This window comes from Lacerta agilis, chromosome 8, assembly GCF_009819535.1.
Source record: "Lacerta agilis isolate rLacAgi1 chromosome 8, rLacAgi1.pri, whole genome shotgun sequence".
Taxonomy (NCBI): domain Eukaryota; kingdom Metazoa; phylum Chordata; class Lepidosauria; order Squamata; family Lacertidae; genus Lacerta; species Lacerta agilis.
In genome coordinates, this window is record NC_046319.1 from 7817689 (window position 1) to 7888746 (window position 71058).

Below are 71058 nucleotides of genomic sequence, written 5' to 3' on the forward strand. Positions count from 1 at the left end.
CAGTGGGTTCAGACACGTAATCCTGAACTGTAGCTGTTTCCTGTACATATGTAATAAAGACTGTAAATATCAAGCTGAGCCAGGGTGTTAATGCGAAGGGGAGACACCACCTTTACATTTTATACCTGACCTCAGATCATCCTCAGGTGGGATTTCAAGTGTTGGATTCTTTCACAAACCCTGATCCCAGGTTCTTTTGTATTTCTGTGCTGTGGATCTTTCTCTGTCAGGGACACACGCTGTGTTTGTGTAACTTGTTTAATAAATAAATATATTAACTCTATTAGCTATGCAATTATATATACATAAATATATCGTGTATATTAAATATTATCAACTATACTGCAAACACTTTATAATTAATGAGATGGAAATTTAATTCCATGTGTGGCCTGTGGGTTCCGTGTCAAATTATTCTTGCTGCCCGCTTGGTGTGAGTTGTTGGACTGCCCTGTTCTAATAGATTGCTTCTTGAAGGCACACCTGCAACTAAACACTAAACACACCAGCTCCCTCTATTGACAAATTGTGGCCTGCCACACTTTGGCAATTAAATATTGTTCTGCAGTGGGGAGCTGGACTGCTGGAACATGGTGAAAGCATGAAGGCAGAGTTGATCTGAAGTAAGAGAAAAAGCAATGGACAGTATTCAGTGGTAGCCACACCCTGAGTAGGCCCACAACAATGGGTCTGAGTATGACTAACATTGTGTACCACTCAAGGCCCTCATTTTAATAGCTCGCAGGTACAGCCCCTCCCTCTGCGCAATTCAGTCCCCTGGTGTACAGAAGTGCAGAGATTTCCCTTCAGCTGTGAAGTCTTGTCTCCTTCACTTCTTGATCTGCTACAAAGACACTGCTGGCCTTGTAAAATAAGCAGGATCGCACGGAATCAGAGTCTTTCCCCTTTGAGATTTTTTTTCTACAATTAAACAGGTGGCACTGTGGTGGACACGGGTGGCGCTGTGGTCTAAACCACTGAGCCTCTTGGGCTTACCGATCAGGAGGTTGGCGGTTTGAATCCCTGCGACGGGGTGAGCTCCCCTTGCTCAGTCCCTGCTCCTGCCAACCTAGCAGTTCAAAAGCGCCGCAAAAAAGTGCAAGGAGATAAAATAGGTACCTCTCCGGCGGGAAGGTAACGGCGTTTCCGTGTGCTGCTCTGGTTTTGCCAGAAGCGGCTTAGTCATGCTGGCCACATGACCTGGAAAAACTGTCTGCAGACAAACGCTGGCTCCCTCGGCCAGTAAGGCAAGATGAGCACCGCAACCCCCCCGAGTTGTTTGCGACTGGACTGCTATCCTATTGAACAAATAGATAACAAAGGAAGATTCTGCAACAACTATGTCCAGCCGTTATCTCACTGTCTACAGCTACCCGCAATATTCTACATCGTGTTTAGGTATTAAGACAAAAGAAAAACCCAGAATTAAATGCAATGCATACAATATATGTATAAATAGCAAAGGACGCAATGTGTGGTTGTGATGTTAAAACCCCCAGGGTCAGGTCTCAAACTGCAATTTTGGAGAAATGTAGGCACGCAGCACACAAAGGCCAAATCTCCCTCACTCCTTTATTGAATCACCCATGCAGACTTTTTTCAGTTTACTGAAATGAGTGTGAGAGAATTCTGACCATGCCCACTTGAAAAAGGCCTGCAGAGTGTCAAAATGAAAGGACGGCAGTTGGGAAGGGTGCCACCCGTAAGGAGACTGCTGGTTCCCAGCGTAGGTCTACTGAGAATGAAAACCTAAGGAAAACAACTCCTGGTAAAGCTCCCTCGGCTAATCAACTGTCAAAAAGAAATTCCACATCATCCACCCTCCTCAATCCAGCCCCCGCAAAAGAATATTCAGATAGTTAGCTGTTCCAAGTCAAGATAAAGCAGAATTAAACTCTATAGAACGCAAGTATGACCAGTAGAACTATTTTGTAGGATTCTTTTTTCTCCAAACTTTACTGTGGTGTCTCCAGACAATTTAGAAAACCAATTTGTGAGGATAAACGCCATTGGAAAGCGAAAATGTTGAACGCAAATAGCCTCGCAGCTGAGGCACCTTCTTGATGATGGGCAAGAGCTGGGAGTCCACGTGCTTCTGGTCCGCCTTGCGTCGCTCCGTTATCTCATATTTCTGAAAAAGCAGGACAGCACGTCAATCATTTGTTCACCCTTTAGTGCCCTTTGCTTTAACAGGGAGCCTCCCCAGGGTCTACAACACCTCCCGCTTCCTCTTGGCTGCTGCTGTGGACTAGGATCCAAAGAACTATTTTGATATACCCAGTGACATTTAATTTTTTTTTTTAATTGCAAAACCTCCTCTCTACACGCTTGCCAATGCCATTTCACAAAATGTTTCTGAAACTCCTCTGTTTGTCAAAAGCTCCCTTGGGGGTGGGGAGCAGCAGCAGAGGCTGCTATTTCCCCATCTATGGTGGGAAATTCACTTCCTGTGCCGGCACACCTGTGTGTATGTCGTGGTTTAGGAAAAAGAACTGGGCACAGGACAACAGGCAGCAGTGGTGTTTGTGTGCTGGGCTGCCCTCCCTCCCAACCAAGCTATCTGATTAAAGGCTTAAAAAAAAAAGTAGCAGACGAGCATGAGTTCTGCAAGCCAATGAATCCTCATAGAACATGGGTAGGCAAACTAAGACCCGGGGGCCGGATGCGGCCCAATCGCCTTCTCAAACCGGCCCACGGACGGTCTGGGAATCAGCGTGTTTTTACATGAGTAGAATGTGTCCTTTTATTTAAAATGCATCTCTGGGTTATTTGAGGGGCATAGGAATTTGTTCATCCCCCCCCCCAAAAAAATATAGTCCAGCCCCCTACAAGGTCTGAGAGACAGTGGACCGGCCCCCTGCTGAAAAAGGTTTGCTGACCCCTGCCATAAAAGGTATTTTGTTTACTGCAAGCTTAGGATAAAATCTGCACCTAAAATCTGGTCCTATTTATTCTGTGGAAGGCTTTTTCTGAAGGAGGTAGGCAGCCCAACTGTGCTAATCCCAGGCCCCCATATTTTGCAGGACTACATTTCCCATCATTGCTGGCTAGGGCAGTGGGAGTTGGAATCCAAAACATGCAAAGGGCCCAAAGTTGGAGAAAACTGTATATATCACACTAACCCCATCACAACAGTCAAATGCACAACGCTTGACTCACTTCTCCTGTTCAGCAGTCCCCCAAGAGTCACTACTAAGATTTGGTGGCCTGCAAATCTTCATCTGTTTTTTCTCCAAGATTTGCTAACTCAGAGAGCATTTCATTGTGGGTGCTCAAGACACAGACACATGCTTTGGCCCATCTCATTCACCCAGAAAACACGCCCACCTCTTTCTCAGTGTCAAAGATTTCCCCCTCCTGGTGTTTGGGTTTACGCAGCCTCTTCTTCTTGAAGTAAAGATCGCTGAGGTGCTTTGGAAGTTTCACACTGGAGATGTCAACCTTGGTTGATGTGGCAATGACGAACTTCTGGTGAGCCCTGCGCAGGGGGACCCGGTTGATGGTCAGGGGGCCTGCAGGCAAGACAGAGGACACATGAATGACATATAGTGGCCTTGAGGCACCAAGAAAAGGCCCGGCTGGTATGAGTTTTCCTGCCATTTAAGTGGGACACAGTGTTGCTGCTCTGCTGACTGCCCCACCCCCAAGGAAAACAAAACAAGCAAATTCAGCCATTCTATACCCTCAAGAAAAATGTAGCCAGCACAGGAAACTGGTAAAACAGACTGGGAATGGCAGGAAAACACACTTTTTTTTAAAAAAAGGACTATTTATTGCCAAGTACCTGCTACTCCACCTTGGTTCAAGAACTTCCAGAGTGGCTTTCAGGGTTAAAAAGGAAACAGAAATAGAACTCAGAAGAGGCACAAGATATTGTTGGGGTGATGTTTCTTTGGGTCTTGAAAGAAATTCTGGAAGTGCCATTTGTCAAGTTTGGGTGCACCATTTACTGCTTTTTGCACGGTACTTTCTAAAGCAGTGCACACTGAGGGGTAAAATCCATTAGGATTCACTACACAATAGTGGGATTCCATGATTTGTTTACTGTTAGAAATGTACAGTGGTACCTCGGGTTAAGAACTTAATTCGTTCTGGAGGTCCGTTCTTAACCTGAAACTGTTCTTAACCTGAGGTACCACTTTAGCTAATGGGGCCTACTGCTGGAGCTGCACCGCCACAGCACAATTTCTGTTCTCATCCTGAAGCAAAGTTCTTAACCTGAGGTACTATTTCTGGGTTAGCGGAGTCTGTAACCTGTAGCGTCTGTAACCCGAGGTACCACTGTATTTGAGGGATAGCTAATTTGCTACAAATCTATTTGGGTATCCATTCCACTGAATTCAACAGAATTTGTTCCCATGTGTGTATATCTATCAATCAGTTTGAACCTTGCCCCTGGCATGAAGTCACCAGATGGAACTCTTTCTCAGACTCAGCCCCTGCATTCACAACATGTGGGATAATAGTGATTCTCCTTTAGGGGCTGTTGCATGTTGCTTGACCAGCCACAGCCAGCTTGGTCCATGGCCAGCGAAACACAGTTCATCAACATTTGCAGGGTGACAGGTCCCCCTCGGCTGGTGTAAGGGTTACAACTAATTAGCACAAAGTTCTTTGAATACGTCAGAACTTTATGTGTTAAATGCTATTGTGGTAATATTTGAGGTGTACTTACTATATTCACTACTTCCACCCCTTTAATGGCTGTACAGTGGTACCTCTAGTTATAAACGGAATCCGTTCCGGAGGCCTGGCTGTATCCCGAAATCTTTGTAACAGGAGGCACCCTTCTGTGCACAGAGCGCTTCTGCACATGTGGCGAAACCCGGAAGTATACACTTCCAGGTTTGCCGCATTCGCAACCTGAAAGTTACGTTACCCGAAGGTAATGTAACCCGAGGGTCCACTGTATTTGTTTTAATAAAGGAAATAAAATTTATTTAAGAGCCCCAACATACGAAATGCATCAAACAGGTGAGCAGAGATTATAGGAAAGCAAATGTTATAGGACCAAGCTGTTGATGTAAGATTAGCTTACCTGTTACAAGCAACAGACCACTGCCGAGCTGCTTCAGAAAGACCACACGCTAGAAACAAGACAAAGGAGGTTTGTAAGCAGGGTGAAGGAACACCAAATCACCTGCAAATAACGGTTTAACCTTATGTCTGAAAACTGCCTGTCAGGGATTTGCCTTCTCCTCGTGAGGAGAGCCCGGGCGGGAGCTCTCTTCGCAAGGAGAGAGAGAAGTCCCACACGGGGGGAGGATCGGGGCAGGGAACTCCCTAGAGAGAAGGTCTTGTTTAGGTACAGGGAACCCCAGCCACTACTGTCATCTGACTCATCTCAAAGCCCATTGCCAGAGCTTTCTCCCACGGAAGATGAGGAGGAGGGGCAGACAGTTATGGATGCAAGGGAAAGACCCAGCACCGCCAGCCAGATGCGATCGGAGGGAGAGTTGCAGCTTCCGGCACAGGCACAGCGTCAGGGGGTTAGGAGATCCAGAAGACATCGTTTCAGGGTGCCGAGGCTTTGGTGCTGGGCGGGAAACCGGAGAGGAGCACTTCCGGATTCTGCAAGTGACTGAGCAGTCATGCTTTTAGCTAGCTCTGCACTGTAAATAAGTATGCACAATAAAGTAGTCTTTAGAGTAAGAAGATTCTGTCGTTACTTGTGAGCAACCCCCTGGGGTATCCTGACACTGCCCATAGCTGAACTTTGGCTCGCTCATTGCCAACAACCACAATCGGAAGCCATGGTTTATGAACTGCAGGTTGTTTTAGAGAAGCAGATAATGGCTCAGCATAGGTCAGAGCATTGTGGGTCAGTCATTCACAGAGTTCCCCTTACCTTGCCTCGGTGGCGACCAGTGAGAAGGATCACAACAGTTCCTGGGGTTATTGAAGCCCGCAGCTTCCTCTTGTGTAGGGCAAAATTCTTTTTGCCATGACTCAGGAGTTTGCGGGGAACATCTTCTGTTGGGTAGTACCTTGGCTGGAAGGAGAGGAATTATTAGCTTTTGCAGTCTAGTTTTGACTTCAGAACCCCCTTTCTTCCAAGCACTCATTCTTGCCACTTTTAATGCTTGACGTGGAAAAATCCCAGCCATGTGTTTGCCCAACAGTCAAAAGGTCTAGCAGCCTCTCCAGCATACAGTGCTGGCACGTATGCAACCAATTCTGAAATCTATAGATCTGAATGTGTTCTAGTACAGCAAAGCATCACAGCACCGATGCAATTTAAGAAAGCTGCTTATGAAGTTTTCCATTCATCAGTCTTTAAACATACCAAAGCAAAGACAGACAACATCCCTACAGAGGACAAAATCAGACAGATGGACACCTGCACAGCTAAGGGCCTTTTTCTACTTCCACCTGTCTGTTGGATTGCAAACACTCACTGATGATGAAGTTTGGGGTTAATGGCAGTTAAGTCTGACAATACCCAGAGGGACAAATCTTCCTGCCCCCCCCCCCAGTGGTTTAAACTAGAGAATAATCAGGCAGTTGTTTTGATTCAAGTGTCACCTGCTACAGGTAGCAACATTTATGTAGACCACCTGTGATCATCGGTACACATTTTACACAATCAGACTGCAACAGCAGCAGGCCACTGTATCATTTCTAATTAGTCAAGTTCAGATGTGTTCGTAGTATCATGCTATTCTCCTTCCTGCACACAGCGGGGGGAGGGTGCAGGTTTCAGGCGCATGGGATCTTCTTCCCCTTTCAGGCATAAAAGACACGTAAGTAGAATTAAAGAACAGAGCATATGCTACTATTCTACTGAAGTTTTCACAAGTACTGTGTTCACTAGTTGACATGAAAGTTTCAGTTGGATTTCAATTACACTTGATCCAATATTACTAAGTTGGCTATCAGCTGGCGAGTCTGCACAGATCAGGCAAATTTGGCACATACAATTTTGTCATATCCTGTAATTCATGGATAAGCAAACTAAGGCCTGGGGGTCAGATCTGGCCCAATAGCCTTCTAAATCCGGCCCGCGGACAGTCCGGGAATGAGCATGTTTTTACATGAGTAGAATGTGTCCTTTTATTTAAAATGCATCTCTGGGTTATTTGTGGGGCATAGGAATTAGTTCATCCCCCCCCCCCAAAAAAAAATAGTCCGGCCCCCCACAAGGTCTGAGGGACAGTGGACCAGGCCCCCGCTGAAAACGTTTGCTAACCCCTGCTGTAATTGCTTTCTTTTGAGAAGAGGCTATAATATGGCACTAAATACTGCTTTGAGGTTCAAGCACACCTCTTTAATTTAATTTTTATTGTTAACTATTTTATTGCTTTTCAACAGGTACAAAACGAAGTGAGCAACAAAACAGGAAACATGGAAGGAACGAAGAACCAAAGTATCTTAGGCATGTATGGTATTTATGTATCTTATTTCATTAAAATTTACACACCGTTTAAAAAAATACTTCAAATCAGTTTGCAAATAAAATTATAAGAAAAAATTTAACGATAATTTAAGACCTTCAAAAAGTGAAAGACTAAAAACAGATTAAAACCCGTGTCAACTTTATAAACAAACATGTCTCTTTAGCAGGTGCTGAAGAGTATCACTGAAGGTGCCTGACTGATTTAAATATAATAGTCCAGTAGTACAGGATAGAAATCATGGTTGCCTCTATATAATTGTGAACTACATTCTATCGTTGTGGAAACTAACAGACAAGACAACATACAAAGGAATCCAATGGCCCTCATGACTGCAAAGGGATTGACCCTATAACACCAGATGGACAAACTCTTGCCAACTGTTAAGCAATTAATAGAGTGAGAACCTTGCTGAAGCACTTGTATCTGTATGTGCAGCCTATCACAAGAGAGCAAGTTCTGGATAGTGAGCATCTATTGAACTTTATATGCCTAAGCTGACTTTCTTTGTGATCAGATGTATATTGCTGTGTATCTAGATCTGTCTGCCTGGAGCAGTACTGCAGCTGGAAAATGGTTGTGTATGTGTGGATACACATTGCTGCATCCCTCCTCCCTTTGATTCAGCCTTTGTTCTTTGTTTTATAAAACAAATAATATTAATAATCATTTAAAAACAGGGTGCCTCTTAGCACATTCTGAGCCAAAGAATTTGCTTTCAGTACCGTTAACAGGGTGGAACGGAGCTCAGAATGATTCTATGCAAAATCCACTCCTGGTTCACTTACTTCACTTCAGTAGCCCCAAAGTGGTTTTGTTGTCCAGCAGGATACTTGGGAACCTAAAGCCCTTGCCACCCTTAAGCAAATTCTCCAGAGATCTACCAGTAGATCCTGATCTACCTGTGGCCCAGTACTGCCATTCAGACTGTTGAAGCAGCCAAATTTCTTTGAGAAGAAGACATTAAGCTATTTGAAGAGAACTATAGCACTGAGAACACACTGTCTAAAGCAATTTTTTGTTTGTTTTACTAGTCAGCCTACCCACAGATTAAGTCATCTGTTATGCCTAAAAAGAGTGACAGAACCAACTTTTGTATCTGTAGCCTGGCTGCTCACCTGCACTCAGCCCCCACTAGGCAGAATGTACTCCCCCAAAGTGAGTGGCTGTTTTCAATCCTGATTAATTTTTGCTGTGCTCAGTTACTAATAAGAGATTTGCAGCATTTAATAGATGATGTGCAAGCGCCTGTAGCTTGACACCTCCCCCTGCAAAAAAAAAACCCCTGCTGCAACCTACTTTTTATTCTCCATTTACTACGTATGAGTGGTAACAGGAAGAGGGAAAGTGGTCAGCCAGCAAGTGTATAGCAAAGGTGTAATTTGAAACCAGACCTGGCACATTCAAACTTGAAAACCTTAACCGCTACAGTGCACCAGCTTGCAGACAAGTTCTTACCATTTTGCGAAGTTTGACCACCCTGTTGCCTCCATTCTTATCACCTCCAACAGGCTTTGTGATAGTAGCTGGCTCTTTCTCTCTCTTCTTCTTTTCTATCTGAAGACAAAACAAAACACAAACTACTTTAAAAACATATTTGCAAACTTGCTTTCAATACAATGCAGAAGGGAAGCTCTGCTGCCTCAGAATCTGGCTGAGATTCAGCCAGATGCCTCTGATAAGCCCACAAAAGTTGAGCCCAGGCACCTGATATTCAGAGGTAAACTGCCTTTAAATGTGGAGGTTCCATGTCACCAACATGGCCAACAGCTGTTGAGATATGAATTTATTATTATCCACCTGACGTCATTCAACAGCCATAGGAGGTGCAACTACAAGCTCTCTTCCTCCCTTCACAGGTGGAAGAACATTCAGCCTCATCAGTTGGCCAGGAATTGCAGAATTAAAAGGAAAGCAAACTCTGGCATCTGCCATCAGACCCAGAGCCACTGGGAGGATGTACACCCTGCCTCCCATGAAGTACATCACAGTAAGGGCCCCAACAATTGGGTCAAAAAAGAGAATGCTGCAGAGGGCCTGCTCCCCTCTCCACGCTAGGAATAACACTTATAAGAACCAGTGTCTGAGCTGGGTTTATTAATCATCCCTTCCCCTTTTCCACTGAACAGCAAGGCCCTTTTAAAAAGCCTTCATCAAGCTGCACGCCAGCAAATGTTCTGTATGTTAAATAGCAGCTTGTAATTTATGCAGCTGTATGAGCTCTGAAAGATTGCTAGTTCCCCCTACCTTAGTTTCTGGAGCTTTGTACTTGCGCTTGTACATGGCCTTCCGAGCATACATGGCAGACCGGGAATACCTCCCGATTCCCCGGGCCAGCACTGGGTTGCGGCTGGTATGAACCTTCCGAACCCTCTTTGCTTTCTTCTCGCCCGCCATCTGGAAAGCAGAGAAATCAACATTAGCAATTTGCAGAACGTAAGCAAGAAAAAGGAAAGGAGCATTGCACAATGGAAATAGACATTTAAGCCTTTTTTTATTTTAAAGAAGTTTCTAGCCCTCAACACTGCACAATAGTTGCAATCAATACAGCATTGCTTCATTTGGATAAAGAATAATTCTGAAATCTCAAACATGAGCTAGCAGCATAAACTAAAACAAAGACCACATTCTTTAATGGTAACAAGCCTCTTTCATTAGTGTTATCCTAACTTTCAGATATATTCTCTCTCTCTCTCTCACACACACACACGTATGTGATGGCAATTATCCATTATGAAGCAGACTGTAGTCCACAAAAAAATTATGTTGCAATATTGATTGCATACACAACCATACATTTAAAGCACACAAATTCCCCCAAAGAACCCTGGGAAATGTAGTTGGTTAAGGGTGCTGGGAATTTTGCTGTGTGGGGTAAACTTTAGTTCCCAGATTTTTGGGGGGGAAGCCATGTGCATTGAATATATGGTGGCCATGGAACCACTGATGTCTATGCTACACTAGATATGTTGCACAGTCTCCCTTTGGTCTTTTAACTCTGTACTTCATGAAGCTTACCCCCTGAGCTGATGTCTATGCCAGATACAGTCAGATCCAATGCATACTTATTTATAACAACGCCAAAGTAATTGATGAAAGCTTTCCCAAGCAAGCTTATGTAGGATTACAGCTCTAGTCTCCTAGAACAGTGTTTTTCAACCACTGTTCCGCGGCACACTAGTGTGCCGCGAGATGTTGCCTGGTGTGCCATGGGAAAAATTGAAAAATTCAAGATAATTACTTTATATATAGTCAATATAGGCACAGAGTTAAATTTTTTAACATTTTCTAATGGTGGTGTGCCTCGTGATTTTTTTCATGAAACAAGTGTGCCTTTGCCCAAAAAAGGTTGAAAAACACTGTCCTAGAAGAGGAGAGGGAAGACTTCAGGCTTGTTTAAAGAATATAAACAGAGCGTGCTGGAACCGTCCTGTTCTCAAAGTGGCCAACCACATTCCTGTGGGAAGCCAGCAAGCAGGAGCAAAACACAAGAGCCCTCTCCTCTCATGCGTTAGGAGCATTGCTGCCTCCAATTGTGGAGGCAGAGCATAGCCATCGCGGCTAGTAGCCATTGATAAGACTTATCCTCAATCAATTATAAGAACAGAAGAATAAAATGCTGGACGGGAAAACCCGCAAGCCGGACCCAAGCATAAGAGCAACGCTCTCCCCACCGTGGTCCAAAAGGTTAAAAAAAATTATATTTAGACAAAATGTCTACTTCACAACTGGCATCCTATAGGCACTTTCCTGCTTTTCATAAACAAGGCATCAGAGGTCACCTGACCATTAAAAAGAAGCTGTAAGGAGGTGACTAAAAGTCGCAAAGAACTCCTGGTCAAGTGGTCTACAGAGACATTCCCAGGTCGGACTTGAACCCACGACCCTTTTCTCATACTCAAAGACCCAACCCAATGCACCAAAAAAGGACCATCCACGAAACATGCCACACATCGAGACTGGTGAAATCGTGGCCTAGAAGAGACAGTACTGTATTAGGATGGGCCGAGCGCGGCCCAGGAGAAACACCTGAGACACGCATTAAGTGTTTCCCACGTAGCCATCCCCAGAGGGCGAGAACCATTTGCAAGAGGACTCAAGAACGTGCGGGTAAGAAGCCGGCAGCTCCTCCCGTTGAAAAACCTTTCAAGCGACCTGCTGGGTCGAAGATGTTTTTAGCCCCCGCCGTCGCCAGACACCCAAGAACAGTGACAACACGTGTTCCTCCTCTGAGCCGCGCGCCTCTTCGGTGCAATACGGCAGCCCCCTGCAAACAACCGGCCTGCCTAGCGAGTTAATCCGCGGCGGCCTAAAACTCCGGGGGCGCCTGCCGGGGAATCCCGCCCCGCTGTCCAAAAGAACAGCCCCGCAGTGCCCGCCGCATGTCTACCGAGGAGCCTGCTCCTATCCGCACCTCGCTCGGTGCCTCTTTAAGGCGGATGGCAGCGGATTATAACGGCGGGCCTGAGGAGCGAAACGCCACCACGACGCCATACTTACCTTCGGAGAAGGGAAAAGGAGGCAATATCCGGGACCTCGGCACCAAAGAGAAAGCGGGTGTGACGTCACCGCGCGCGACCCAGGGCACTCTGGGGGATGTAGTTTACTGTGTTGTAACCTTCCAACAGTTTGACTTCACCCCGAAAGGCGCACTCTATTCTCACCCGAGACAGCCGGACGCCAACTAACTTTTTGGTCGTAGCTGCTATTCCGAAAGGAGCATAGTCGGCTGTGTGATAGGCATGATATCAATTCCTTGCCTAATGATCATTAGCAAAGAATTTGCCTTTCCCCCAGTTGCTGTACACTGGATCGACATCTTCATTATTACAATTAATATTTATTACTTGCTTTCTAAACCACTGTCTCCAGACGATTTGTCTCCAGATAAATTTACATATAAAACCAGTTAAAAACACACATACAGCTAATGCATTTAAAACCAGACTAAAATCCAAACAAATGGACACTCGTGGTAAAGACCCATTTATTCAACTGACAAAGCCTGTTGGAACAACAACAAAAAGGAGTTTCTGGAAAGTGTAGATAATGGGTGCCTTTCGAACTCAACAGGGATGCTGTTCCAAAGAACAGGGGCAACCACATTAAAAGCCTTGCTCTGAGTTACCACAGAACGTGTTTCTAAGATCTTTGGAACTTGCAGCAGAAAATCTTCCACAGGTCACAGGGATCTATGGGCAGTTCATGAAAACCTTATACTGTACTATAACACAGTTGGTTGTTTTCAGGGTTCCACAAGAGTCTTTGCTGTTTTCCTATTCAGCAATACAAAACATTACAAAAGGCACAATCTGTCATAAAACATGCTTTATGATACGTTTCCTTCTCTTATCATAACACAATATAAATAACAAAACTTTTGGTCTGAGAGTGTGCTCTGAGAGCTTTTGGTTGGTGCTTTGGATAGTTGATGGCCCGAGAACCACTGCTTTGGGTTTTCTGATGGAAGAAAGGTGGGGTGTAAATGTAATAAAATTGGCAGTTCTCTGAATATCATGTTTGTTGAAAGCTGGCTGTGTTTTGTTCATTACTGGAAGAGATATGGATGAATATTATTTTTGTAAATTACGGAATATACGTAATAAATCTAACTTATTGAAATACATTTTATACTATATTCATATCCTACATTGTAAAATAGTACATTAAAGACTCTTACACTTATTATTGGCCTGAGTATTCATGATTCATGAGAGCTGGACCATAAAGAAGGCTGATGGCCAAAGAATTGATGCTTTTGAATTACGGGGCTGGAGGAGACTCTTGAGAGTCCCATGGACTGCAAGAAGATCAAACCTATCCATTCTTAAGGAAATCAGCCCTGAGTGCTCACTGGAAGGACAGATCCTGAAGCTGAAGCTCCAATACTTTGGCCACCTCATGAGAAGAGAAGATTCCCTGGAAAAGACCCTGATGTTGGGAAAGATGGAGGGCACAAGGAGAAGGGGACGGCAGAGGATGAGATGGTTGGACAGTGTTCTCGAAGCTACCAACATGAGTCTGACCAAACTGCGGGAGGCAGTGGAAGACAGGAATGCCTGGCGTGCTCTGGTCCATTTGGTCACGAAGAGTCGGAAACGACTAAACAACAATTCATTATCGAGAGTAGATTTTATCAGATATATGAAGTTAGAAAGTTAGTCAGATATAGGTGTAAGGACAAGTTCAAGCAGTGGAGCCAAATGGCAAAAAGTACGGACTGCAGCAATTCTGCTACAGCTTCCATGCATGCAAATAAAGTCTGGAAATCATTCTTATCAGGCGCTGGTAACAGAACCACCCAGATTTGCAAAATAGGAAAAACAACATGCAAGTATGGAAAGGGTGCCAACCATAGAAATGCTGCTGTCTAGAGCGCCATGTGGAGACTTTCCGCCAAGAGCGGAAATATCAGAATTCGAGACTGCGCGCCCTTCTACTCTCTGCTGTCTCTATGGTCATTGTAGGCGGCGTCCCTTTTCCTCCACAGTGGGCGGGATCCGCCGCCGCCGCCGATGCGTCGCGGGCGTGTGACGCGCTAGTGGCTGCGACGCTTTGCTCTGTGTGGCTCTCCCTCCCAGGCCCTGAATGCGGCCGGGCCCGGGTTGGTTTCTGCTCCCCACCTCCCGGGCCGGGCTCCCCGTGAGGCGAAGGGGCCCCATGTGAGAAAGGCGGAGACGGAAAGATGACCTCGAGGAGGTGAGCGGGGAAGTACGGCAGGCCCCTCCCCTCCGCTCTTCCTGTGGGGGAAGGGTGCTTGGCCCCTCCCCATCGCTGTTGCCATGGGGACAGGTGGGGTAGCCCCAATCCCTCAGGTCTTTAGTGGGGTGGGATGAGGTGGGGGGGCGGCCTTTCCTTTGCTGCAGAACAGACTATACGGGGGACGGGGGGGGGCGGAGAAGCAGAGGGGCTCCTTCCCCCTGCAGTGAAAACAGCCCCCAGTTCAGGCCTGGCGAAGAGATTTTAAAGCTCCTGACTGGGGGGCGGGGAGAGTCCCAATGAACCCTGGGAACTGTAGGTTACCCAGGGTGCTGGGAATTGTAGCTCTCGCTGTGTGTTTGGACTTACGGTTCCCAGGATTCCTTTTGGGGGCGGGGGAAGTCATGGTGTGCTTGCTTTGAATGTGTGCTGGATGTGGGTCAGCAGCCAGACCCCTTCGCCAAGTCTTGACTCGCTGCAGAGATTTGTGGGGACTGTGTGTAGAGGAGGGAGAGGACTTTGGAGGCCAGGAACACCGATGTTCCCAGAACATATAAGCCAGGGGCTTTACAAGGCTTAAAGGTTCACGGGCAGCCAAGCAACCCATGTCCCAAGGAAAGGTGGCTTTGGGAATCTACATCCTCTCTCATCTTTTGCATAATTCAGTGTGCTCTTATTACTTCACCTTTCACTACTACACCATACATTAAAAGTTTCCCTCTTAGCAAACTACAGTTCCCATGATTCTTTGGGGGGGGGAATAATGTGTTTTAAATGTGTGTTGGATGTGCTTTAAATGTATGGTGCAGATCTGCCATTCTTCTTCACAAAAAAGCTCCCCACTGCAAGATGTGACTATCAACTTTAAATGTCTATGGCTGCTCTTTGCTCTCTTGTTTTTGTAATGTGATTGGCTGTTTTGTTTTTGATCCTTCTTCGTGCAATGCATTACTAATTTGTGGGATTTTAAACTTTGAATCTGTATCTAGCTGTATTGTTGTGCTGGATGTTTTCTGTGTTTTACATATTTCCCAGAAGCCCTAAAAGGTAGGGTAGAAATGTGTTAATAAAATTTCCCACTGCCAGATGGGGTGGTGACCACTAGCTGTAGAAGGGGATTTTAGGCAAATTAAGACCTGAAGAAGAACCCTGCAAAAGCTCACCTAGTCAAGCATCCTACTCTCATAATGGCCAGCCAGATGCCTTGAACAATTTGGAATGTGTCATTGAACTGTGATAGTGCCTCTCGCTTGCCTGTTATTGGAGTGTTGAAAACTCAGACTTTTGTATTGCTGGAATGTTGCCTACTGTACAAAGGTATCCTGTTCTTGCAGTGGCCAGACAGATGTTTCTGGACAGCCTGAGCGCAACAGCATTCTCCCAGCTTGTCATTCTCAGCAACTAGTGTTCAGAGGCATGTTGCCTCCAACAGTGAAGTTAGAACATAGCTATTATAACTGTTTTTTGATATCCTTACAAGTTGGTAGCCATCACTACCTCTTGTAATGAATTTCATAGTTTTAACTATGTGATGTGCGAAGAAGCTCCTACTTTTGACCTCATTGGACAGCCCTAAGTTCTCATGTTATGAGAACTGGATAAACACTTTCTCCACACATTATTTCAGTGATGGCTGTGTGAAATTTCCAGGTTCAGAGGCAGACTATCCCTGAATGTCAGTTGTTGGAGGACAACAGAGATAGTGCTCATGCCCTGCTTTGTCTTGTGGTTATCTTTCTGCCTAAGAGAAGTGGGTTGATGCACCAGGAACGGCTTTGGTCTGATCCTTCAGGGCTGCTGTTAGAGTCTTATGGGCAAATGAGAACAGTGGCCAGACATCTTGGTCGCAAGTGGTTGAAAGCCAGGTGCAAAATGTGCCTGACGTCTGGCTCGTTTCAAACACCTCTCTCTACTATAATTTGTCAGTTTTGTGTTCCATACCCTTCTGGTCACATTTTTTGATTGGACATTATCTCAGTTCCTTTTAAATACTAGTTCTACTCCAGCAGTGCCAAGCATATTCATTTTTAATTCCCAATTTTGTTTTATTGATAAGAGCCCTTTGTATTTCCTTATATTCCCCATTATAGGCGCGGTATAACCTGTCATATATTTGATTACATTAGCAAATTCTTTCAAAAAATGCTTCCTGCAGGCCCACCATCACTTTCTTCTTCTCTGTATTTGTAAAATGGCATAGCCCACCTCAGACCCTAGAATTAGGGTGGTATATCAGCCTTAAATGAGTGTCTGACGTCTGAGTGCTGTTGTTCCGATCACATTTCCGGAACCACTTGGCATAACTTGTTGGCCTACGGCTGACTTGATACACCCCCAAATCCTTCTATTTTTGGCCAGTGACAAAATGCCGCTTCCCACTTTGAGCCAAATATACCTGGAGCCCCAGATAGCCTCGGGACAAAAGTTACAAATAGAGCTGCCGGAACTCCCATTCTTCCTCTGGGTTCCATTAGATGGGTTGAGTTTGGGTCTTTTTATGGTCTCTGCTTCAGGTTTTCAAAATGGCTCCTTTTAAATCCCACAGCCAAGCCCCCACAAAGTTCTGTGACAGCCATTAAGATTTTGCCAGGTGCTGTTAGCTTTCATTTCATAATCTGTGAAATGGAAAAATGTTGCTGGTGGGCTGTGATGGTGGGTGGTAGAAGGTCAGAGGAAAAGAGGTATTGAAAAAGAATGGGCAGTGTAGGGAATGGTGAGAAGTGATTTTCAAGCTGCCCCCTGCCCCTCACAGCTCTAGCCTCCTCCCTTCCTGAAGCCAAAGACTCACTTAGTCTGTGATGCTCCACCTGCAGTGGAGCCCCATTTTGCATCAACTTGCTGTATCAGAAGTCTTGAAGGCCACAGAGGACATTGGGGAATTTCCAAGGTGAAGAGTTTGGATTTGGTATCCTGCTTTATCACTACCCTAAGGAGTCTCAAAGCGGCTAACCATCTCCTTTCCCTTCCTCCCCCACAACAAACACTCTGTGAGGTGAGTGGGGCTGAGAGACTTCAAAGAAGTGTGAGTAGCCCAAGGTCACCCAGCAGCTGCATGTGGAGGAGTGGGGACGTGAACCCGGTTCACCAGATTACGAGTCTACTGCTCTTAACCACTGAGAAGCCTTTGCCAACCTGGTGGCCTCCCGTCAGCCTGGTGGGAGTTGTAGTCCAGGTTGGCAAAGACTGATGCTGAGCACTGGTAGATTGGTTGTGATGGGCAAGCTGAAGCTTGCCTGCTGTTGCTGATTCCTTTTTTTCATCAAGGAATGTCTGGTGAGGTTTTATGGAATGTGGTTTTGACCAGTTCAGATTAATATTTCCAACCGCAGTTTGTGCTACCCATGGTTTACACTTCATTTTTGAAAGCTGCCCTGAGAACGTTTCTGCCTAAAGGGTGGGATAGAAATGCTATAAATAAATTAACAAACAAACAAATAATTATGATTGATTTAAACTATGGTTTGTGGTCCATGTGGCTTGAATAGTTTCACTCTTCGTTCCACGAGGATCCCTGGATACTTTTTAAATGAGGTTTTTATTATCTCCCCCAATAAAACAGTAAAATAGCAGCTACAAAAAATACAAATTGAAAAAGTAGAATAGGGAGTCCTCTCTTGAAAGTAATTCTTAGCCCTTACCACCCACAGAAGTTCTTACCTGAAATCTTTCCTTTCTCCTCCCAGCCTCTCACCCTGGGAGGCCGTCATTTTCCTGTCTCTCACCCAGGGCCCTCCTTCAGCTACCTGCCACCCCCAGGAGTATACAATCTTAGAACCTTAATAAAGACCTCAGACATAGGACTGCAAAGAAAGAAGGAAATGGATAGTAAGAAGAGACGAAAGAGAGAAAGAAAATAAGCTTTAAAAGACCAAAGAAAAAGAAACATTTGAGAAAGATACAAAAACAAAACTTCTGATTTTACATCTGCCAGTTACATAAAAAAGAGGAGTATTTAAATCATTCAATCCATGCTAACACCTGTCTTCTCCACTTTCTTTTATTTGCTTCAAGTCACGATGTCTCAGAATCATTCATTTCTTTTCCCCATGAAAAGTCCAAGATCCACTGTCAAGGTATCAGCTTCTGAGGGTGGAACATTTCAAACAGTTTGGGTTAACGCTAAACCACCCCTTGCCCCAAAGGACTGCAAGCCAACTTCGGGGGCTGTGGCTTCAGATCCTGGTTTGGCATACCTGTTTACAAGTCATTCCCCGCCCACCCCTGATGGTGCTGGTTCAAAAATCAAGAGAAACCATAGATTGGTTTTAAATCTGAAGCAATTCCACTGAACTGGTGGAAGCCCAAGACAAGTGGGGTAGAAAGGAAGAGAGAAGAACCGGGGGGGGGGGCAGGGAGCACACATAGCTAGTGTGGAGTTCCCTGTGCGATTCGATTTGCATGAATTTCTTGGTAGTATTTTTTTAAAAAACTAGGGTTCTTGCTGGCCTCCCCCACTTCCAAAATCTAAATCTAGATTGTAAGTTCATCAGGGCAGGGACCTGGTGCTTTATTCTCTTGCTCTAAGCCAGGCTTCCTCAACCTCGGCCCTCCAGATGTTTTTGGCTACAAATGATCCCTAGCTCGCAGTACCAGTGGTCAGGGATGATGGGAACTGTAGTCTCAAAACATCTGGGGGGGCAAGGTTGAGGAAGCGTGCTCTAAGCACTGCACAAATACTTTGGTGGCAGTATATAAATATCTTAATTACCAATGATAATAGCTCATTAGGCTTTTCAGGAATCTTGAGTTTTTGCCCCAGGGTGGGAAGTGGAGCCTGAGCCAAAATGTTGGCTTAGTTAGCCGTATTTCTAAAAATAAGTCAGACAACCCTGACAGCATAGGCGGCAAATGCTGGGTGAAAGGTGCTGTTTGTGTGGAGGCCTTCGCTGGCAAGGTGCTATATTAGTCACGGGAAAGGATGGTTGTGGGTGGCTAAGAGGATATATGGAGGGCATTTGCAAGGTATTCCCAGGCTGGGATGGTGTTGAGTCTCTGCGAAGTCTGCCAGCTCAATGCTTCAGAGGAATCCTCCGGAGCTGAACCTTCTCAAGGCAGGAGTGGATTCCCCATCAGCTTTCGCGGCTGCGTTTGTGAAGCATGAGGTTATACCTTCCCTATTGGTTTGTCTTACTCTTGTTTGAAGTCTCGGTTGGCAATGCAAATCCTTTTCATGGGACTCCTCCCACAAATGAAAGTCTTATAACTTGGAAAGAGAGAGAAGGGAGATTTCCCCCCTTTGTGGAACAACCGCATAGTCTTGCCATTTCATTTACTTTACTCAGGCATGCAAACAGCTGCTCGCCTGTGGTGATCAGGTGCCGCCTGCAGGCAAACAGACTGGAGCATTTGTAAATGGCAAGAGGGCTGGCTCTCTTTCCTTCCAGGTTATCAGCGCGCCATGGATAACGCAAAAGTAAAGGAAGGGCCACGCTGCGGTTGGCAGCACAATGCTTTGCATGTAGAAGCACCTGGGTTCAATCCCTGGCATCTCAGGTAGGGCTGGGGAAGGCTCTGGTCTGGAATGCTGGAGCACTGCTGCCGGTCAGTGTAGACAATATTGCGCCAGATGGGCCACAAGCATATTCAATGTGTGAAGAATATGTTTGTGTTTTAAGAGGAGTAGTAGCTTATGAGGATTTGGTCGGTTTTGCTAATGACTTAGATTTCTAAAACACTGCTTTTTTTTTTTTGCTGGGGGACACCAAATTCTTTCTCTTTTTAGATGGTTTCACCCAAATATTACTGGAGTGGAGGCAGAGAACCTCCTGCTGACACGAGGAGTAGATGGCAGCTTTCTGGCCCGGCCCAGCAAGAGCAACCCTGGGGACTTCACCCTTTCAGTTCGGTGAGTCACTTATGAGAGAGAGTTTTGCATGCAGGAGATCCTAGGATCAGTCAATGTGATCTCCATTTGACAACCTTACTAAGACCTCTTTCATCAGGTGATTGGCCTAGAGTGTATGTATGCAAATATAGTCATAGTTTCATTGTGTAGTGAACCAGCAACCCCTTTCTTCTCTCCCTTTGGAGGTTGAGAAGCCCAGTTTCAGAGGAGGGCAGAGAAGCAGGAGGAGGGAGCCTGCCCTGAGTTCAGAGGCCTTGGACAGCTGCTGCCAATCAGATAATTTAGATAAGGGGTGGGAAACCTGCAGCCTTCCCAGTGTGGCTGGATTCCTGCATTGCAGGGGGTCGGTCTTGATGACCCTCGGGGTCCCTTCCAACTCTACAATTTTTGTTTTCATTCTATGAACATACTTCAACGCTAATTGCAGGACGATCATCTTTGTTGTTAGTACCCAAAAGACCTGTAGAACCTTGGGAAAAGGTGAAAGGCACTTGCTTTTTGCCACTCTGGCTCACTGCAGGCAGTGCGTTTAAAAACAAAAGCAGAAGACAGCGGCAATAAGAGATATACAAAAACAGAAAACAAAAGCGGAATGGAAATACGTGGAAGAATATTTAAAAAAAGGTTTGAAAACGGAACTAATGATTTGCTTAGATTAAGTTACGCACGTGGGAGATTTAATATATATATATATATATATATATATATATATATATATATATATATATATGGTTGCTGTTTTTTGTTCGTTTGTAAGAATGAGAGTAACTAAATTATCAGTTAGAGTAATGAAATGAGTATTATACTAAGAAAACCGTTGTAGAAGCAATATGAAGTCATATTTTAAAGTTGATGTATAATTGGAAAGAGATTATTGTAAATTTATGTTTATTATTTGTGTGATGAAAGATTTTTTGTTTTGTTTTATGTTTGAAATCCTTTTTTTTAAAGAAACACAAATTTAATAAAGACTTATTTTAATATTTAAAAAATATAAAAATAAAAATAAAAACAAAAGCAGAAGACACAGGCACTGAGCTCAGCTTGGTGCCCCAAGCGGCCACCTCCTTGCCCACATCCAAGGCCAGCCCTGACAGGGAGAGATGGGTCTGACTGCATACAAGGCAGCTCCATGTGATCGTATATGCGTTCTTATAAGTCGGCTTTCTTGGTGTCTCCAACCAGGCGGAATGGAGCAGTCACTCACATCAAGATCCAGAATACAGGCGACTACTACGACCTCTATGGAGGGGAAAAGTTTGCCACCTTGGCAGAGCTGGTGCAGTATTACATGGAACATCATGGGCAGCTCAAGGAGAAGAACGGCGACGTGATCGAGCTGAAGTATCCGCTCAACTGTGCTGACCCCACGTCTGAAAGGTGAGAAAGCCGGGAGTTGTGCGAGGAGGCGACCGTGCAGGCTGCCGTGCGAGCAGCATCCCGTACGGACTGCGCATGTGCATTATCCCGTACGGACTGCTCATGTGCGACATCCCATATGGAGTGAGCATGCACGGCAGCCTTACAATTGCCGTGCGAGAGGCAGCCCATACGGACGCCCGTATGTACAGCGCATGAGAGCGGCAACCCGTACGAACTGTGTGCGTCCTCAGCTGCTTTACAGCTGGGGGGAGGCAGGGGCCATCTTGCCCCCCCTGAGTGGCACCTGGGGCAAACCGCCCCCCACTTCGTACGCCCCTGGCGTCAAGGTAGCCCCTGCAAGTTCTGGGTGTGGCCAGTCTTAGCATTGATGGTCTAGGTGCAAACAGGCCCGGGTTCCCCTTGAGTCAGGCCTACTGTTGAACCAAGCCGGTCACCAGCTTTACAGGGCTAGGAGAGATCCTGTTGCCCTCTTGGGTCATCTGATCCCTCCTTAGTGAAGCTGCAGGACCACCCTTTGGCCACATGCAGTGGTGGCTCTGCAGCGCAGCAGAACTCAGGCGGTAGCTCCCCCTGCTTATGCACTGCCTTTTCACCTTGCTTTTATGCCCTTTAAAATATTTTTGGCTGTACAGTAAGCCCGCAGCTTACATACATTAAACTTGTGTGCATTCAGCTTTACGTGCTTGGCAAACAAATAATTTTTTTTAAAGAGAGGACGGGTGCCTGGGAAAAAAGACTTCGGCAATTCCATCTCCCATCAAACCCTGTGTGTTTTGACAATATGTGATTTTGGCTTTAGGCGCAGTCCCCGGAACGTAACCGCCCCGCCCCCCAGTAACTTGTGGGCTTACTGTAATTTAGCTGTTTCCTAAAATTGATGTACCACTTGATTGTGATTTGCAAGAAGGAAAAGAGAATAAAATTATCAGTAAAAACAATTAAAAATCAAGTTATTTAAATAAAATAAAACCAGTGATAAACAGAAAACAGATTAAGAAGAGTTTGGATTAAAACAAGTGTATGTGAATAGGCCTGCCTAAAAATGTTTTTGGCAGGCGCTGAAAGAAGTACAGCAAAGGTGGCTGCCTGATGTCAACAGGCAGGGAGTTCCAAAGTGTATGTGCCAACACACTAAAAGATTGCTTTCTTACAAACGCAGAGTGAGTATTATGTGGCACCTGTAACAGGGCCAGTTCTGCAGATTGAAGCGATGGAGCGAGCCTATGTGGAGCAAGCCCATCTGGCACATAAATGGGTCCCAAGTTGTTAATGGTTTTGTATATTAATAGCAACACATTGAACTTTGCCTGCTAACAAAACAGCAACCGGTGCAGGTCTCTGGGCAGAGGTGTTACATAAGAGTGAAGTGCGCCTTCCAGTTTCAGCGACCGCGTTTTAAAAGAAATGTATATTTAAAAGGCTTGTGCATCAGGTGTCATGAATTTGGGCACTTCTGCTTTGACCCCTACATCACACCCGTTTGTGGAACAGTTGCTGAGCGCTGGGTTCGAAATTAGCAGGGTGCCAGGCGCATATTGCGCCTAAAGATTCTCCATTTGCAAGCACCTCCAAATGTCTGGGTGCCATTTTTTAGTGCCTGGCCCATGCTCAAGGATTACTGAAATGTATGTGATTTGAAGCCTCGAAGTATATGTTAAGGATAGACAATCTGTTAAGGAGTTTAACAATAAAGAATAGAGTATTTTGAAAACAGAACTATGATACCAATATTTTTATTGTAAACACCAAATTAAACATGCATCAACAATTTCTGCTAAAAATGTGTCATGTGAATTGCATCTCTCCCCCCCCACCCCGGTGGCGACTAGACATTCTGTTTTGGCGCTCACAACCCAGGTCCTAGAAGCCATTTGGCTCCCAGCTTTTCTATCCCAGTTTCTAACACTGGCCGAGTGCAGGCAACCAATGTGTTGGCCAGATGCGACTCACCTCGTTTTGCTGCCTTTCCAAAGGTGGTTTCATGGGCATCTTTCTGGAAAAGAAGCGGAGAAGCTGTTGACAGAAAAAGGGAAACACGGGAGTTTTCTTGTCCGCGAGAGCCAGAGCCACCCTGGAGACTTTGTCCTTTCCGTTCGGACGGGGGATGATAAAGGAGAGAGCAACGATGGGAAGTCCAAAGTGACGCATGTCATGATCCGGTGCCAGGTAAAGGAATGAGGATGTGGGTTAGGCAAAGAAGCTGTAAGCCTGGAGGAGCAATTTCTGGGTGTGCTTTAATGTAGGTGGAAAGTTTGCATTCTGGTTCTCTGCATCTAATTACAGTGGTGCCCCGCTAGACGAAAATAATTCGTTCTGCGAAAATTTTCGTCTAGCGGGTTTTTCGTCTTGCAGAGCGGCAATGACAGCCGCGTTCGGCAAAACGAAAGAAAAAAAAAGACGAAAATTTTTCGTCTTGCAAGGCAGCCCCATAGACTTTTTCGTCTAGCGGGGCAGCCTTCCGCTAGACGAATGCCTTCGTCTAGCGAGTTTTTCGTCTAGCGAGGCATTCGTCTAGCGGGGCACCACTGTACAGTCAAACCTCGGTTCCCGAACGCCTCCATTTTGGAACGTTTCGGCTCCCGAACGCCGAAAACCCGGAAGTAAGTGTTCCGGTTTTCAAACGTTTTTCAGAACCCAAACTTCCAACACGGCTTTCACTTGAGCTCAAGAAGCCAATCGGAAAGCCACGCCTCAGTTGCCGAATGTTTCAGAAGTCGAATGGTCTTCCAGAATGGATTACGTTTGACAATCGAGATTTGACTGTAGTGGAGGATTTTTTACTGTATCCCCCCCCACCTCCATTTTTTTTTTTTTAATACAAGACAATCAAAAAGAAGCTAATCTAAAGAAAAGAAAATGCAGAGTCCTCTCTCGAAGGTAGCTCTTCGTACTTGTCTCACACAGAAAGCTCTCACCTGGGAGTTTTCCTTTCTTCTCTGAGCCTCCCTCCCTAGGAGATCTTTCACCCAGCATCCTTCACCGGCCATCCATCACCTTTGTGTGTGTATAATCCCAATAAAGACCCTAGGGCAGAGGAGGCCAAGGAAAACAAAAGAGAGAAGGAAAGAAACAAAGAATAATGAAGATAAGAGGAAAGAGAAAGAGAAAACCCCCCTCCTAAGAGGGCATCTTGAAAGAATAAAAATGTGCTTTTGTGTGTGTGCTGAGACTGGGGTTTTAGTCATATGCAGATTTATGCAGCCTGAATTGATTTTCTTGATAGATGGAAAATAATTTCTAAAAGTGACTGGCCTAGAATAAATTATGCAAATACCGGGCACCCGTGTGCATAGCTAACTAGCACCTGTCTCTTCTCCTTTCCTTCCAAGGATATGAAGTACGACGTTGGTGGAGGGGAGAGATTTGATTCCTTGACAGACCTTGTGGAGCATTACAAGAAGAACCCCATGGTGGAAACCCTGGGGACTGTCCTTCAACTGAAGCAGGTGAGAAGAAACGCTCCCGGTAATGAGCATTTTGGAGAGGGAAGGGCTCCAGTCCTCTGCAGTGGCCCTGGTGTGCGCGTGTGCCTGTGTGCTTTTGTTTGCAGAGTGAGCCCTTCCGTGTGGATCCCTTCCCTCTCCAGGCTTCTGATGCTTGGCAGGGCATTGCTTTGCATGCAGAAGGTCCCAGGTTCAGTCCCTGGCCTTTGATGGCTGGCTCCTTTCAGAGCACAGTATCAGTTGAAACTTAGTTTTTCTTTTACATCAGGGGTAGGCAACCTAAGGCCCGGGGGCCGGATCCGGCTCAATCGCCTTCTCAGTCCGGCCTGCGGATGGTCCGGGAATAAGCGTGTTTTTTCAGGAGTAGAATGTGCCCTTTTATTTAAAATGCATATCTGGGTTATTTGTGCGGCCTGCCTGGTGTTTTTACATGAGTAGAATGTGTGCTTTTATTTAAAATGCATCTCTGGGTTATTTGTGGGGCATAGGAATTCATTCATTTCCACCACCCCCACCCCCAAAAATATAGTCCAGCCCACCACATGGTCTGAGGGACGGTGGACCGGCCCACGGCTAAAAAATGTTGCTGACCCCTCTTTTACATTCATGGAGCATGCTCTTCTAAATGTATGTTTCCCCCTTGTTGCCCTGATCTTGACTTTGGAGAAAGGGCTATAAATGTTGCCACCAGAAGTCAATGTAAAGGCCAGGTGCCACAATGCCCCCCCCCAAAAGCTTTGCTTACAGCCCCCAACCTGGATGAATGGGTCTTGAATCCAAACTCTTGGAAATAGGTGCATCATTTGGAGCGCATGAACGTTTCCCGTACATTATGAACGGATGTTACATGGGGGCTCTGTCCCAGGGGTAGTGCATGTACACAAAAACGTCTGCGCTCACCTGCCTCTCTTTCTTCCTCCACCAGCCCCTCAACACCACCCGCATCAACGCGGCAGAGATCGAGAGCCGCGTCCGAGAACTGAGCAAGCTGGCAGAGACCACCGACAAAGTCAAACAAGGCTTCTGGGAAGAATTTGAGGTAAGCAGGGTCCTGTACCTCCACGGTCGGAGTCAGTAAGTGCTTCCGAATGCCATTTGCTGGAAACCACAAGAGGGGAGAGGGCTCTTGTGCTTGAATCTTGCTTGAGGGTTTTCCATTGGGGCATCTGGCTGGCCACCGTGAGAAGAAGATGGTGGACTAGAAGGGCCATTGGCCTGATAGTAGTAGTAGTAGTAATAATAATAATTAATAATAATAATAATTTTATTATTTATACTCCGCCCATCTGGCTGGGTTTCCCAAGCCACTCTGGGCAGCTTCCAACAGAATATTAAAATGCAATAGTCTATTAAACGTTAAAAGCTTCCCTAAGCAGGGCTGCCTTCAGATGTCTCCCAAAAGTCTGGTAGTTATTTTTCTCTTTGACATCTGGTGGGAGGGCGTTCCACAGGGCGGGTGCCACTACCGAGAAGGCCCTCTGCCTGGTTCCCTGTAACTTGGCTTCTTGCAGCGAGGGAACCGCCAGAAGGCCCTCGGCGCTGGACCTCAGTGTCTAGCCATTGACTCTTCTTAACTAAAAGTGTGGTGAGTGTGGAGCGTGTTTTGCGTGCATGTGTGATTTCACACATTGATTTGAACTTACCAGCTCGTTGCTTGGGCTGCAGCCAGTTTCTTGTGCACGTTAAATCTTTCAGTGCAACTCGGAACAATGGTTGTGAGTTGCTGTTAGAGTTTAGGCACTTCTGAGGAACGAACTTTGCCTCCCCGGGCTTTCTTTGCCTCTGGGTGAGGTTGCTGGTTTGTTGGTGGAAAGGTAAGAGCTTTCCATAGCATCGCTGGGACACCACTAGAGGGAGCCATGGCACCGATGGATTTCTCTGGGTTCTTCCTTCCTAAGGACTCGGTGGCTATCGCCCAGCTTGAGAGACCCACTAGGCATTTTGGTTTTCTGTGACCGAAAAAGGACCTTGTTTTTAAACCTGGCTAAGGAGCCAAACCAGGCCAGCTACGGTGCTACCTAGGAGCCCTTATGTGTGTTTTAACCTCTTGTTAGGGTTCAGCCCTGCCTAGAGCTGGAACCTGAGATGTCCTTGGTTGGGCAGCAGGACTCCCCCACCCCTAATAATAATAATAATAATAATAATAATAATAATTAATAAATATTTATACCCAGCCCATCCTCTGGACAGCTCCCAACAGATTAAAAACAGAACAAAACAACAAACATTAAAAACTTCCGTAAACAGGGCTGCCTTCATCTAGCTTCTAAAAGTCAGATAGTTGTTTATTTCCTTGACATTTGATTGGAGGGCATTCCACAGTAGCTCTCTGCATTGCTAACTACCCCAAAGGACTGTTGGATCCAGACTTCCCTGCCACAGGACCCTGCACTCGCAGCCTGGTGACTAGTCGGTTCTCAGGTGCCCTCCTCCAAACCCAGCCAGAATCTTCCCCGGGGCCAAAGCAGTTTCAAGGCCATTGGCAAAGCACTTGGCTAGCTGCCTGTGAGGGCTTGAAAGTTATATGGCTGCCGAGAACATATAACACCGGTCCTGAAAGACCTACATTGGCTCCCAGTATGTTTCCGAGCACAATTCAAAGTGTTGGTGCTGACCTTGAAAGCCCTAAACGGCCTCGGTCCTGTGTACCTGAAGGGAGTGTCTCCACCCCCATCGTTCAGCCTGGATACTGAGGTCCAGCCCTGAGGGCCTTCTGGCGGTTCCCTATTTGTGAGAAGTGAGGTTACAGGGAACCAGGCAGAGGGCCTTCTTGGTAGTGGCGCCTGCCCTGTGGAACGCCCTCCCATCAGATGTCAAAGAAATAAACAACTATCTGACTTTTAGAAGACACCTGAAGGTAGTCCTGTTTAGGGAAGTTTTCAATTTTTGAAGCTTTATTATGTTTTAATGTTCTGTTGGGAGCCGTCCTGAGTGGCTGGGGAAGCCTGGCCAGATGGGTGGGGTATGATGATGACACTATAAACAGAACCTACTTGATCAGGCCAAAGGCCCACGAAGTCCAGCATCCTGTTCTCACTGTAGCTAACAGCTGCCCTAATGGGAAACTGGCAAGTGAGAACAAGCGCAGGAGCACTTCCCCTCCCCTGGCTTCCGGCAACTGGTATTCACAAGCATTACTGCCTCCGACCATGGAGGCAGAGTGCAACCATCATGACTAGTAGCTGTTGACAGCCGCCTTCGCTGTCCATTTGTCCAGTCCTCATTTAAAGGGATCCTACTTGGTGCCCATCAGTGCCTCCTGGGGGAGCGATTGCCGCAGTTTACCTACAGTGGACGCTTGGGTTGCGAACGCAATCCGTGCGGGAGGCGCGTTCGCAACCCGCAGTGTTTGCAACCCGCGCTGCTGCATCTGTGCATGCGCGTGGCGAAATTCGGCGCTTCTGCACATTCGCAAAGCTTGATATAGTGCTTCTGCGCGAGCACCGAAACCTGGAAGTAACCCGTTCTGTTACTTCTGGTTTCTGGGTTCTGCGCACTGCGCAACCCGCAATCATGCAACCTGAAGAGGCCGTAACCCGAGGTATGACTGTATACACGGTGTGAAACTTTCGTCCTTGGTGCCCTGTGTTCTGCTGGTTTGGAATACAGGCTGCTTTGCAAAACGTTAACATTGCCGTAAATCCTTTCTCGGTAGACTTTGGGTTGTCATCGGCCTCCGTGGAATTCTAGAAAACGCTCAGCGTCGGTTCACGGCCGTGGTTATCCAGCTGCTGCTTACAAGGCTCTTGTAATCAGGGTCCACCCTCATCCCCGCTGGGATATTCATAGTGGCATCTTTCTTTGGCACTTGCCTTTGGGTCTTTGGCCCATGATGGGCGGGGTGGGCACGTCCTGGTGAATTTCTACGACTAGAATTGAAGATTCCATCACTAGAGACTCTCTTATGGAAACAAATATTTACCTACTGGTTAACTCTTTGGCATAGATTACCCAGCCATTATCTCGTCCAATGTCTTTGGCGTGACGAATTTGCAAACCCTTGGACTGGGAAAATCCACGCCAAACTTCTGTCTTTTGGAATCTCTCCTTTAGACTCGCTTAACTTAGACCTTGCTTCAGCGAAAAGATTAATCAAACAAAGATTGGACGATTTGGAGTTACAGCGTAATCTTATGCTGGGTGGGGGTGTTTGCTCGCCTCGGAATTTTGGAGTTATTCCAGTACATCATGTCCCTCTATACTTATCCTCCCTCTCCACTGCTGGGCACCGATTCGCTTTCACCAAAGCGAGGTTTAATGTTTTTCCTTCTAATGTCCTGAGACATAGATTTTCTAAGGGCTTGGTTTCCGCCTTTTGTGATTGTGATAAAAAGTCGACAGAATCTCTCCATCATATAATCTTTATTTGTCCCCTGCATAGTGAGGCTCGGGCAAAATTACTAAGACCAATAACTCAGAAACTTACAGGTGCACCAGCTGAGTCACACCTTGCCTTACTCCTGCAAGACAATGATTCCTATACAACTTTGCAGGTGGCAAGGTTTTTAAACTCTGTTATATCTCAAAAAAGGCGCTGTGGCCAACTACACGACCACTAATACTTTTGTTTTCTGCTCCTTGGTTGCAATTTTAAAACTTGTATTTGTGCTGTGCTATGGTATGCTGTAATTTTATGTTAGATATTCCATATTTTATGTTTTTATGGGCTTATAGCCGCAATAAATTTGAATTTGAATTTGGGGCTGGGGCTGGTGGAGAAGGCAGTAAACACTTTGCAACATTCATTGGACCCCCTGCTTGTTCTTTGTTCAGACTCTCCAGCAGCAAGAATGCAAACTCCTCTACAGCCGTAAAGAGGGTCAGCGGCAGGAGAACAAGAACAAGAACAGATACAAGAATATTTTGCCCTGTGAGTACTGAATGCTCTTTCCTTGCCTCTTCTTCAAAGCTGAGATTTTCCTGTCCAGTAAGATTCACCCCGTTAACCTTTGACCTGTTCTGCCTGTTGGTAAGAATCCACAGGCTTCTGTTTCTGGCACTTCCGGTTAAAAGGGTCTCTGCTAGCAGGAGAGGCCCCTACCCATGCCACTCTGGGGAGCCGTTGGCAGGCCGTCTTCAGCCTGGTTCCCTCCTGATGTGCCTGGGGATCTCAGCCCCCACCATCCCTGGAATGGAAGTTTTTTTTTTTTTAATTTTAAAAAATAAATCTTTATTGAGAATTGTAACATTCATACATTAAAAACAATACACAACAAAACAAACATCACACACACACATAACCATAATACATCAAAAAGAAATTTGAACAAAACAAATCATACAAATTCATTCATTCAATCATGCTATCTATTAATAAAATATCAAAATTCACAACTTAAATAAATAAATCATAACCGATCCAAGTTAATCATAAATCATAATACATAGTTGTAAACTTGACTTAGGCTTCCGCCTGCCCTCCTCCCGGGTTGCTTAATTTACTCGTTACTGCGTTTTCCAATCATTTAACCAAAATTCATATGAATTTATCGACTTTTTGTCTTTCCCTTTTTTACCAATACAGAATGTTAGAAATGGATCCAAGTTTTTATATTCGGGCACTGGTTTTTCATATATATGGAATGGAAGTTTTAATGGAAGTTTGAGCTGAGCAATGTTCAAACATTTCCTTTGGAAAGTACGTGGAAACTTCAGCTGGTCCAGAGTGCTGTGGCCAGACTGCTGACGAGGCCAAACTGTTAGAAGACTGTTGACTCGTAAATATTTTTTAAAAAGAAATTTTATTTTTCAGTTTTTAAAGAAGTTTTACAAAGATACAAATCCCAATATTTTCCCAATAAGCATGTATATTTTGACTTCCCCCACCCCTTTTTGCGGTTTCTTATATTCTTTAAATTTGTAACACTGCATTTGCTTCATTATTCCAATTATTAATTACTCCCTGGTTTTGCTTTAACATCAATTTCAACTGCTTGGTTTTAAGTTAACTCTGCTAATGAACATATGTGTACAAAAACATTTCAGAAAATCCACAAATTTCCCCCAGTCTTTGATAAAGCTTTTTGGTTCTCCTGGTTTCTTACTGCTCTCTAAAGTTTTGCCATTTCTGCATAGTTCATTAATTTAGTCTGTCACTCCTTCTTGGTTCGTACAAAATCTTCTTTCCATCTCTGAGTATAAATGATCCTGGCTGCGGTAGTAGCATACATAAACAGGTGGTGTGGGGTTTGTTTTTTGGTCTTTAGGTAACTCTGTACTTTAGGTAACTCTGAAAAGCTACTGGTTTTTGTTTTTTTTAATAAAAGTTACTTTAAACATTTTCTTCAATTCATTATAAATCATTTCCCAGAAAACTTTTGCTATCTTACAAGACCACTGACTGTTGACTCATACTAACAAGGTTCTGGCTAGTGTAACTTTGGGAGGGATGTGTGTGGCTATCACATTTGGCCATCGCAGGCTGGCTTAGAGTAGGGATGGGAAGGCAGGTAGGAGAAGAAATTGGAAAGAAATGAGGCAGTTTCTCCTCCTGTCTGCTTTCCCATTCCACCTAACCTCAGCCAGCTGTGATAGGTAAGGCTGGTTTTCAACTTAGCATGAAATCTGGCTTGTAAGCTTATTTTGCCTGGGGAGAAATTTCCAGCTCATGTTCTCTCTAACGTGCAGAATAAACTTCTGTACTGCTTCTTTCCCTGTTTGCCCGGACACAATTGTGGTTCGTCCCAGGCGACCAGCTGGGTAGCAGTGGACAAATAATATCTGACTTAGCAATTGCTGGTTGTAGCTGTTTAATAAGGTGTGTCTTTGTTTCCCCCTTCCCTCCTTCCAGTTGACCATACGAGAGTTGTCCTTCATGACGGTGATCCGAATGAGCCTGTTTCTGATTACATAAATGCCAATATTATCATGGTAAGGGTGTTTGTGGGGATCCCCCCCCCTGCCTCTGGGAGACTTGCAGACTTAATATTTACTGTTGAGGGGAGGGGGTGAGTCTGGAGGAGCATCCCCCACCAGATAGTTAGTGGACCACGGTGTGGGTAGGGGAGGGCCAATCCTGGGATGAGTTAAAAATTTGTTGTTGTTTAGTCGCGTCCGACTCTTTGTGACCCCATGGACCAGAGCACGCCAGGCACTCCTGCCTTCCACTGCCTCCCGCAGTTTGGTCAGACTCATGCTAGTCACTTTGAGAACACTGTCCAACCATCTCGTCCTCTGTCGTCCCCTTCTCCTTGTGCCCTCAATTTTTCCCAACATCAGGGTCTTTTCCAGGGAGTCTTCTCTTTAGACTGGACTGCTACAGGTGGGGGATCAGGTGGTAGAATCTTAATGTATTTTTAAAAATAATTCAACAATCATCCTGGTACACAGATTACACACATCAAGGAGAAGAATTTGACCCTTGTCTTCTCTGGTGTGCTAGTGTGCAAGTTTCCTATGTGTAGGGGGCTTACTTATCTATTTCTGCTTCGATGGTGACTCACATGGCTAAATGATTGTCTGCTTAGAATAAAAATAATGAGTGTGGAATGTTACAACCAGAGCTAGATCTCGTGAAGGCTGCCAGAGGTTCCCAGTGCCCGGTAAGCGAGGCAGATGGCTTAAAAGGTTTTTTTGCATGGAGGGAACAAGTTGTGCACATCCCCTTGAGCTCCTTGGAGAAAAAAGATGGGCTACAAAGGCAACAGACAGACAAGCAAATAAAATATCCTTTGCTAGAGATCATCACTCAGCTCAAAGGGCCACATTCTGTTCCTGTGTTCTGCTGTGCTGCTTCTGGGACAGGTGTGCAAAGGAAGATTTCTGGTGGCAGAGTCTTCCAAAACAAATCTTGCCCTGCTCCACTCTTAAATGTCGTGGGAATTCATGTGGAAGTATCCTGAGTCTCTATAGTTTTGTTTTCTCAATATGGTGTATGGAACATTTAGTATGTTATATCAGGCACGTTCAGCTCCCAAGAGACTGCGATCTACTCACAGTATTAAAATGCTTTCTGTGATCTACCCATTGTCATTGCCAGGCAAAGTTGTTGAGCTTTTCTTAGGAGAGCCTAAGACCATGTATGCAACGCAATTGACCGGAACATCACGATCGACCTGTTGGACACATGCCTGTGTTATATGACACACACACACACACACACACTTTCTATGAAATAATGCATTCATGCCTGTATATACAGTGGAACCTCGGGTTGCGGACGTAATCCGTGATGGAGGCACGTCTGCAACCCTCAGCGTTCGTAACCTGCAGTGCTGCATCTGCGCACACGCGTGAAGCGATTTGGCACTAATGTTCATGCGTGAACGGCGAAACCCGGCAGTAACCCTTTCCAGTACTTCCGGGTTTCCCGCGGTCCACAACCTGAAAACGCGTAACCCGAAGCGTTTGTAACCCGAGGTACCACTATATATTTTCCAGTGTAAGTTGCTTGGAGACCCTTTAGGTGACAAGTGGCTTATAACTTTATTATTATTATTATTATTATTATTATTATTATTACACAGCCGGAGTTTGAAACCAAGTGCAACAACGCAAAGCCCAAGAAGAGCTACATTGCCACCCAAGGCTGCTTGCAGAACACCGTCAACGACTTCTGGAGGATGGTGTTCCAGGAGAACTCACGTGTGATCGTTATGACGACGAAAGAAGTTGAGAGGGGAAAGGTAAGGAGCCCAGCCCACCCCGCTCCGGGGATCTTGCAATGCTGATCAGCCTCTGAGCATATCAAAACAACAACAACAAAAATTCCTTCCAATAGCACCTTAGAGACTGTCAGGGGGCTGCCCTCGCCTCCAAGCATGGAGTTTCCAGGGCTTTACCGGTATTGCGGGCCCCCGCCTCAACTGCTGAGCAATTCATCTTCCTCCAGTGAGGATGGCAGTGATCCCTCTAGTGGGGGGGGGGAGAGATGGGAGCGGGAAGTAGGAGTCAGGGCTCTGACAGGGAAGGAGAGCCCGCACACCAAGCAGAGGCTGGAGGGGAAGCTCCTCTTCCGTCTCCCCACTTGCGCAGGGGGGAAAGACGCAGAGGGGGTAGGCGGGGGTTCCGCATCCCGCGCCTTTTATGCTGGGCAAGGAACCGGAAAGAGTCATTCTTGGACTCTGCTGAAGGATGAGCTGGACGTATTTTTTGTAGCTGCACCGTATATACAGTGGTGCCCCGCTAGACGAATGCCTCGCTTGACGAAAAACTCGCTAGACGAACGGCATTCGCTAGCGGAAAGCTGCCCTGCAAGACGAAAAAAAACTTTTTTTTCGATGCGAAAACCTCCGCGCTGCATTGCCGCTTCGCTAGACAAAAAATTCGCTCTATGAAGACACTCGTAGAACAAATTATTTTCGTCTAGCGGGGCACCACTGTATTTGCACAATAAAGAAACCTAGTTTTAGAAACCTCGGAGTCAGCCTGGTTACTCATGAGCAGCCACTGAATACCTTACTGACACCAACTAAGTTTGTTATTGGTATGAGCTTTTGTCTCAGGGTGGATTTGATTTAAATTCCAATCGATTTAAATCACAATTATTTCTGATACTTCTCTCACCTTGTCTTGGGGTTACTGCTGAGTAGAGCCCATCAGGTTTTAGCAACATAGTTTCCTCTTCTCTCCTTGTCCCACACAACAGAGGGGAAGTGACATGGGGTCAGGAGTGGGGGCTCGTTGACAGAATGCGAAGGAGAGGGGTCATCCTGGATCTGAGTGACCCTCCAGAGTTGCAGCTGAGGGTCTCATGAAAGCTTGTTCAAGAAACACGTAGAGATATTTGGCAAGTTCACCAACAAGATGCAAATGACAGATGCTGAAATATTTATTTGAAGTCTGCAGCTGCTAATCGATAAATTAGTTGATTAATTAATTGATTGATTAGTAGATTCATTCATGGGTAGGCAACCTAAGGCCCATGGGCTGGATGCGGCCCAATCGCCTTCTAAATCCGGCCCGCAGACGGTCCAGGAATCAGCATGTTTTTATATGAGTAGAATGTTTCATTTTATTTATAATGCATCTCTGGGTTATTTGTGAGGTCTGCCTGCTGTTTTTACATGAGTAGAATGTGTACTTTTATTTATAATGCACCTCTGGGTTATTTGTGGGGCCTGCCTGGTGTTTTTACATGAGTAGAATGTGTGCTTTTATTTAAAATGCATCTCTGGGTTATTTTGGGGGCACAGGAATTCATTCATCTCCCCCCCTCCAAAAATATAGTCAAGCCCCACACAAGGTCTGAGGGACAGTGGACCGGCCCCCTGCTGAAAAAGTTTGCTGGCCCCTGGATTAATTGGTTGAGACTAGCATTTCTACAGCTGCTGTCCTCAAGATTATTTATCTTGCTATCATGATTATTTATTAAATTTATTTGCCACTTTTTTCGCAGAAGGCCACTTCCGCATCAACAGGAGGTGGATTTGCGGGCGTCATGACCCGATCACGCGCGTAGGGGCTGATTGGTAGATTATTCCCGCGCCTCCCACAGGCCGACCAATCTGGTCGGCCAGGGGGGCGTGTCTTAGTTCCTTTAAACTAGCGGCGGGCGGGAAGCTCGCCCTCTTTGTCCCGCCCCTCTTTGTGCCTAAGGCACGCCCCTTACGGTGATCACAGGGGGGATTCTGGGAGATGTTCATCACTGGGGTTCCTTACTGGTGTTTAACCCATCACTGACTCCCAACACACGGGTTGGGGTCGGATATAGCTGATAGGGTCCAATGCCTAAGCCAATACCGCTCAACATCCGTAATCAATAAAGTTGTGGCCTTTATGCCCATTAAAATTTGCATAATGTGTCTGTGTCATTACTTCACGGGGCGGGGAGGGACATTGCCACGCAAGTAATTCGGCTATGCTTCCATCAGCCTCCACATCATATGGCCTCGCTGGCTGGAGCTGATGAGAGTTGTAGCCCAAAACATACACAGAACTTCAGTTGGCTGACATAGACAAACCCAGCATCTCACCACCCTGTCTTGTTTTCCAGAGCAAGTGTGTAAAATACTGGCCAGATGAACATGCCCTAAAGGAATACGGTGTGATGCGCGTCCGAAATGTCAAAGAGAGTGCGGCTCATGATTACACGTTACGGGAACTCAAGCTTTCAAAGGTTGGGCAGGTAAGTCTGTGAAGTTATTTCTTTCGTTCTGGCCAGTCTCTGGCTCGTATTCTTCAGATGGACCTAAAGAAGAGCCTGCTTCTGTCCCGTATATGTTTATTTGTTTACATACGGCTAATCATTAAAAAAAATAAATCAGAGCAGTTTGTACCAATTGTACAAAAAACCCAAACCATATAAAAAATGATAAAATCAGAAGTCAGCTAACGGTTGGAAATCCTTAACTGCCTGCAAATGCCTGGCAGAATAGATTTTTTTTTAGCAGTTGTTTAAAAGTTGGCCCAGGAAGTGCTTGCTGAATCTCCATTGGCAGGGAGTTCCACAGAACTGGGCCAATGGCATAAAAGGCACTGTTGTTGTCCAAGAAGCCTCGCCAACTTGGGGAGCGATCAACAGTGCTCCTGAAGATGATCTCAGTGATTGAACAGGGATATAAGGCAGTCCCTCAGGTACCCTGGAGCTAAGTTGTTCAGGGCTTTGTAAATTACCGTATTTTTTCGTCTATACGACGCCCCCATGTATAAGACGCCCCCTATTTTGGGGGACTCAGATTTAAGAAAACCCACCCTCAGCACTATCCATGTATAAGACGCCCCCTAATTTTGGACATTCTTTTTTAGGGGGGAAACCTAGTCTTATACATGGAAAAATATGGTAATACAAGGACCTTGATCCTGGCTCAGCAGTAGATGGGCAGCTGGCCCAGATGCTTTAGCAAGGGCATCACATCAGCAGTCTGGCCGCTGCATTCTGCACCAGCTGGAGCTTCCAAACCAGAGACCACATTGCAGTAATCCAGCCTTGAGGTTACCAGTGCATGGACTACAATGCTAAGGCTATCCTATGGATGCCCATATTGTCCCTCCCTTTCTGCCTCCTCATTCGTCTCCCGCTCCTTTTGAAAACTGGATTGTGGGATGCTCCAAGCAGGGGATATTCTCTCTCTCTGTGCTTCTGCTCCTCTGAAGACCCCACAGGTGCATGAATGCCATAGGATTAACAACGGATAACATGGCCTTCCTCATTCAGGTGCGCTCCACATGTTGTTCGACTCCAACTCACATCAGCTCCAGCCAGCATGGCCAATGGCTAGGGATGATGGAGTCTAAAAATATTGGCAGGGCACCAGATTGGGGAGAGCTGCAACTGCACAAATGTAGCTATAGGAATAACAATAATTTGAGGCTTTATTTAGGAAGGGAGCAAAGTCTTTCGTGCCCCCAAACTTCCAATTTTTATATAAAAAGGAAAAAGAAGAAAGCCAAAGAAAGGGGAAATGTGAATTTGTGTGTGTCAGGTAGGTATGAGACACTGCCATAAGAACATATGAAGAACCAGCGGCCCTCCAGTCCAACCAGGGATAGCCCCCCATGAAGTGGGGTGAAGCAACTGCCGTAGGCAAATGAATGTCCCAAGCCGGGGGCCCCATGGGTGTCCCCACCAGCCCTGCTGACTCCAAGACAAACAGAGCAGCCAGCGCCGATTTCCAGCGAGATCTCACAAAGTGTAAGAGATCTTGCGAGATTTCGATGAGATTCCTCGCCCGAAATTTGTGCCGGTGCCACAGCGGCGGAGACGGGCAGCTCGGAGGCAGTGTCGGCAGAAGGGGGTGACTCGGTGGAGGGTCGGGTGACATGCCAGCGTGGGGCGGCACTTCCTGTTTCGCCTCATGCATCAGAATGGAATGTGCCACCCCTGAGTCTGGCATCCTGTTCTCACAGCGGCCAGCTACATGCTTGTAGAAAACCAGCAAGCAGGACCCCGGCGCAAGAGTCCTCTTCCCTGCTGTGGCTTCCAAGCAATGGGCGTTCAGAAGCAAACGTGGAGGCCGAGCATAGCCATCGGGGCTAGTCTCCATTGAGAGCCCTCTCCTCCATGAATTGGTCCAGTTTTCTTTTAAAGCCCCCCAAAGTTTCGGCCATTGCTGCTTCTTGTGGGAGTGAGTTCATGCAATTTGTGAGGAAGGGCTTTCTTTTCTCCGTCTTGAATCTCTCCTCTGAAAACAGGTCTTGGTTTGCCAGGAATGCATACAATGTTGGGAGGGGGCAGTCTGATCTCATGAGGGAGGGGCTTCTGTAACTGGGGTGCTGCTGTTGAGATGACTCCTCCTCATCTCCAGGGGTGACCTTCCCCCACCCCCCACCCCCCAAAGTGCTCCTTAAAAGGCAGGAAAAGATATTTGGGCGCCAAGATGAATTTTAACAAGGAGAAATGTAAAGTACTACACTTGGGCAAAAAAAAAATGAAAGGCACAAATACAGGATGGGTGACACCTGGCTTGAGAGCAGTACATGTGAAAAAGAAAAAGATCTAGGAGTCTTGGTACACCACAAACTTGACATGAGTCAACAGTGTGATGCAGCAGCTAAAAAAGCCAATGCAATTCTGGGCTGCATCAATAGGAGTATAGCGTCTAGATCAAGGGAGGTAATAGTACCACTATATTCTGCTCTGGTCAGACCTCACCTGGAATACTGTGTCCAGTTCTGGGCACCACAGTTCAAGAAGGATACTGACAAGCTGGAACGTGTCCAGAAGAGGGCAACCAAAATGGTCAAAGGCCTGGAAACAATGCCTTATGAGGAACGCCTTAGGGAGCTGGGTATGTTTAGCCTGGAGAAGAGAAGGTTAAGGGGTGATATGATAGCCATATTCAAATATATAAAAGGATGTCATATAGAGGAGGGTGAAAGGTTGGTTGTTTTCTGCTGCTCCAGAGAAGCGGACACGGGGCAATGGATTCAAACTACAAGAAAGAAGATTCCACCTAAACATTAGGAAGAACTTCCTGACAGTAAGAGCTGTTCGGCAGTGGAATTTGCTGCCAAGGAGTGTGGTGGAGTCTCCTTCTTTGGAGGTCTTTAAGCAGAGGCTTGACAGCCATCTGTCAGGAATGCTTTGATGGTGTTTCCTGCTTGGCAGGGGGTTGGACTGGATGGCCCTTGTGGTCTCTTCCAACTCTATGATTCTATCTCTCCAGGGCAACACCGAACGAACAGTCTGGCAGTATCACTTCAGAACCTGGCCTGACCATGGAGTCCCCAGTGATCCTGGAGGAGTTCTAGATTTCTTAGAAGAGGTTCATCACAAGCAAGAAAACATCTCGGATGCTGGCCCCGTCGTGGTCCATTGCAGGTACCGTGATGCTTGGGCTATGCCTTTGATCTTAAGCACAACATTTTTCAAAGCCAAAAGAAGCAGAAATATAAGTTGTGTGCCTGTGTTTTTCCTTCCCACCCCACCTCCTTCCTAGCGCTGGAATCGGCCGGACCGGAACATTCATTGTGATAGATATTCTCATTGACATAATCAGAGAGAAAGGTGAGTCCCACTGCTGTTGTGTCAGCCTTCCCCTGCCTGGTGGGATACAGTTTCCATCAGTCCCTGCCAACACGGCTGTATGATGCTGAGGCAGATGGGAGCATGGGCTTTCTGGCGGCAAGGGCCAATGGGCAGAGCACAGCCATCCTGGCTGGTAGCCACCAATAGCCCTGTTCTCCTCCATGAATTTGTCCTTTTAAAGCCATTCAGGTTGGTGGCCATCACTGCCTCCTTGGGGAGTGAGTTCCAGAGATTAACTGCATAAGGAAGGACTTCCTTTTCTCTGCCCTGAATCTTCCAAAGTCCAGATTCTCCGCAGGGCCACTCACTGTAGCAGCTTCAAATGGAGCCTACAAACAAATGAAATTAGAACGAAATGGAGCCTCCAGGCCCAGGAGCAGTCTCTTCTTGAGCCCCAAGTCCTAGAGGCACTTCCTAGAGGCCTCTTCTGGTTGCTCACAGTGGAGAAGAGGGTGCAGGGCTTGGTGGGTCCTTGGTCTGACCCAGCAAGGCCGTTTTTGCCTCCTTACTCCCGCGCTGCGCAGCCTAGATCGCTGCTCTTCAGGAACTTTGGATGTCAGTGGAGTAGTGGAAGCATTTCGCTGCCGGCATAAGCTGCTGCTGGCTTGCGAGCTTCGGTGTGACCTCAGCCGGAATGAGTGGGGCTGGAAGGGTTTTCTCTCGGGTCCTGCCCGGGCATCCCCATCCCTCTCAGCCCTTTTACTCCCTGCCCTCCAGGCGTTGACTGTGACATTGACGTCCCTAAAACCATCCAAATGGTGCGGTCCCAGCGGTCAGGGATGGTGCAGACGGAGGCCCAGTACCGGTTCATTTACATGGCGGTGCAGCACTACATCGAAACGCTACAGCGTCGGATCGAGGAGGAGCAGGTAACGCCTCGAGTCGGGCTTTGGAGCGGGGCTGCTTTGGCTAAGGGCCCAGCCGGCGGGAAGTTCCAGTCTTGCCTTTTAGAAATAGGATTGTCTTTCAGACTTTCCTTCGTACAGTGGTGCCCCGCTAGACGAAAATAATTCGTTCTACGAATTTTTTCGTCTAGCGTTCTTTTCGTCTAGCGAAGCGGCAATGACAGCCGCGCTCCGCTAAACGAAAAAAAAAAGACGTAAATTTTTCGTCTTGCGAAGCAGCCCCATTGACTTTTTCGTCTTGCGGGGCAGCTTCCGCTAGACGAATGCCGTTCGTCTAGTGAGTTTTTCATCTAGCGAGGCATTCGTCTAGCGGGGCACCACTGTATTCTGGTTTTAGCATCTGTGTTTGTTGGTTTACGTATTGTAAGTGTGTTTTAGTTACCTTGGTAAAAAACAAAAAAAAAAGGAACTGGTAAATTTAATTTATAATGAAACTAATGTGATAAATAAGTGATCTCCCTTGCCTCCATGTGCTCTCTGTCTCTCTCCTTTTCAGAAGAGTAAGAGAAAAGGCCACGAGTACACAAACATTAAATATTCTTTAGCAGACCAGGCCAGTGGAGACCAGAGTCCTCTCCCACCCTGTACTCCGACTCCGACCTGCCCTGAGTAAGTAGATGATCTCTTCCCCTCTCCCAAGATCACATGCAAGGACAAAGTTCGACATCACAACCCCAGTGCTGTCAAGTATCCCGTTTTCCCCGGGAATCTCCCTTATTTCAAGCAGTTTCCCGCTGCCATCCCTTATTTTTTATATCCCTTTAATTTCCCGTTTTTTCAAAGGAAGCAGCTCCTCTCCCTCCCCCTGCTGGCCAGGGACTGGGAAGACCTCGCCTCCTTGCAGCCTCAAAGCAAGCGGGAACCATTTCCCGCGCTTACAGGCGCCATAGCCCACGGGCAGTGTTTCCAAAATACAGTAAGCCTACTGCGCGCGTTCACACCAGTGCCGCCCACTTTTGCTTCTGGCTCCACCCACCACTGCCATGTGACTGACCCCGGGATAGGTGAGGCTGCTGATCCCTTATTTTCAAATCCGAAACTTGACAGCTATGCAACCCCCAGATACAACAGCAAGCGACACGGCTGTGACAGCGATGCAGTCGTACCTTGGAAATCATATGCCTTGCGACTCGGAACGTTTTGGCTCCCGAACCCTGCAAACTCGGAAGTGACTGTTCCGTTTTGCGAACGGTCTTGGGAACCCGAACGTCCGACGTGGCTTCCTACAATTGGTTTTCAAATGTTTTGGAAGTCGAATGGACTTCCGGAACGGATTCCGTTTGACTTTCGAGGTACGACTGTATATTAATGAGGAGAAGAAACTTCCAACAAAGGATGGCAAAATACCATTGCAATTGCAAAGTGTAAATTTCAGCAAGGTTTACAAGGAACCAATATAGGCCCATTTATTATTATTATTATTATTATTATTATTATTATTATTATTATTATTACTGAGTTTTTCATCTAAGCAGGCTTCCAGGTTAGAGTCTGTTTCCAAGGTCTTCCTCAGGTGTTAACACCTCAAAGGCCGTATATTTGCCGTTTTCGCAACTGGGAGGACTTCATCTTCCACTGCTCTGGGCTTATCCATGCGGAGGAAGGCCCAGGATTGCACTGGAAGCAAAAATGCAGGAGGTGGGCTCCCCTGGGTCGTTCCTGTCCTTGTGTACCATTAAGAGGCTGCCTTTCCTTGTTACCCAAATGCTGAGGCACTGTGGCTTTATCCACATGGAAAGATTTGGCAGGGGTTCTCTTACACTGTTCTCTTTCCTTAAGAAGCTGCAGAATGTGAGTTGAACCCCATAAAAACGGGGCTTTTCCTCTTTGCTTTTCCCCCTTTGCAAAAGCAGCTTTGCTTTTTCCCCTTTGCAAAAAAAGCTGCACAAATCTGAGCTGATCCTAAAAAAACAGGGCTTTTCCCTTTGCAAAAAAAGCTGCACAAATTTGAGCTGATCCTCAAAAAAACAGGGCTTTTAGAGGAAGAAAACCAGAAAAATATTTTTTTTTCTTGTTTCCTCCTCTAAAAACGAGGTGCGCCCTATGGTCCGGTGTGCCCTATGGAGCGAAAAATATGGTAAATGCAAAGTTTATAGTTCTTTACTGAGCTTAAATCCTGCTTTTCTTGCTTTTTGAAACAAATTTCTTCTGTGCCTGGAGCCTTCCAGATGTTTTGCACCATGATTCCCATGAGCGCCAGCCAACATGGCTCATGGAGGATGTGGTCCAAAACATTTAGAGAGGATCCGATTGGCGAAGTCTGTTCTGAGTGACCCAGCCATCCAGCAAACAAACAAACAAACAAACAAACAAACAAACAAACAAACGGAAACAACATCAGCAGAAACATTGCCTTTGTGTTTCTTCTCTGTTTCCAGTGGATTTAAAAAAACCCTTTGCTTCTCCCTCCAGGATGAGGGAAGACAATGCCATGAGAGTCTATGAAAACGTTGGTCTGATGCAGCAGCAGAAAAGCTTCAGATGAGATGAAATGAGCAGCGTTCCTTGTGAGGAAGGCAAGTCTGACTTGAGCTGTGGCGGGGCTTAGCAGAGGGTTGCACATTAATGGGGATCAGGTGTGTGCAGGCTGCAAGCATACTACATCCTTGCATTTCCAGGTTCACTTCTCATGTACTCCAGTGAAAGAATCTTGGTAACGGGGCTGGCTTCCCTTAAGACATGTTGCTAGTCCTTAGTGAGGTGGGCCATTGATCTGGCTCAAGATGAAGCAGGTTCTCCCTAGGTCAGGGTGGCAGCCTTAAAGCTTCAAAGCTCAGGCAGCTGTAGGACAGGTGTGGCCACCCAGATGATGCTGGAAATGCAACTTCCATCATCCATGACCTTTGGTCAGGGCTGTATGGGAGTTGCAGGCCCCAATCCCCTGTTGCAGCACCCTCTCTGTGTATTATGGAGAAAGGCATGAGGCAGCTCAGCATGTGTGCGATTCTGTCTTCCCTATTCTCAGGGCAGTATCTCCTATCTTCACAACAACTTTGTGGGGTAAGAGAGAGACTGGTCCAAGATAACTCAGCATGCTTTGTGGCTGTGCGGATTTGAACCTGGGTCTGTCCAGCCTCAGTCCAATACTCCATCCACGTTTTGCCCTCCTGGCTCCCAAACCTGAGCTCCAGTCAGCCACCTGGGACCCACTTCCAGTTCCTCCCTTATTGTGTGTGCTTTACCTCTGAATTGCAGAACGCAGGGCGAGCCTGAGTATATGTTTAGAGGCTCTTTCTCCTTTTCTCCCTTTACAGAACTGAAATACCATTTTCTTTTATAAGAAAGTGAAGCAAAGTGACTTGAGAAGCATCCCATGAAGAGGAGTGGACTTTGACAGCTGCATAGAGCCTCTTATTTATGGTCTTTTTAACCCTTCAGTAATAAGCGGAACTTAAGACTATCTTTCAGAGAAACTCCTAATGCCTTTTCTCGACATTGTCTGATTTCTACAGTCCCCGATTTTGTTTTGTTTCCATTCAACTTGCGGTTCTTTTGCCTCCAGTGCAGACCAATATTCTGTTGTACTTGAACATTTTTTTTTCTCTCTCTCTCTCCTAGATGCTGAGGTTTTAAAGCTGTTTCCAATTAGATTTTTTTTTAAAGGAAAATCCATTTCTTATACTTAAAAAAGAAATCAAGTAGCACGCCAGGTGATAAACTAATACTTTTGTTGTTGTTGGGTGTGTGTGTGTATGTTTTGTTAATTAGACATTTGTTCCTCCCCTTCTGCCCCCTTACTCTTGGCCCTGCTTCTGGTGAGTAGCCAGTGACCGTTCTGGAACAGGGCACGTTGATCAGTTAATTTGTTCAAGGCTCTAGTCCTCATGGTGTCTGTCTTTTTTTGGAAATGACGTTGCTTCTCTAGAACTGCCAATGATGCATGGTTTGCACCAGAGAAAACTAGTTTGTTTCTTAGAGCCTGCTGGGCGACTGTTATGATGGTTGTTGCTAAATTCTGAGTGTTTCGGTTCGGGGGGTGGGGGGGGAGAGAGAGAGAGAGACAGGGAGTGGTAGCTAAACTCTGATACTGTGGTCACAATGTTGGTGGCGTGCTGGAGTAACCCTCTTTATCCGAGGCCACCTCCTTTACTGCCCTGCCTGTGAGCATCCCAGGAGCATTCAGCCAGCTGCTGTGTTAAAAGCAGGACCCTGGACTAAACTGACCTCCGGAATGACTCACTGGGGTTTTTCTTGTGTTCTCCGCCCTCTCTCCTTAAGAGGGGCAAGAGGTCAGATCTTCAGCAGTTGAGTTTTCCTGAATGTTGTGTCAGCCGTGTGAAAGGGGAGCTCTTGCTTCACGTTGCCTTGTGAGGGCGGAGGAAGATCTGGGTTCCAAAATGTCTTAGCAGCATATTCCGTTAAGCGTAGATGTTCTGTGGTTAACATTCTGCCTTTTCCCCCCTTCAAAGTGCCTTTCCCCTCCTGCCTCCCAGCTCCGAAAGCATCTCTCCCCAGCTGGTGGTGTTTTTCCCTCCTGTCGGTGGAGTGGTGTTCAGCTTCTCTAAGTGGTCCTTTCGCGGCCGTCGAAGCCGTAGCCCATCCTGGAAGCAGGACAGCACCCTTCCTTGGCCAGCCTTTGCGGGGTTTGGGGTGTGTGTGTTGGCAGGTTCTGGTCAGTGGGGTGAGGTGGGGAGGCTTTTTCCGGAGGCCTTTGGTTGGCAGCGTAGCCAGAGATGTTCTTCAAGGACTGCTTTTCCCTTTGATGCTGCATGGGAAGCTGGCTTGCTTAGGTCAGAGCTGGAAAAGCCTAATTTTAAAGCAGCACTGTTGGAAAATCAGCCTCTTGTTGCCTTGGCTGTGCGTACAGCATTCTTAAATATAATTAGGATTTTTTTTAATTGTGCACCCAGAAAAACTGCATCCTGCAGTCTAAATGATGTAAATGGAGCAAACTTGCATAATTTCTTGTAACTTCTAATAATTGGTTCCGTAGTTTTAACTACACACCCCCTTCCCAATTTTTACTGGCATTGCTGATTATGGAGAGAATAAAGGGGCTATTAGATTCCCCCCCCCCACTGAGGTTCTGAGATTTCAGCTTGTGTTGCCAGTGCACTTGAAAGAAACTTGAGGACTAGAAACCTGTCTGGTTTTGTTTTGTTTCAAAAGAAAGCTTCTCTTGATGTGGAATCCTTCTCCCGCACCACCTTGTTCAGAATCATAGTGTGCACATAGTCATGCTTGTTGCGAGTTCAGCTTGATTGAATGGAAGGCCAGGAGGAGTGGAAATCTTCAGCGTTTACTGTCCTTTAAAAAAAAAAAAAAACCTAAAACATTATTTGACATATCTTCTGACTTCAAATTTCGGAACTCCTGTAACCAGCTATGCCTGAAGTTTTGCATCTTCAGGCCTAGTTGGGCAACAGAGGAAGCTCCCTTTCTGCCTTCTCCTCGAATTTCACCTTAGCAAAGACTTTGTTGTAGTTGCGGCCAAGAGGTTGGGAGCACACGAGAAAGGTGTGTGGCAGAGCCCCCCCCCCCAACATTGGACAGACGGCGACATCTGTCGCTACAAGCAGATAGTACCGGGGGGGGGGGGTTGAGGAATTTGGTCCTAGTGGATGAAGCTCCTGGAGGTGTGAGGGTTGGACAAGGGCAACCCCCTTGTGCTAGGAAATCCCACACGGGTTGATGGAAATGAGACACCTGTGTTCACCCCCCTGCCCGTCTCCGCATTTACATTTTCAGGAGCTGAACCCCACGTACCCAAGCTAAGGGGCCTTAGTTACGATGGACCTGCGGCAGTGGGGTCCCTGTTTCGTGTTCTCCTCCTTCCCTTCCTCATACGGAGTAAAAAACTCAACCTGTTTCCTGGTGTCGCAGTGCTAAGTTTCCCTGTGTGCTGTGCTTTGCTCCTCCACCTCAAAAAATAAATGGGTATTCCTGGCAGGGAAACTTGTAGTGACCCCAGGGCGCAGTTAGGTTTGGCTGCGTGTTATGAAAGAACTAGACACGGGGATCCCAATTTTGGCTGCCTCCTCATTTTCCTGGAAGCGCCTAGTTCCACCCTAAAGTATATGAACCTCTTGGCCTGCATCAGCACCCCTGTGTTTCTTCTGATAGATGGTACTCAACGGGAATGGGCGAAAGCGTATCCATAGGATGCATATCTTTTTTTAAAAAAAGAGTGCCCTGAACGTTGTTGCTTGCCACCTTTTTAATGTGTTTGTGTTGCCTCTTGTTGACTTCAATTTCGGGGTGTGCGACTGAAGGACTTCACAGAATCATCAGCGCTTCTTCTGGTGGACATATTTTATTTTTTTCCAGAAGAACGATGCTGAATCCTTCGATTCATTCTTTCTTTCTTTCTTTCTTTCTTTCTTTCTTTCTTTCTTTCTTTCTGCACCTGCAAAGAGCTGGGTGGAGTGCTGGTGATGTCATTGAGCACTGTGTCCCCCCCCCCCTTACCCTTCTCCCAACGGTCCCTCAGATTTTGCTGCCTGAAACAGTCACTATTCTATTATTTTGAAAGGCTTGTCAAATGAGAGTTTTAGGAACAAAATTCCACCTTGATCACGGAGCCTGTAGGGAACATTGATGGGGCCCTATCTTTTTTAAGGCTGACGGGTCTGGCATCTCCTTCCAAAATGCAGTGCTCTGTGATCTCTCCCCTCCCCTCCCAACCCACCCTATATGTCAATTTGACCACTGGCTGAAATAGGCCATCAGGCAAACCAAGTGCTATATGACTTTTGACAAGCTGGACATAATATTGACATAGAGTGTTCGCCTTTTCTGTCCCAGGAGCTTTTAAAGAAGGGGGATCAATACATGCAACGGTCCCCATCTTTATATCTGCCCCCCCCCAGCCTGAGTGAATTCAGTTCAAGAAAAGCTCCACAGTGTGGTTCTGGCGACTAGGATTTCGGTCGCCTGCCTGGTTTAAGTAGGAGGGTGGCATGTTGAATGTGCGGTTATTATTTTTCTCAGAGCACGTGATTACAGAATGTCATTGCTGAAACTTGAAAATTAAAAAAAAACCTCCAAGATGATTGTGCTGGGATGAGAACTTGAAAAAGATCTTTGGGCCTTGCTGAAAACCAAAAGGAGACCTGTTCTTGTGGTGGTTGTTGTTTGTTTCTTTAAAAAGCTGTCTTTTTAAAAATAAAGACCCTCGCTGTGAGTGCCCTTCTGCGGAAGCAAAACTTCAATGAATTTCCGTAACAGTAGGGACACCCCACGCCTTTCCCAGGAATGGGACCCACAGGTAGCAAGCAGATATTGTGTCTTAGAAGTTCTGGACGGATTTTTGTGGAATTGCAAATCGAAGGAGCAGGGAGGAATCAGAACAGTTACCGAATGTATTTTAAACGATCCTTCCTAAATTGATCTCTGAAACAGCCAAAGGCTTAAAGGGTTCTAATGACTTAGTTTTTAATGTTGGGGAAGATTTTTATTTTTTTTTACATATTTTGGGGGTCAGGAGAATGTCATTTAATTCTGGAATTGTTTTGACTTTTGAAAAGTCCGCCCAATCTTTTATTTAAGTGGAAAGTTGCAAAATCTGAAACGTGGAATATTTTCAATGAAAAATTGCATTTCCCTGGTCTGGCGCCCCTCCCGCTTCCTCCTATTTTGGGGGAGAGCACTCAGAACTCTCCATGGCCAGTTTTCCTGACCTTGACTCCATGCGAATGAAATTTAGTGACCCCTCCAGAGGCAGTGATTCCCAGACTCTTGAGGACTGTACAGTAACAGGCTAGTTACCTGCTGGCATATCTGCTAGGTCGGCAGCAGGGGTGATTGCCTTGGCAGCAACTGACTGATCCAATGAGGCAGAAAAAAATATCCATGCTCAGAGGAGGCTCCGTGTCATGTCTCTGCATGAGTTTGGCAGCACACCCAGATCAGTGACTCATACGGAGGGGCCCGGTGCTCTTCTAACCGCAGATAACACTTATTCTTTCACATACTCTAAGGCTTTTGGAGTTTGAGTGAAGAATGTCTCCTTTTTTTCTAATTTAAGAGAAAAGCATTACCTCAGAGGTTTGGGAAGCCCTGGCCTGTGGGGATGATCCTTGCCGGTGTGCCATTGCTTATTGAATGTTTGATGATAACATACTTCGTTTTTTCACCGACTCTTTAGAAGAAAGCTCCTGTCTGTCTCAATTAAATGTTTTATTCCCCCCGCCTCATGAAATTTCGTGTTTAAAACGATTTTACTTTTGTTATTCTGTAGTGAGAAACGATAGCTTCTGTTGTTAAAGGTATGCGGGGGGGAGATAAATGAAATAACTGGGAACTAGCTGAGCTGGAAAACTCGCAAGCTAGAAATTTTTTGAGCAATTTGACGTATTTCTCAGCCCCAGATACTAGGATGGGGCGGAGGCTTTATATCATAATTTTGTGTTGTGTTTCTGTTCTTATTTCTCCAAATTTTAATCCTTAATGCCTGTCTTCTTTCTTTAATTTATGAACACCCTTGTGACTTTTTTTTTGTATTAAAAAAACCCGACGCTAATGGCTCTACGAGAGAAGATCTCTGTTATATTCATCTAGGTTGATAAAATAGCTTTCCCCCCTTCCTTATTCTCTTTCCCCTCTTCCAGCAATGTATGAAGTATTGTACCAGAGTATTAAATGAAATGTAATATTTTATTGAGGGGGGGGGGAGGGAAGAGAGAGAGAGAAAGGACCTCAGCCTTCTCCTTTAAAAGGAATGCATACATCAACAGGTTTTATGTGAATCATGTACATGTTGCAGATGCGCTCGGCTCGCCGATATTCAGAAGGGGCACAGCTCACAGCCAGACACTTGGCCTGGGCCGTCCCCAGCCAAGCCTGCAGGCTCTCGCCGGCGTGTGGGGCTGGTCAGATCACCCACCCCCCTCCCCGCGCTGTTTCAAATCCCTTGTCTTTACTGCCTTTGGTGCCCATGTATCCCGTAGACCCTTTTGCAATCATGTGACATTAAAAGGCAAAAGGAGAAAAAGATCACGTGTAGAAAACTTAACTGATCGTCTTGTCTGTTTCCAGCCTGTATTTATGGGTGTTGAAGTCTGGCTGCGTCTCTGGCTGTGCTGTGTATTTTTTTTGTTTTTTAATTGCTCCAAGGCTTATTATCCAGAGTAAAAGCATTATTTGTAAAACAACAGAACTTAAAAAAAATATATAGGAATAAAATAAAAAAAATCCATTTTCTTATACCCGTTTCTTGAATGCTTTTGTATCGCTAGTGCAGGGTGACGTTAGTTTGCGTCTGTGGGAATTCTGCGTTAAAACTCCCGATAACGCAGTTAGTATAAATTAACGCAGGGCTTGTGCATTCACATGAATTCTTAAATGGAAATACTTCTCTCATACGCAACTCTTCTTTTTATGGAGAATTTGGCGCATTTGGGCTGGGAATAGTCAACGGGTGAGAGAGAAGAGGGGGTGGGTTTCATAGAATTGTGGAGTCGGAAACAAGGTCATCCAGTCAAACCCCTTGAATGCAGGAGGGATATGATATATTGAGGAAAGGTAAGGAATGGGGACGCGGGTGGCGCTGTGGGTTAAACCACAGAGCCTAGGGCTTGCTGATCAGAAGGTCGGCGGTTCGAATCTCCGCGATGGGGTGAGCTCCCGTTGCTCGGTCCCAGCTCCTGCCCACCTAGCAGTTTGAAAACACGTCAAAAGTGCAAGTAGATAAATAGGTACCGCTCCGGTGGGAAGGTAAACGGCGTTTCTGTGTGCTGCTCTGGTTCACCAGAAGCGGCTTTGTCATGCTGGCCACATGACCCGGAAGCTGTACGCCGGCTCCCTCGGCCAGTAACGCGAGATGAGCGCCGCAACCCCAGAGTCGGACACGACTGGACCTAATGGTCAGGGGTCCCTTTACCTTTACCTTTAAGGAATGGTATCTTCCAGGCTACCTGTCCACTTTTCAGTCATGAGGACTAGAATCTTTTAAAAACTCAAATCAAAAGATAAACGAATGCCCGTTTTTAATAATAAAGCTTGTCTTCGCTTTCAATTTTTGACTTAATGTGGGGACTTTGGCCAAAGACAGTTGGAAACTTCTAGTCCTATACTTTTAGTACAGGGTGATATTTGGGGGGGGGGTTAATGGAAATACCCCCTCAAACAGCAGAAGTTGAGAGCTACAGTCAGGGATGCTTCTGTCCAGCAGAATCTGAAATCTTACCACAGAATGAGGATATCTGCTAGCACCATAAAAAAAAAGAGCAAGTTTCTATGAATACTTCAGCAGTGCATGAGACTGAATGGGCCTTCACAGAAGTAGAGCTGCTTCTCTGTTTGCCGCAACACCAGAATAAATTCGCAATACACCACACAAAAGGATGGCAATTTGGTTGCGGCTGGTTCCAGATCAACAAAATTGGCTAGCTTCAGCCTACAAATTGTATTTTTATATTTTTTATTTTTTTAGTTAAAGCTGAGGGTTTACATAGCCCACACCATTGTTTGCCAGTTTTACTGTCCGCCAGAAATGAGAAACGGCCCCTCTGGCATGAGTACCCAATCTTCCATCTAGCGATTGCATTAGAAACTTGGCAACCTCCTTTATGCTTTCTACTGAAAGAGGCAGATTTATCTCTTGCTCCCTGACAGGATATAACAAAATGAGCGTGACGGCGAGGAAACGTGGACACTGGAAATGTTGGTGAAGTTGTAGAGAGTTGTGGGCCTCGTTTTTCCTCCCGATTTGGAAACTTGGCTAAGAAAGAGCATCTACAATGTGACACATGTCCCACCTGTCCAATATTTGGACCGGTTCTGGGGTGGCGTTTTTTAAATGACTTGCTTGCAAAGTTCCGCCGGGTGTTTTGAATGGACAACCCCTCAAGGCTGAACTGGAAGAAATCCAGTATTCCAGGGAAGTGCAAACCCCATTTTGTCTGGAAACCCTCTTGTTAAAACACAACACACACTCGCGTCATCGGGGGTTGACTGGGAATCTTAGACCCCACAGTTTCCTGCACTTCTTCAAGCATTGCCATGAGGGCTAGGAACTTGCTTTGAAGGGTGGGGGCAGAAATATGAAAAGCTAAGGTCCGGAACACCTTGTAAGGCTCCATTTTCCTCAACTTAAAAAACATGTTAGAGCTGGACAAAAATGCAGAAACGGTTAAGGCTTATGAAATTTATAGAGTGAGAAGAAATTCTATGAGGTGTTTCATTTCCCAGAATAATAGAATTGTAGAGCTGGAAGAGACCCCAAGGGTCATCTTGGGGGGGGGTCAGTCTAGATGATATCATGGGTCCCTTTCAGTCCTGCTTAGAACCTAGAACATGAGGCGGCTGAACTAGACAAACCAGTGTCTTTGTTAAGCTAATGGGCCTTCCTTCGCCTGGCCAGTTAAGTACCTCAGGTTACATACACTTCAGGTTATGTACTCCGCTAACCCAGAAATAATGCTTCAGGTTAAGAACTTTGCTTCAGGATAAGAACAGAAATCGTGCTCTGGTGGCACAGCGGCAGTGGGAGGCCCCATTAGCTAAAGTGGTGCTTCAGGTTAAGAACAGTTTCAGGTTAAGAACGGACCTCCAGAACGAATTAAGTTCTTAACCCGAGGTACCACTGTACCTGCCATTTACCATATCCAAAGAGTGACCTCTTTGTTTGACTTCTGTTGCCATAGAGACAAGTGGGTGGGCCTTTTCCCACCTCGCCTGGTTGGATGCCACCTCATCCTAGGATGGAGAACAATAGATGAGGAAAGGGGCTGTGTATGGGAGAGTTGTTTGCGTCAGCTGGGCTGATGCTGATAGCTGGAGACAGGATATGTCTGCCATGTGTGGGTCCCAAGAGCTGCGACTTGGGAGTTTCCCTGGAACTCTTAATGAGGAAGCAGGATCAGACGAGGTGTTAACGCTGTGAGCCTCTCCATCCTATGCTCAGCTTGCATATATGTGTAAAGAAAATCATACATCCTAAAGACAACGCAGCCCCTATTGACCTCCAAGGAAACTGAAGCTTGAGTTAGCGCTGGGGCCCCAGGAGTCTCTTGCTGCTTGGATTGGGGGTTGCTGTAACAGTTCTGTTGCCTGCCGCCCCAATTTCTGGGCGGTGTGAGATTATAGGGGTTCCAGACGTCTGTGTTTCCTCTTGGAAGTGAGGCACAGCGGAGACCCGGGGGTCTTTATGATATATGGCTTATTTACGCATATATACAACCTGAGCCTACGATGGAGCGGTTCACGGCATCAACATGCCCAAAGGGTCCTGTTTCTCCCATAACCGCAGCCTTGGATTCATACCATCATGCTCTGGCCAGCTCTCCAGCTTGCTGCCTTTGCCCCCTCTTTTCTCCCCCCATCCCTGTTTTCCCCACAGCCAGCTCTAAAACCGTGCTTCAAACTCTGTTTTCTAACTAGCCAATGAGTTGAGGAGAGCCCCCACTCACCTGCCCTCTGGCACAGAGCCCCCTCTCCTTTGTTGTTGTTGTTCAGTCGTTCAGTCGTGTCCGACTCTTCGTGACCCCATGGACCAGAGCACGCCAGGCACGCCTATCCTTCACTGCCTCCCGCAGTTTGGCCAAACTCATGTTAGTAGCTTCGAGAATACTGTCCAACCATCTCATCCTCTGTCGTCCCCTTCTCCTTGTGCCCTCAATCTTTCCCAACATCAGGGTCTTTTCTAAGGAGTCTTCTCTTCTCATGAGGTGGCCAAAGTACTGGAGCCTCAACTTCAGGATCTGTCCTTCTAGTGAGCACTCAGGGCCGATTTCCTTGAGAATGGATAGGTTTGATCTTCTTGCAGTCCATGGGACTCTCAAGAGTCTCCTCCAGCACCATAATTCAAAAGCATCAATTCTTCGGCGATCAGCCTTCTTGATGGTCCAGCTCTCACTTCCGTACATTACTACTGGAAAAACCATAGCTTTAACTATACGGACCTTTGTCGGCAAGGTGATGTCTTTGCTTTTTAAGATGCTGTCTAGGTTTGTCATTGCTTTTCTCCCAAGAAGCAGGCGTCTTCTAATTTCGTGACTGCTGTCACCATCTGCAGTGATCATGGAACCCAAGAAAGTGAAATCTCTCACTGCCTCCATTTCTTCCCCTTCTATTTGCCAGGAGGTGATGGGACCAGTGGCCATGATCTTAGTTTTTTTGATGTTGAGCTTCAGACCATATTTTGCGCTTTCCTCTTTCACCCTCATTAAAAGGTTCTTCAATTCCTCCTCACTTTCTGCCATCAAGGTTGTATCATCAGCATATCTGAGGTTGTTGATATTTTTTCCGGCAATCTTAATTCCGGTTTGGGATTCATCCAGCCCAGCCTTTCGCATGATGAATTCTGCATATAAGTTAAATAAGCAGGGGGACAATATACAGCCTTGTCGTACTCCTTTCCCAATTTTGAACCAATCAGTTATTCCACATCCAGTTCTAACTGTAGCTTCTTGTCCCACATACAGATTTCTCAGGAGATGGATGAGGTGATCAGGCACTCCCATTTCTTTAAGAACTTGCCATAGTTTGCTGTGGTCGACACAGTCAAATGCTTTTGCGTAGTCAATGAAGCAGAAGTAGATGTTTTTCTGGAACTCTCTAGCTTTCTCCATAATCCAGCGCATGTTTGCAATTTGGTCTCTGGTTCCTCTGCCCCTTCGAAATCCAGCTTGCACTTCTGGGAGTTCTCGGTCCACGTACTGCTTAAGCCTGCCTTGTAGAATTTTAAGCATAACCTTGCTAGCGTGTGAAATGAGTGCAATTGTGCGGTAGTTAGAGCATTCTTTGGCACTGCCCTTCTTTGGGATTGGGATGTAAACTGATCTTCTCCAATCCTCTGGCCACTGCTGAGTTTTCCAAACTTGTTGGCATATTGAGTGTAGCACCTTAACAGCATCATCTTTTAGGATTTTAAATAGTTCAGCTGGAATATCATCACTTCCACTGGCCTTGTTGTTAGCAAGGCTTTCTAAGGCCCATTTGACTTCACTCTCCAGGATGTCTGGCTCAAGGTCAGCAACCACACTACCTGGGGTGTATGAGACCTCTATATCTTTCTGGTATAGTTCCTCTGTGTATTCTTGCCACCTCTTCTTGATGTCTTCTGCTTCTGTTAGGTCCTTTCCACTTTTGTCCTTAATTGTGGTAATCTTTGTACGAAATGTTCCTTTCATATCTCCAATTTTCTTGAACAGATCTCTGGTTTTTCCCATTCTGTTATTTTCCTCTATTTCTTTGCATTGTTCGTTTAGAAAGGCCCTCTTGTCTCTCCTTGCTATTCTTTGGAAATCTGCATTCAATTTCCTGTATCTTTCACTATCTCCCTCGCATTTTGCTTGCCTTCTCTCCCCCGCTATTTTTAAGGCCTCATTGGACAGCCACTTTGCTTTCTTGCATTTCTTTTTCATTGGGATGGTTTTCGTTGCTGCCTCCTGTATAATGTTACGAGCCTCCATCCACAGTTCTTCAGGCACTCTATCCACCAAATCTAAGTCCTTAAACCTGTTTTTCACTTCAACTGTGTATTCATAAGGAATTTGATTTAGATTGTATCTTACTGGCCCAGTGGTTTTTCCTACTTTCTTCAGTTTAAGCTGGAATTTTGCTATAAGAAGCTGATGATCAGAGCCACAGTCAGCTCCAGGTCTTGTTTTTGCTGAGTGTATAGAGCTTCTCCATCTTTGGCTGCAGAGAATATAATCAATCTGATTTCGATGTTGCCCATCTGGTGATGTCCATGTGTAGAGTCGTCTCTTGTGTTGTTGGAAAAGAGTGTTTGTGATGACCAGCTTGTTCTCTTGACAGAACTCTATTAGCCTTTGCCCTGCTTCATTTTGAACTCCAAGGCCAAACTTGCCAGTTGTTCCTTTTATCTCTTGACTCCCTACTTTAGCATTCCAATCCCCTATAATGAGAAGAACATCCTTCTTTGGTGTCATTTCTATAAGGTGTTGTAAGTCTTCATAGAATTGGTCAATTTCAGTTTCTTCAGCACTGGAAGTTGGTGCATAAACTTGGATTACTGTGATGTTAAAAGGACTGCCTTGGATTCGTATCGAGATCAATCTATCATTTTTGAAATTGCATCCCAGTACAGCTTTCGCCACTCTTTTGTTGACTATGAGAGCCACTCCATTTCTTTTACGGGATTCCTGCCCGCAGTAGTAGATATGATAGTCATCTGAACTGAATTCGCCCATTCCCGTCCATTTTAGTTCACTGATGCCTAGGATGTCAATGTTTATTCTTGCCATCTCATTTTTGACCACATCCAGCTTACCAAGGTTCATGGTTCTTACATTCCAGGTTCCTATGCAATACTTTTCTTTACAGCATTGGACTTTCCTTTCGCTTCCAGGCATATCCGCAACCAAGCGTCCTTTCGGCTTTGGCCCAGCCGCTTCATCAGCTCTGGATCTACTTGTACTTGTCCTCCACTCTTCCCCAGTAGCATGTTGGACGCCTTCCGACCTGAGGGGCTCATCTTCCAGCGTCATAACTTTTATATGCCTGTTGTCTTTGTCCATGGAGTTTTCTTGGCAGGGATACTGGAGTGGGTTGCCAGTTCCTCCTCCAGGTGGATCACGTTTGGTCCAAACTCTCCACTATGACCTGTCCATCTTGGGTGGCCCTGCACGGCATAGCTCATAGCTTCCCTGAGTAATTCAAGCCCCTTCGCCACGACAAGGCAGTGATCCATGAAGGGGAGGCAGTGATCCATGAAGGGGCCCCCACTCACCTGCCCTCTGGCACAGAGCCCCCTCTCCTTAGCTTTCCTAATGGACTATCACCTGCCCTTTGTTTTCTGAATGGCTCACCTTTCAGGCGATTCCCTCATGAGGAAGCTAGCCTGGCTTATATTTTAACCCTTGATGGATCCAGGGGTTCAGGAGGCTTGAATAAACTCTAATACTTAAGGGATCCAGGAATTTAGGGGAGCCTGACACACACCCACACCCGAACTCATCATAATACATATTTTTACCTACCTAGCAAGTGCCTAGTTTTCTTTTGCTTTTACTTACCTGTAGTCCTTAAACTCGCTTTTTTACCCACTGGGCTGCTATTCTTGTTAGAAGCATAGTTGCTTATGGCTGGAAGAAGCATGCCATGCCTTCATTTAACGTCAGTGAATACCAGTGGCAGAAACGTCCCTTGGTTGCCATGACAATGTCGTCCCCCCCGCTTCTGATGTGGCCTGTTTAACCTGGAACTGACACTTCCATTTATCTGGAAGACAGGAAGAGCACTGTACAGTGAATCCATGCACGATCTTCAAATTATTTGTCCTGGAGGTGTAGCAGACATTGACAGGGACTGGGGTTGATGGGGTGCATTCAGTGGGGCCAGGCAAACCCCATGCTGGCTCTCACTATCATACCTAGAACTGCGTTTACTGCAGCTACACCTCTGGAATCTTGCCCCCCCCCGAACCCCTGTTGAAATGTCACCTTGGGGCACAGACCACCCCCTTTTTACTGATGCTACTCTGCATGTTTGAGGAGCCAACTCTTTGAATTAGTGGTTGCGGCAGGGGTGATAACAAATTGGACGTTTTGCAGATCCAGATGCCAGCACCAGCAAAATTGCCAGCAAGACCCTTGGCCCTAGCTTGCAAAATTATTTTCTGGGGAAAGCAATGCGCACACACGCACGCATGCACACACACACACACACACACACACACACACACCTCTCTGGCCCCCGAAGTGATTTTTAAACACGCCATGGAGGCAGTGAGAGATTTTACTTTCTTGGGCTCCATGATCACTGCAGATGGTGACAGCAGTCACGAAATTAGAAGACGCCTGCTTCTTGGGAGAAAAGCAATGACAAACCTAGACAGCATCTTAAAAAGCAGAGATATCACCTTGCCGAAAAAGTTCCGTATAGTTAAAGCTATGGTTTTCCCAGAAGTATGGAAGTGAGAGCTGGACCATAAAGAAGGCTGATTGCCGAAGAATTGATGCTTTTGAATTATGGTGCTGGAGGAGACACTTGAGAGTTCCATGGACTGAAAAAAGATCAAACCTATCCATTCTGAAGGAAATCAGCCCTGAGTGCTCACTGAAAGGACAGATCCTGAAGCTGAGGCTCCAATACTCACCTCATGAGAAGAGAAGACTCCCTGGAAAAGACCCTGATGTTGGGAAAGATGGAGGGCACAAGGAGAAGGGGCTGACAGAGGACGAGATGGTTGGACAGTGTTCTCGAAGCTACCAACATGAATCTGACCAAACTGCGGGAGGCAGTGGAAGACAGGAGTGCCCGGCTTGCTCTTGTCCATGGGGTCACAAAGAGTCAGACACAACTAAACAACAAAGCCACTTCCGCCCATGGGCAGGAGGTGGCGTTGCGGGCGTCACAATCCGACCACGATACACAGCCTCTGCGCGATTGGCCGGATGCCCACGGCTGAAAAAGGTTGCTGACCCCTGAAGTTGGTGGTGGGCATCACACATCCTGCGAGGGTCAGTTCCATAGTTTTAACTATGTGCTGCATGACAAAGTCCTTTTTAAAACATCTGTCTGCAGCCTGCGACCAATTTCATAACAACCGTTTTTATTTGTTTTTGTTTTTTTAACCGAGAAAGGGAAGGTGGGGTATATTTAGCAACACACCATGCTTTGTCTGCAAGGCAGAGTGAGCAGAGCCCGGCTCGGAGGACTTGCATTTAGAAGAGGCTGGTTTCTGCGAAGAATACAGCGTGTGTAAAATCTCTCCCGTCCGTCAGTAAGGAGCAGAAGCCAGTTTCATTGTACATTAACTCCCAGCAGGCAGGCAGGCAGGAAAGCGGCAATTAAGAAAACCAATTAAATGCTGTAGCAATTTCAAACATGCACACAAAACAGTTACCTGAGCTTTCTCTCCAGCACACACACACACACACACCCTGCTCTGCTGTCAAGCAACCACACACTGGTGTGTGCGGCTGTTTTTACTGGCAAGGTTAGTAAAGGAGAAGACAAAAAGAGCGCTCGGGGAAATGGGATGATGGGATTAGAAGCAGACTTCTCTCCTGGTCGGTTGGAGCATGGTGCTGGTGGTAACGCCAAGGTGGCAGGTTCGATCCCCGTATGGGACAGCTGCAGATTCCTCAGGGTCCCTTCCAACTCTGCAATTCTATGACCTTGTGGGGCCAGACTTAGTCCAGGGTTTGGGTTCTGTTATAAGAATTTTAAAGTCTCAAATATAGAATAAATATTCATAAATGCACACATATCTAAATACGTGTCTGAACCATGTGTCTGAAATAGTATGGGAGAGCAGTCCTGAAGCCATTCTGACTCTCCCAGTGACCAGACTGTGGGATGTAAAAGGACAGGAGCAGTCAAACACAACTTTTGCTAGAGTAGACATAAAGGCTGTCTCAGCCCTCCAGCCTTCCTGGATTGAGACAAAACTTCCTTGTATGTAACTTGAGATGGGTGCGGCCTCTCCTTGAAGAACCACAGGTCGGGCCTCCATTTTGTCTCTTCAGTCTTCTCTCTCTCACTGCCATCTTAACAGCAGCATTACTAAGATGCACCCTTGGCTCTAGGCCAAGAGAAGAAAAAGGGGAACTTTCTCCCATAAGGAGATAGTCACCACATGTATACTGTTTAGTAACTTTTAAGTCTGCCTCTGGGATCCTTTGTGTGAACAGATGATTTCTTGTGAGTAAACGTTTTATACTTTACTGAAGACTGTGTAGTGTCTAGTTAAAAGAGGGATTAAAAGGGGAAGACACCAGGATAATATTTCTAATGACTGTAGCGAGTCTGTGCAAGCTATCCGCTGTGTGTGTGCTAAAAAGGGAATGTTAACTCTGCAGATATGATAGAACTTGTAAACACAAGTTGGGACAGGATATCTTAAACAATATATCCTCCCCCACATCCCTTAACATTCCCACACAGACCAGGTGTAACAGGAAGTTCAACTGGCTGGACCAACATTCCCCTGCATGTCCACTCTAGGCAAACAGGAAATGTTGTATTTGACTGCTTATGTTACATCCCACATGGGGAATGACTGGGAGCGGCAGACTGGGGGCTGCATCCTGCATCCCCATCCCAGCATGTGCTGCCTGACACAGTCGCCTCCCTCTGCTTTGTAGAAAATCCAGCCCCATTGCCAGGATGGAAACAACTTTCCTTTCCTTCTAACCCTCACCAGCTTCTCTCGGGAGGCTTTTAATTACAGTGACTGTGGTTTCCTATTAATGGCAGCAATTGGGGCTATTTGTTTTTTTGGGTTATCTGACAGCTGCTTTGCTCAGTGTGTGGCAGTGGGGAAAGTGGGATTTCTCTCCAGCACAGAAAATGAACCCAAGAAGAGTGAGTGGGTGTTAGTGCTGCGATTTCTGCAGAGGGCTACTGTAATTGAGACCCTTCGACATTCTGCTGCTAAACAAGCTCCTTGGGAAAGTCCTGTGGATGTTTGGGAGGATGCCAGACTGATCACCAGAATATGAAATCAAAGTGATTTTCACATTTACTACCCTCTAGGAACTTTCCCACGATTAGAAGCATCCTCCAGGCTTTAGCTGGGACGTCTGTATTTCTTGCAAATCATTATGGGATGCAGCCTAAGGTACAGGTGGGGAACCTGCTGCCCTCCGTTTGTTGCTGGACCACAACTCCCAGCCGCTCTGGCTACTGCTGGCTGAGGGTGATGGGAACGGGACTCCAACAACATGGGGGGCCACAGGTTCCTCTCCCCTGCCCTAAGGTATGGTCTCATCGTGTAGTGATTTGGTGGCTGCTTTTGAGTCTTAGGTGGAATCTAGACACATATAAAAAAACGTTGTGAAAATGCTTTTTTAGAAAACATTTTGAAAATATATATTGAAGTTGCCGTAGCTCGCCATCGCCATCTAGTGTCAAATTTGTATAATGCACTTTACAACACACTTCTAATGTTTTATTTGCAGCTGTATACAGTGGTACCTTGGGTTATGAACTTCATTCGTTCCGGAGGTCCGTTCTTAACCTGAAACCGTTCTTAACTTGAGGTACCACTTTAGCTAATGGGGCCCCCTACTGCCGCCGCACGATTTCTATTCTCAACCTGAGGTAAAGTTCTTAACCCGAGGTACTACTTCCGGGTTAGCGGAGTCTGTAACCCGAAGTGTTTGTAACCCGAAGTGTTTGTAACCCAAGGTACCACTGTAGTTGAGTCCAGTTTAGTTTTTCCTCACTATCAGATTTCTTTTCAGAAGGCTGTGTGCCAAATGATGCTTTGTTTTAGTGTTCCATGAGCATCTTTGATTTAGTTTTGCAGTTTACAGATACAGCACTGTTGTCCAAATTAAAGTAAACTTGCTCCTATTTTGTGATTTCTCAGCATCTGGCATGGAATGGAGATTGATAGATTATTCCCTCCTGAGTGTGTTTAGGTATGCAGGCAGGTGAGTAGTCCTATTCTCTAACTACCATGCCCTCCCACATTTCTCTGATGAAAATAGGGACGTCCTAAGGAAAAGTGGGACATTCCAGGATAAAATCAGAAAGCGGGACGGCTTCTGTAAATCCAGGGCTGTCCCTGGAAAACAGGGACACTTGGAGGGTCAGAACTAGATTGTGTGTGTTGGGGGAACACGCTGCTTTTGCTCTGGTGAAACAATAATAGTATCTTACGTATGCTTGGCATGGTTGGTGGAAAACACTGAACCATGAAAATTAACAAAATAAAACAAAAGTAAATGTGAGTCCCGCTCAGTAAGAGCTCAAGGTTTAAGAGGAAGCCCTGCAGTGTCCCATAATGAGGCCTAGTCAATTTTATTGATTTGTTCTTTGCATTTGTATATTACCTACCTGCCATGGCACCCAAGGCAGTTTAGAAATTTAAAATACTTAAAACAAATACATGAAGTTTGACCCCTGGCATCTGGGAGCAGGCCCAGATGTTCTGAGTAGTCTAAGGTCACATTCACAATGTACACTTCAAGTGCTACGATACTGCCTTAAGCAGTCATGGCTTCCCCCGAAGAATTCGGACAGCCATAGTTTGTTAAGTGTGTTGAGAGAGGCCCCTATCCCCTCCCCGAAGCTATAATTCCCCATAATGCTTTAACAATCAATCCCTCTTCACAGGGAACTCTGAGAATTATATCTCTCTGAGGGGAATAGGGGCCTCCTAAAATCTCTCAGCACCTTTCACCAACCTCCACATTTTGCTTCCTAACTTTTTTTTTTTTTATGCAAGCTCAGGGTCACCAAAGATAACGTTTGTGGGTACAATGGCAGACTGCAGGTTGGTGATCCCTGACCTAACACATTCCTGGTTCTTTTCCTTCTTGGGAAACAAAGCAATGGGGACGTTTTGTTAGCTTAATAATCTCTGCAGGCAGGCTGTTGCTTTTCCCAGAGGGTTAAGTTGAAGGAGGAAACGAAGTTGCCGATCTTTCCCCACAATAATTCAGCTCTCATTGTGATTTCGTACCTTCCCTGCCAGGCAGCTGAATTCCCAGTTACTGCCGCTGGCTGGGCAAGGCCTTGGGACCCACGGCTGATGCTCCCTCATGTACCATCAGACGGTACCTTGCAGCGTTCTTGCTCATCAGTCCAGAATCAGCGGGAGTCTCCATAGCAACGATTTCAGGGCACCGAGTGAAGAAGAACGAGGGGAGAAGGAAACTGTTTCAGCTAACAAATTTCCCGCAAAGGCTGGGCATTTCAGGAAAGCGACAACGAATGAATGTGTACCTCTTCATAAAGAGAATCACAACGATGGGGTTATGATTACCCCCCCCCCCCGATTATTACCAATGCCTGCATTCCCCTCCCACCAAGAACCCCGACTTCCATGGCTAACGGTCAGTGATTAAGGGATTTGGAGTGCAACAACATCTAAAGGGCCACAGGTCCTCCACCCCTATCCATACTCCCTTTTGAGGCGCTCTCAAAATACTAGCTCAGAATAATTTACTTGTCCCTTTTGGAAAAGCTTGTGCCAAGTATATACTCAACACCCAGCTGGCTCAGACCTAAGGCTCCCATCTGACCACTTTTCCCAACTGGAAATAGAACTATTCCTCTCCATGGGTGCTCATCACATTGATAATCACCCAGGCACCCTCCTTCGTTGCAGATTGCTGAAGACCTCCTGGCCTGCTGCATACTACATTACAGGGTTTTGGTGGGGTTGAAATGAGGAGGGAGAAGAAACAGGTATGGTGTTACAATTCATCCATAAAACTGACTCTCCTCTCCATTTTTAGCATACACACTTATATATTAATGAGCATGCATGCACTAATGTCTATTAATGAGCATGCATGCACTGCCATTCTCATGTCCTTTTCAAAACCCAGACATCTCCCTTACATGCCTTCGGCGGTTCCATCTCCTGCACGTACGAACAAAACTCAGCGCGGTGGTATTATTGTTCTGTTGAGCTATTTGCCTATTTGCCAATTACGGTAAACAGCACTCATTGTATTCATTCCACAGGCTTAGTCCACATTTCTTAACTGTCTGGAAGGAGGAGTGAAAGGGTATCTGGCCCCCAACCATCCAAATGTTAAAAAAATAAAATAGTATTTTGAAGGGGAATATATTAGAAGGTTTACTCCCTGGAACAAACCCTCTACTGCACTCTAGTCTCTCTCTCTCTCTCTCTCTCTCTCTCTCTCTCTCTCTCTCTCTCTCTGTGTGTGTGTGTGTGTTTCTCTCCAAGCAAACAAAACAAGGTGCAGAAAGAATATTTGAATTAAAGAAAGGAAAGGAAAAACTAACAAGTAGGTCTACCAACACGCTAAATAGTTTCAAGTTCAAATTGTCATAAAATAGACAGCTATCCATGCCAAATTCCCATTTTGCTCATGGTATTTGTTCTAAATTGACGCACCTGCTTTTAAGTGCGCCTTTGCCTCATTTGCCCGTTACATTTTTAGATTTCTAACTAAAAAGACAAAAACCCACTTTATATGTATACGAATGCATGAAGAAAGCCTTTGGCCCAACGGGGAAAACTGTACCACTGCAAACCTTGTTGGGAGAGATCCTCACAAACTGCAGCAAGGCGATGAAGTGATGGGCAGAGAACTATCCAGACCTGTAAAGGTAAAGGTACCCCTGACCATTAGGTCCAGTCACAGACGACTCTGGGGTTGCAGCGCTCTTCTTGCTTTACTGGCCGAGGGAGCCGGCGTACAGCTTCTGGGTCATTTGGCCAGCACGACTAAGCCGCTTCAGCACACGGAAATGCTGTTTACCTTCCCACTGGAGTGGTACCTATTTATCTACTTGTACTTTGACGTGCTTTTGAACTGCTAGGTTGGCAGAAGCAGGGACCGAGCCGCGAGAGCTCACCCCATCCCGGGGATTCGAACCGCCAACCGTCTGATCGGCAAGCCCTAGGCTCTGTGGTTTAACCCACAGCGCCACCTGCATCCCTATGCAGACCTGTACCCGTGGCTAAACATGGTCTCTGACACAGCAATTGACAGCATCCAGACTCTGCCTGTCTTGACGCACCTGCCCAAGACAGAAACGTATATCATGGATGATCTCAGAATCATAGAATTGTAGAGTTGGAAGGGACCATGAGGGTCATCTAGTTCAACCCCCTGCAAGCGGAGGCAATCTAGGGAGCTGACCACAGACTAAGGCCACATTCATACCAAACATTGAAAGCACTATGATGCCACTTTAAACAGTCATGGCTTCCACCAAGGAATTCAGGGAACTGACATTTTTTAAGGGTAATGAGAGTTGTTAGGGGCTGGGGCCAAACTGGTTGAGATGTACAAGAAAAGCTCCGACGTTTGCTGAAGATGAAAAAAAAGGGGCTGGTACTTTTATGTGGTGGGACCGTGCAAAGATAAGAGAATTTTGGGATATGATATACAATGAACTCAAAACAGATCTTTAAATTCTCTTTAAAAAAACACCCCTGAAGCCTTTTTGTTAGGAATTATGTGCATTGATGTACAAAAAAAATCACAGAACTCTCTTTATGTACGCAACCACAGTGGTGAGGATTTTAATAGCAAAAAAATGGAAGGGTGATGTAATCCTCACAAAAACTGATTGGCAAGAAAAGATGATAGAATATTCAGAACTTGCAAGGATGACTGGGAGAATAATAGGAAATTCTAACCAGAAATTTAGTAAAGATTGGACAATGTGAAAAAAAATTCTTTAAAAGTACTGTAAAAACACAAATCTCCTGAAAGATTTGGACTGAATCTTGAAGTTTAAGGAAACTATAAAGTAATCCACCCCCAATAATTAACTGAAAAGAATAATAAAAATGAAGTGCATATAGACTACAGTGGTACCTCGGGTAACAGACGCTTCAGGTTACAGACTCCACTAACGCAGAAATAGTACCTTGAGTTAAGAATTTTGCTTCAGGATGAGAACAGCGGCAGCGGGAGGCCCCATTAGCTAAAGCGGTACCTCAGGTGAAGAACAGTTTCAGGTTAAGAACGGACCTCCGGAACGAATTAAGTTCTTAACCCGAGGTACCACTGTAGTAAGGTATAAAAAGCACAATGAGGTGAATCGGAAGTTAAAGGGTATGTAATGTCAAATGAGGCGTTGTTAGCCTAGGGCTTGCCAGTCAGAAGGTCAGCGGTTCGAATCCCCACGACGGAGTGAGCTCCCGTTGCTCGGTCCCTGCTCCTGCCCACCTAGCAGTTCGGAAGCACGTCAAGTGCAAGTAGATAAATAGGTACCGCTCCGGCGGGAAGGTAAATGGCGTTTCCGTGTGCTGCTCTGGTTTGCCATAAGCGGCTTAGTCATGCTGGCCACATGACTCGGAAGCTGTCTGAGGATAAACGCCGGCTCCCTCGGCCTATAGAGCGAGATGAGTGCTGCAACCCCAGAGTCGTCCGCGACTAGACCTAATGGTCAGGGGTACGTTTACCTTTACGTTTAAGGTCTGTTTATGTCATTTTTTTGTTGTGTTTATGTTCTATGTAAATTGTTTCGTAATAAAGAATCTTTAGAAATAAAAAAGAGAGTTGTTAAGGGACCACTATTCCCCTCGCAGAGCTACAATTCCCAGAGTGGATTAACAACCAACCCCTCTTCACAGGGAACTCTGGGAATTGTAGCTCAGTGAGGGGAAGAGAGTTTAAAATGGTATCATAGTGCTTTCAATATCTAGTGTGGATGTGACCTAAGAGACCGAGTGATTTCACCCGAAGAAGGAGACACGTGCGAACGCAACCAGGAAAGCAGAAAATTCAGCGGAGGGAACGCCTCCGAGTCCCCTTCCTCAGAAGACAGAAAGAGCAATGACTTCAGCAATCAGATCCTTGGCTAAAACGACTGACGCTAATGATAAAAAGTTGGAAAGTGTTTCCAAGAGATCGTTTAATTTCTGGTCTGCCTTCACTGCATGCAATTGTCAGGATAATTGCAGATTACTTAACTCTGGAACCTCTCCATATCTGCTTGTTTTATTGCTGAATTATCAGAAAAAAGTTCTCGGGGAAACTTGCTAATGTAATTAAATATCAACATGAATCGAGTATGTCAGGTGAAAATATGAAAATCACCTCCCTGCTCTGCTGAATACAGCGTGTTGGCCGGGTCCCATAGGTGGAGGCAGCCAGGACAAATACAAGATGCTTGCTTGGTGGCCACAGGATGTGAAGGGCATATTGAGAACAACCGGTGCTGGTCTGCCTGCCTGAGCTCCCTCTCCTGGGGCAGGCTAGGGTGGGTCTGCGTCATAAAACTATAGTGATGTTAGCAGGTGACGTGGCCCTCAGTAGCTGCTTTCTGGAAATAGCATAAATAGGCCAGTAATAATTCCCTTTCTTTCTCCATTGATGGCAATAAGTCCTGGTGTCTCTTGCCATGCTCATCCTACTTGTGGAAACAGCTTACTGATAATATGCAGTTGGCAACAGAACAAATGAGAGCATGTTAGCCAAAATGCATGTGGGACGTCAGCAGCAGCAGCAGCAGCCCACCTGTTCAGCTCTAATGGTTCCAGGTGAGTTTGACTTGCATGCATAACAAGGCTCTGTGAATCCAGCCTTCTGAATCTTTGATATTATTGAAAGCCAAGCGAGTTCCTAGTCCTTATGATTTTGGAAGCGGGGTTTAAAATGAGAACGCACGGTCTAGGTGGATGAAACTGCAGGTGGAAGCTTGCCACATTTTTTATTCACTCAGCAGTCTGCCCAGGGAGGAAGTGAAGTGAAGGTGACTGTGCACAACACTGATTGGCTAACACCTGCTCCGCCACGAGTCCTTTTCTTTCCCCAATCAGTTTTTTTGAATTAAATTTTTTTGTTTTGTTTTACTGTGTGTGTGTCTTTAGAAAGGGGGGGGGGGAGATTATGAGCTTGTTACATTGAATAAACTGGCAAGCGGTTTTTAAGGCTACCCTGAATCATGGCAGGGATGTGGAAGACGGACCACTGAAGATGCATCTGAACTGCCGCAGGGTCAAACACACTACAAAGGGAAAGTCAGGATCAAACCATGTGAAGAATCCCCGTCGCCCCAAACCCAGGCTGATTTCTGCTTGTAAGATAGTGTTATAGGTTTGTGGGGCCAGTCTGAATGACAGGCAGGTGAGTTACAGGTAGGTAGCCGTGTTGGTCTGCCATAGTCAAAACAAAATTTAAAATTTAAAAAAATCCTTCCAGTAGCACCTTAGAGACCAACTAAGTTTGTTCTTGCACACGAAAGCTCATACCAAGAACAAACTTAGTTGGTCTCTAAGGTGCAACAGGAAGGATTTTTTTGTTTTTGTTTAGGCAGGTGAGTGATTGTGTATCAAGAAGGCTTAGAATCTCATAGAAGGGATCACTTAACCTGTCAGACAGGTCCTTTTGTCAAGACAATGCCCCTGCTTGCTCAGCAGAGTACCCACCCACTGGCGGACGAAGGTGGGGGCGGGGGAGCGGTCCGGCCCGGGTGCCATGGGGTGTGTGACATCACAGCCACCCCGCCCCCAGGATGCTCGCCGCTTGTCGCGCGCCAGCCACACCCCTGGATGTATGCCATTCCCGGTGCCGGAGCAGGTAGCTTCGCCACTGTACCCATCACCTGCATCTTAAAAGAGTGAGCTCTGTTGCCATAGAGACGACACCTGGCTGGATGCAGCTTCATCCTAGGAGGGAGAACAACAGGCCAATAGAAGAGGCTGTGTGTGTGTAAGAGAGTTTGGGCTGATGCTGCAAGTTTGGGAGACAGAGGCATGTCTTGCTCTGTGCTGGAGCCAAAGCTGAGTTGGGGTTTCCCTGAAACCATAAAGAGGAATCAAGATTTCCTGGGGTGTTACTATTGTGAGACCTTCCACCCCAGACCCTCCAAGCACACCTATTTTCCATGGACAGTCCTGGATTTACAGAAGCCTTCCTGGTCCCTGATTTGATCCTGGAATGTCCCACTTTTCCTTAGGACATTGCTATTTTATGATAGCTCAGAGGCTGCTGAATGGAAGACAGCAAAACCGCAGCTGACTTTTGGGGTTGGAGGTTTGTACGACAGCACATAGAGTGTAACAAGGACTGAGAGATTGTGGGGGGGAGGGGGGGCTCGTTTAATCTCACTGTAAACGTGTGGTACAGTGAAAATAAAGTATTTCTACAGTATTTCTATTTATTTCTATTTCTATTTTCCTCAGAGAAATGTTGGAGGGTATGCCATCCCCTGCTCATGCTGTTTACATGTGTAAATAAAACCAGATATCCAAAAGGTACCACAGTCTCGAATGACCTTCATTCCAAGGAAACTGAGGTAAGTGCAACAGTATATTTGAAGGATCCAAAAATAAACTTTATTTAATACAGTGGTACCTCAGGTTACAGATGCTTCAGGTTACGGACGCTTCAGGTTATATATAAATTATTATTATTATACCTGTACTCCACTAACCCAGAAATAACGCTTCAGGTTAAGAACTTTGTTTCAGGAAAAGAACAGAAATCGTGCTCTGGCGGCACAGCGGCAGCGGGAGGCCCCATTAGCTAAAGTGGTGTTTCAGGTTAAGAACAGTTTCAGGTTGAGAACGGACCTCCGGAACGAATTAAGTACGTAACCAGAGGTACCAGTGTAATTATGGAGAGAGGGACAGCTGTCTTCTAATATATTCTCCCCCTGCATTCCTTCTGGCCTGCATGGAACCAGATGTCCTTTCATTTTGTTTTGAGACTTCCCTTTTAGTATTCTCAAGGTGCAGACATTCTCGCCTTTAAATCAGGCAAGCGCCAGGGTCTTGGAGGCATGCTGAATAAACTCTTTATTTTAAAAGCAGCATCAGATAGCAGCAAGTGGTGGCAAGGCTGAACTCTCAGAACAAGGTCTGGCTCTCATTCCTGGGTGGGGCCAGATTGTGGCCCTTCAGGCCTCTCTAATTGGCCCTGGGGCCTCTCCCAAGACACAGCCCTTAGTTAGTGGCCCTGCTCTGCACCCTTCCTCCAGTGCTTTGGCCTGGCTGGAATCAGGGATGCCTTACACATAGAGGCTAGTGACGCGGAGCACCAGGGCACCAAGTTCTGGGGGGAAGAGGCGGAGGCTGGACGCGGCGCCTCCCTGCATCAGCTCGCTGCCGTCGCCTGCCTCTGCCATGGCCACCGCGGCACAAAGCAGCCAGCCTCCACCTCTTCCCCGCTGGAGGAGCCGCCCTCCAGCCACTGCCCACCTCCTCCAGCCCCACCGGCAGTGCGGTCGTCCCGGAAAAACTCTGGGAAACGGGGGGTGGGGGTGGCACCGGAGGGAGCTTTGCACCACGGCGCTAGATATGCTTAAGACGGTCCTGGCTGGAATATGTAATTGTGCTGTGATAAGTCTTTGCTCAGACTAATGATGCCCACCTTAGGGACTCCACTCCAGATTTGTGTCGCGTTTACTCCTTAGCCTTTTATTCACCAGAAGATGCCCCGCAAGGCAGCAGTGGTTTAGGATCAAAGTTTCCCTTCTATATGGTCAACGAGCCCCATCTGCCCCTGAGCACGTACAGTTTAAATATATAGCTTTCATCGTAAACTTTCTTGTTTAGCAATAAAAGCAATCAGTACAACTGGCCTCCATTGTTCAAAATTGAATGAAAACCCATTTCAAGTTAGATTCCTGTTCAAGAGAGTAGATCTGTCTGGAATGATGTTTTGTCTTGCTGGTGGCCCATATACTTCATTTATTAAATATATAAAAGGAAACACGATTTCTATTTATTTACTTCAAGTTTTGTTTGGGAAAAAAAAACCACAATCCTGCTTTTGGGCTGAAAAAGGCTCGCACATCAGCAGCTTGCAAATAAAAGGAAGGAGGAGAATTCAGTCCCTGCCCCTCAGGCTTGCAATCTAAAAGGCACAACACAAAAGGAAAGTAGATTGGGAGGGAAATAAGCAAAGTCAAGAGTTCAGGTTTTTAGTTACATTTTCTGTGAAGTTATCCTTCGTTGGGAATTTGCTAGCCAGATGGTTGTGATCAATCCTTTCGGCATCACTGTCTCCACGTGTCTCTTGTGTGGGCTGCCACATGCATCAACTATACTAATTCTTTGTGGATTTTTTTTTGGGGGGGGGGAGGTAGTGGTGAGGGTGGGTGGGTGGGATCCAGAATGCCAAACTGGGTTCTGGCCCCATGACTCACTCGATCACCTGTGAAGTGACTCCATGCACCTCCAGCCATCATGCCTGAGCGTCTGGATGCTCCTACCCTAAATAGAAAAACGCGGCCCCAACTTTGGTACCACATGGTTTGAAGACATGATGGCATATATATAATTTACCATATTTTCCGGTGTATAAGACGACTGGGCGTATACGACGACCCCCAACCTTTCCAGTTAAAATCTAGAATTTGAGATATACTCGACCGCAGATTCTCCACCCGGCGTATAAGACGACCCCCGACTTTTGAGAAGATTTTCCTGGATTAAAAAGTAGTCTTATACGCCAGAATATACAGCATTTCCACTGGGGTGCAGCTAGAGGCTGGGGGAACAGAGATGCAGGCTAGCCCTGAGCTGGAACCCAAGCTGTGAGCCTACGGCTTCCCTGAAAATCTAACAGGGAAGCGGCAATGTTATTGCTGGCGAACCCCTCCATCCTATGCTCAGGTCGCTTTGAGGTATGTTTTTTTTCTGGCAATGAATATTATGAACTAAATAATGAAAAACAAAAACTATATATATGTCAATATCCTCAAGTCAATGCAGTCTTCATTTATGTGTAGGGTACAAATAAATAATAATAATAATAATAATAATAATAATAATAATAATAATAATAATTCATTCCAAAGAATGACACTCTGGAAAGGTGTAGGCACCTGTGAAATCTCTTTCCCTGCTTGGAATCTGGGACGCACTCTATAATATAGACCGGGGTCAGCAAACCTTTTCAACAGGGGGCTGGTCCACTGTCCCTCAGACCTTGTGGGGGGGCGGACTATATTTTGAAAAAAAATATGAACGAATTCCTATGCCCCACAAATAACCCAGAGATGCATTTTAAATAAAAGCACACATTCTACTCATGTAAAAACACGCTGATTCCCGGACTGTCCGTGGGCCGCATTTCGAAGGCGATTGGGACGCATCCGGCCCCCGGGCCTTAGTTTGGGGACCCCTGATGTAGATGATACAACTAAAAACGGAATTCAGTAAACCTGTTTCCCTGCCTGTAGGAGGCTTACTGGGAAACCCGTATAAGAACCTAAAAGGTTACCTATCGGTCGGAGGAAGGAAACAGAGATCAACCACGGTCAAGTCGAAGCAAAGTGGCTATTAAGCCTGATCTTTATTACTGCTGTTGCAACAGGGTGCTCACTCACCCCACGCAGGAGGGAGGAGGGACCCAGAACATTGGTGTGCCAGCCCTTTATATATAGACTTTTGAAATCCTCAAACTCTAGAACACCCCCAGAAACATCATACATACATCACAGGAGGAGGCGGTCGACAACAGAAATCCTATCTGGCAGGATACTGATAATGGTCACTTGATTGCTTTATCTGGGCAGCTGGGCCATTCCTTTTGAGATGCTAAATACTTAGTTCCTGAATCCAGCTCACAGGCTCACGCCCTTAAGACAGGATTTGTGAGCAAAGAGACAATGGGGAGGTTTCCCCATTTCCTTCCTCACTGCAGAGAATTTTTGAGGTGGCTGGAAGAGTCAAAAT

The 71058-nt window shown here is 46.1% G+C and overlaps 2 protein-coding genes across 2 annotated transcripts; one reads left to right on the forward strand and one right to left on the reverse strand.

The window, feature by feature from the left end:
• Positions 1-1925: 1925 nt before the first annotated feature.
• RPL6 (ribosomal protein L6) lies at positions 1926-11962 on the reverse strand. Its single transcript, XM_033159289.1, has 7 exons — positions 11895-11962; positions 9642-9791; positions 8853-8951; positions 5849-5992; positions 5039-5087; positions 3328-3512; positions 1926-2131 (listed from the first exon to the last, which is right to left on the reverse strand). The coding sequence occupies exons 2-7, from the start codon at positions 9789-9791 to the stop codon at positions 1979-1981; spliced, it is 780 nt and encodes a 259-aa protein (XP_033015180.1). The 5' UTR covers positions 11895-11962; the 3' UTR covers positions 1926-1978.
• A 1950-nt stretch (positions 11963-13912) lies between these two features.
• PTPN11 (protein tyrosine phosphatase non-receptor type 11) lies at positions 13913-43673 on the forward strand. The gene is made up of 16 exons (XM_033159290.1): positions 13913-14093; positions 19816-19938; positions 21124-21318; positions 23295-23487; positions 24651-24767; positions 25690-25803; positions 29538-29634; positions 31555-31634; positions 33230-33388; positions 35698-35829; positions 38810-38964; positions 39083-39150; positions 39889-40040; positions 40573-40685; positions 42489-42592; positions 43331-43673. The coding sequence occupies exons 1-15, from the start codon at positions 14080-14082 to the stop codon at positions 42559-42561; spliced, it is 1785 nt and encodes a 594-aa protein (XP_033015181.1). The 5' UTR covers positions 13913-14079; the 3' UTR covers positions 42562-42592; positions 43331-43673.
• Positions 43674-71058: the final 27385 nt, after the last annotated feature.

Excerpts from the sequence above, each read along its gene's own strand:
- RPL6 (XM_033159289.1), bottom strand. The coding sequence starts at position 9,791 with ATGGCGGGCGAGAAGAAAGCAAAGAGGGTTCGGAAGGTTCATACCAGC. Across the intron at positions 8,952-9,641 it reads ACAAAGCTCCAGAAACTAAG|ATAGAAAAGAAGAAGAGAGA; the intron begins GTAGGGGGAACT and ends TTTTGTCTTCAG. Across the intron at positions 3,513-5,038 it reads TGGTCTGTTGCTTGTAACAG|GCCCCCTGACCATCAACCGG; the intron begins GTAAGCTAATCT and ends TCTTGCCTGCAG.
- PTPN11 (XM_033159290.1), top strand. Across the intron at positions 24,768-25,689 it reads CTGTCCTTCAACTGAAGCAG|CCCCTCAACACCACCCGCAT; the intron begins GTGAGAAGAAAC and ends TTCCTCCACCAG. Across the intron at positions 35,830-38,809 it reads AGCTTTCAAAGGTTGGGCAG|GGCAACACCGAACGAACAGT; the intron begins GTAAGTCTGTGA and ends CTATCTCTCCAG.